A 72089-nucleotide genomic window follows, 5' to 3' on the forward strand; every position below is an offset into this window, starting at 1 on the left:
TTGCGCTCCATGCTCGCTCGGTTAAAATTTACTGTAGCTAGCATAAAGTAAATAAATAATTATTGTACAAATTAAAACGCCCACCGTGTACGAAAAGACAGACTAGCGCGTAAAGTGTGCGCTCGTTAATTTATACAAGTGATCGGTGTGGCAATGATGAGTCAGCCTGGGAATATCGATCGCGTGGGCGCAGGATGCATTGCGCAGAGCTGCGCCCGAGTCTAACGCCGGGGCATACTAGGCCCTGGGCTATGGTCGCGGTTTTACGAGATTTGTCTATACCTATCCATTGTCTAACGCTTGGGCGGAGTCAACCAGCCAACGATGGAGGTAAAAGAACTAAGAATAAAGGCTGACTCACGCTAGAACGGCCCGGGTCCGTGCCGAGGCAACCGACTCTTCATTTTCTTTGACGTGACCGGTGATCACGTGATGCTTTCTTTAGAAAACGAAATGTTGGATGCTGCGGGCCGGACCCGGACCGTTCTAACGTGAGTCATCCTTAAAGAGACGAAGAGGTATCATGAGCATGAGTTACCGAGAAATCATTATACATATAGGTGATATGCGAATGACAACTGCTGCGGCATTGACACGGGCGCTATTAGTGTCAATTTCCTTGATGAAATAAATAAGTGACAATTGAACGTTCTAATCACGGCAGTAATGCGACTACGAACGTCACACATTTTTTCAAGAAAATAGATAAGTAGTGTCCCTGCATCAAGGCCGCAGCAGCAATGTCGCAATAGTAATGCAGGCGCAGTTGTCTTCCGAGTGTCCCTTTAATTCAGTAATTGTATATAGCGTTAGTAACGGCCATAATGAACAAAATATTATATGATTTAATAAAAATATAACTTCGAATGTTATTTTTCTTCTACTAAAACGTGACTAAAACTTACATCTCGTTTACATACGTATGTGTATGTGGTGACCTATACAGGGTGCTTCCTGTAAATTAAACTCAAACTGACCAACATTTGTCCAGCAACTTTTGAAAATAACTCATGTTTTGATTTTTATTACACTTTAAAGTTTATTCTAAGACGCAATGAATTGCAAATTTTGTTATGTTTAAAGCGTGACAAGCAACGTCAAACACTGATGTCAGCGTACATTGAAGGCAATATTTATTTTGTATGAAAACGAGGAAGTCTAAAGGATTCATAATTTTTAAAAGTTGCTGAACAAATGTTGGTCAGTTTGAGGAGTACAGCCTTTAGTTTAATTTATTGCTCCTGTTACAGGAAGCCCCCTGTATATCATAAATACGCGACGTAGAATTATATAGTTACTTACTATGTAAAATACCGAGCTCTTTTAGGCAATATTGTAGTTGTGGCAAGGATTATTTTGAAATGAATAATTTTTAACCTACTTATTTAGCGTTGTTAATTATTTTTACACAAGTGGGTGGCTATACCTTTTTACGTTTTCCTTTGCTGTAAGTAACTGTAACTCCTTTGATTTAGTAGTAGTAGTAGTAAAACACTTTATTGTACAAAAATCAGAACAAAACAGGAAAAATAACATTCGTCATTAGTACAAAGGCGAACTTATCCCTTTAAGGGATCTCTTCCAGTTAACCTTTAATTTAATTGATACCCCTCCAGTTGTGTCCTTATCTTTACTCGTGTGCAAATAAATAATTGACTACAAAATGCAGTTAAATGTTAGCTTCAAGATTGTGTGGTGATTGATCCGTCACATTCAATTTAACACAATATAATGCCACTGTCTTGAATATTTATGTAAATTGTGCAGCAAAGTTGAGAACCACCTAGTTTTGACTAATTTAGGGCCTGTATGGCTACCATCAGTTTGGCACTGACATAAACGCCGTCGAGAACGTAATTTACTTTCTAAACATCTCACTCGTACTCGCATATTAGTGCAAACGAGATGTATAGAAAGTAAATCTAATACCTTTAAACGAGCAATTCTTGTTTATTTATTTATTTATATATATATATATATATATTTAAACGATTTATTTATTTGTTTATTTTTTAGGGGATCTCGGAATCGGCTCTAATGATTTCGATGAAATTTGGTCTTGGGTCTTATCTCTGGGAAAACGCGCATTTTCGAGTTTTTATATGTTTTCCGAGCGAAGCTCGGTCACCCAGATATTTACATTCTCAATAGCGTAAATGTCAGTTTTGACACTGTCAGCGACTCATGGTACGGGCTCTGGTATGTTGGTGTTTGGAAGTATCGAAAGCAATAAGTTTTGTATCTGATGAGAAAGTATATGTTCATCAACATCATATTTGTGTGTTATATATGTATGTAAGTATGTAAGTGTTATATATGTTAGTATGTAGTATGTATGTATTTGTATGTTATATGTGTAGTTTCGTTTCTTCATTTTCTATGATAGGTGAGCGGAGATCACATGATGCTTTCTATAGAGCTTGCCTCGGCCCGGGCCCGGACCGTTCTAGCGTAAGTAACCTTTAGGTGTGCGTTGCAGTCTTGATCTCGTATTGCCCGTTGGTGGTCTTTAAATAAATAAAGTCGTTCATTACATACGCTGGTACTTTCAAACGAAGTTACAGTTAAATCCATAAGGTAACAAACTAGTATAAGTTTACAAATAAAGATCCCAAACTCTCGTTCAGTAATTTTCTAATCTTGCCACATCAAAGTCGTCTATATATGCTTATCTCCCTATAGTACACTAAATTGGGTCCTGAGTCATAGTGCGGCGTCGCCATGTTTTTCCTTAATTATTAGGCAGTTGCAGAAATTAATGTTCCTTGGATTTATCTACACGTTGGCGGACGCTAAAGATCGGGCTTCCTACCGTGGATAGCTGTCTCTGTTATGAAATATCGTAAAAGTGTTGTGGCTTCTTTACACTTAAGTCCTTTTGCACAGGGACATGTACGTAAACGAACATGAAAAGTCGTATTTGAATAGACTGTTGAAGGCTTCTGGCGCTGTTTTTCAGTAAAGTTTCGAGGGACATTCAAGTTTTTACGTGCGTAGTTTTATCGTTCAAGTTTTGGTCTCGTTAAAATGGAACTTGTTATGTGATAGTTGAAGTCTGAAGACCTAATTGTAATTTTTTGTAATGATAACTTAGCCTACAACGTGAGTCAAAATTGGGACAACAATACCATAACAAATTATTAAATTAGAATCGACTCCTAGATCTACTCGTAAGTCCTGTCAAAATGAAACAGCTGATTAAAAGGATTCAGTTTATGATCGAAAATTTGATTTTGCTCCTATTTTGGAATGAGTGAAAGGTACGCTAAAGAAACGTAGTTTATCCCTTGCTCTGTTGTTGCATGAAATAAGTATAACAAATGTACATCGTACATCCAACTCAGCTCTAATCTGTCTGTTACACTAAGTATTGACTACACTAATAATTGAGCTTCGACTTTACATTAGAGCAGTCATTTGTAAACCGATACGCTGCCGTATTCGAAGTTCAAGATATTCACAAGAGACGACACGTACTAGATCCATTCTAGATACTTTATAGTTTAGATTTCAACTAGGTCTCTTTTGCAGCGCTATTCGGGCAACCAATGTCACTTTTACGATAGATCGTGTTAGATATCTATTAGATGTGAATTCGATCTCTAAGTAATATCTTGTGGAAATCGTTCAAGAGTATCTCCAGAATCGCGGAAATGTCAAATTTGACAGGTTAGATCTTAAACATATCGTTATCGTATCTTGGCGATGTCTAAAAGATATCTAATAGATGTCTATTACAAAATCCGAATCGGGCCCACGCTGTACGATCGAAGTAGTGTGTATTTCTGATTTGCTGATTGGTTGTTCACGTAGACGGGAAATGGAATGTTGTGTTAAATTAAAAAATCTTTCTGTCAAATCAGTAAGTAGCAGCGGATATTTAACTCCTAAATGTAAGATCCAATCATGTTGTAAAAAGCTAACTGTTGTAGGTGAAGTGACTAACATAGTAACAACTTCCCTTTAAGACTGTCTGATAAACAATTAAATTTTTTATTTGTTTACAGCACGTGGGTGGTGATATAACAATTTATTTTCTTGGTAACCTGCGGCTGCAAAGTTATTTTTTATTGTATGGATATAAGATTATCGCTCTACGCTACATTGCCCCAATCTATATTTTTCACAGAAGTTACCAAAGGAATTAATTTCTTTCATTTATAAATTGTAAACTCTACTGCTAAAAAATGTAGGCATTTACTTCAAAATAACTGAAACTGGATATAAAAAAACCGGCCAAGTGCGAGTCGGACTCGCGCACGGAGGGTTTCGCACCATCAACAAAAAATAGAGCAAAACAAGCAAAAAAACGGTCACCCATCCAAGTACTGACCCCGCCCGACGTTGCTTAACTTCGGTCAAAAATCACGTTTGTTGTATGGGAGCCCCACTTGAATCTTTATTTTATTCGGTTTTCAGTATTTGTTGTTATAGCGGCAACAGAAATACATCATCTGTGAAAATTTCAACTGTCTAGCTATCACGGTTCGTGAGATACAGCCTAGTGACAGATGGACGGACGGACGGACGGACAGCGGAGTCTTAGTAATAGGGTCCCGTTTTTACCCTTTGGGTACTACGGAACCCTAAAAAGCAATCTCAAAACGTATCGACAACATCATATGTATCTATAGACATTGTTGACAATGTTAAAGCATATTTCAGTGTTCCACACGTGTGCCCAAAACGCCCTTGAACGGAGTCTTAGGTAAGCAAGTAAGTGTTGATTTATTTTCAGACGAGGGGAAAGGGTGTCCATGGCAATTAAACATATAATTTATGACCAAACATCGGCTGAAATAACTCTGGAGATGTATTTTTTCTGCGGGTGTAATATTCTAAGTTGTCCTGCTTGTTTTAGTTATAAGAACGTAGTAAATGCCATTAGGCATTAAGTCTGCCATTTGTACAATTTTATATCTGAAAAGTAAATTACATACATCAAATCTTAACATTGCTCTACTTACTGGGCTCAACGAACTTATAATAACTTTAAAACTCTGAGTACAACTCGAAAATGACCCCACGGGAATTGTACCGTGCCATATGGCTCATACCGTGACACCTAACTGAGTGAGGACCATTTAGCGCAACCTCTCATTTTGTGTTCTCTTCGTTAGTTTTTTAGGTTATGTTATTGTGCTAATAAATGCTTTCTTCTTCTTATTTTTCTTCTTCTACCGCAAGCGACTCAACTTCACTGCGTATGTTGACAACGTCAAATATGTACTCGCTACTTTTTTGAATAACGAGAAATTGTGTATTAGGTAATATTCAATGCTGCAGGCGGGGTATATTTATGAAGAAGAAATAGCTTTCAGTGATATGTTATTTCGAAGATAAAAATGTACCGAGAGCTTCGCCTATACAAAGTTGAAACAACAAATCGTAACGCACAGCATGTCGACACATTGAAAATGTCGCGCGAACAAAAAACTCAGTGAATGCGTCTTCGAATCCGATACTCTCGTGGCTATAGCGTTACAAGTCTCAAATTAAGCAATCCGCGTATCCTGTCACACACATGTCACGGGAGGAAGATAAAAAATATGAAACGTGCAATTATGCAACTACCGGTTGATGGAAAAAGTAATGTCGCTTTGTTGTAAGCATTATGAAAAAATAATTACATATATAGGCACATATTTATATTTTACTGTGTTAAGTATGGCTTTCGGTTGAATTGAAACCATGACTAACATGATAACATAACAACATGATAAAAAAATAATTGACTTAATAACCGTGTAACTTTCGAGCCACCTCAAAAAATATTAACCACTTTTTAGATACAATTTATCGTGACTTAAATAAGTAAAGTCTTTTAGGTACCCGCAGAAAATAAATACGTTCATAATAGATATAAATAAAAACCTCATATCCGCTTAAGCTACAACACCTGCCGATTCACATACCTACATATTTATGTAAATATACCTACGGACAGTAAAAAACAGTTATTGATGAAAAAAGCTTTAGGTATCGTTATTTAGATTTAACGGTTTAATTTAAATTGAATGAAAAACAAATCAAAAGATTAAAACAGTTGAAATAGAGAGAATGAATCAAAACGCAATAACATTTTAGCGTCAAAACAAAACCTTTCTACTCTTTACACTTAGATCCGAACCTCTATACTAAGGTTCATTTCTAAGCGAAACGCGACATAGTTTTCCACGCGCCCCCTATCGGCGAGTAGCGGCACCGGACACACATGCGTGCTACACATCACCATCCCTTTCACCACCCCCTCGCAACCCTACTCCCGACCGAGATAGACATACATCGGTCATTATGTCCCACGCTTTTCACTTCGGAAAACGGACCAGCCTATTTGTCTCTATCTTTTCCTAATGTATGTGAAGATTAGAGAGGAATGGGGATATTTTCAAGGCTGCATCACAAACTGGACATTGGATGACCACGGGTTTTCAGCCTATCATAGCGTGTTTGGTCAAGCGACGGTGAAATTCAAAGGATTCGTATAAAATATGTATACGTTCGTATCCAAACAATGTAGCTAAAAAGGTATTCAAGCATTCATTTGCCTTTTCCTTAATTTAAATAACGTCTTTTCGTATCACAGAAACAGTTGACAAAATTTTCGTCAATCAATCAAAATTGCTAAAACAATTCACGAATTCAAAAATCGAACGAAAAGTTCCCAGAGTTCGTTCAGAAACAATTATGAAAAAGTTCTTTTTCGCCGGCGTTCTCGCGGCAGTTAAGTCGCGACTGACACTCATAAAACTTATTAAAGTCAAGGACCGACCGAGATAAGTTCCTCGTGGCGTCTTAAGTAAAATAACGCCGGGAAAAATGTGCTCTGAAACTTGGCGGAGTGAGAGTGAAAAATGTAGTGGGGCAGCGTAGGTTCGTGCGTGTTTGAGAGGTGCATTATTTAGTACATTTTATCGACAACATTTTTAACCCTTTAACATTTCAGGCTCACTACAACTTTCTACCCTATATTGTTCAGTGAACATTTTTTGTCAATAGTCTAATCGAATTTTTACATGCAATTCATGCGACGTCTACGAACACGTGTTGCTACGAGCGTAGCATTCGTAGCGCTACGGGGAGCGATTTGACTAATAGAATAGCATTATAAAATTTTCGTTTCTATCGAGTTCGTCATGTCTTTAGGTTACCTAAATGGTATAAAACTCTGAAAATTTTTGGACCTTAATTTTTTTGTATTTTAAATATACAATACAGTGGATATTGGAGAAAGGATGAGTCTAATAAATCATTTGTTAACCATCTCATTAACGAACTTTTTAATATCTAAGCGGAGACTGACCGCACTTCATAGGTCCGTTCAATTAAAAATTCCATCTCCTAATCGAGTCATGAAATATGCAAGCAAATATTATCCCTTTTCTTTTGTACGCGTTGCATCTTCGCCCCACCCGCGCACGCACACCAACGCACGGCACTTATGATCGCTGGCCGTCTCTGTCGCGCGCGGGCGTTCGCCGCGCGGGAGGGACGCTCGGTCTCGCTCGTTCAGCCGAGGCGGCTGCGACCGCGAGTAACCCCTGGCTATCCTTACGGACTCGCACGCGCCCTCGTCGGCCGGCCGAGCGAGATGGCGCGAGTCGTGGACATGCGGAGGCCGCGGAGCCCTCGCGCGAAGGGACACAGGACAGACGCTCTCGGACATCGGGCGAGAGCGGGCGGCCGGCCGCGCACCTGCTACACCGCTCCGCACACGCGGTACTCGAGCGCGACGACTATATCGTAAACTGAAAATACAACTCCTGAAAATTATTACGTTTTACTCTCTTATCGTTGATTTTAATCTTCTCAAATAAACAATATTAATCCGTCTAATTTGAACATTTTAGTGAACTTTGCGAAAGACAGTGCAACAAATATTTTCGAACAGAAAAGTGAAGAAGTTTTATCATGATATAAAATCTGAAGTGTGACCAACAGCCACGTTCGCCAAATAACGAAATCGCCACTAGGTGTGGATTGATTAGATTACACTGAGACGCTCATTCAAGTGCTGATAAGAACGTATGACCAAATTTTTGCGAATAAACATCCGAAGGGCCAACCGGTGCACAGCAACATGAAAAGAAAAAAGTAAGCAAATTGATAAGTGCAAAATAATTTGCTAAACATGAAAAAGTTACGAAGATGACTAGAAATTTTACGCAAGTTTTCTGCCGTCGGACTTTCGAGTATCCAGTGACATCTCGACCCCGTTATCAAAAACTTTGTAAAACACCGAACGATAAGCCGTCGGGGCTGTGAATGTGAAGTGAAGAACTGTCGCCAGATACCGAAGATATTTAGATAAAATTCTGGTTGATAAAGAAGTTGTTGCAGATCTAAAAATAGGTGACCAAATCAAGATGAGAATCAAGATGCCAGCTGTACGCATCGCGCAAGGTAAGTCACAAATCATTTCACAAATAGATAGTCAATCAACACTATAATCAATGATATCTATTGATAATTATTTTTTGTTTCTGACCAGAATTTAACGTATAATCACTAAACAAAAATAAAAATGCAAAACCAAATTTAAAAGCATATAAATATTTGCAGTAAGATTCCTATTAAATCTCTAATAAGACAATCGCCGTCAAAGGCACGAAATTTAGCGAAACGCCGCACACAGCCGACACAAACAGTGTACCTCGGAGACTCCATTCAGCGCTACGAGCTACTTAATACCCGGGCCCCGTGTCAATATTGACGCAAGACGATTGTGGTCATCGTTGTCCGAGCTGAAAGGGCTTTCATCAGCGGACTGGCTCGCTATGAGAGATAAGGGTGCGCGGTCAAACATGTGTGGAAAGTTTGCAGGAACTTTTTTGATGGAAATTGTGAGATAGGTATTCAAAGCTTAAAATAAAAACAAAAAACAAAGTAAATTATAAGGGATACATACCCTTTCAAAAATAAAAGGATTAATAAATTTTGCCACGCAAAAACACAAATAACAAATAGAATATTAATTGCTTTATATAACTGTAGAAATAATTTATGAATAATTTGCTTCTATACAAACGCATCGAGACAAAAATATTTCACATTTATTTTAAAAACCTTCGGCCTAGAGCCGAGACATTTTGAAAAAATATAATACCTATTTAATGCACGACACTAAATTGATACATTTAAAATAATAAAATAAAAACAGTGACTAAAAAATATATGTCAAACATCAGGTAGATCAACAAGAGACAACCAATTCTAAAATAGGGAGAAAGCTTATTCAAAAAATGCAATAAACTAAAAAATAATAGTAAAATAACAATCCAGTAACCATTGACCACTACACGGGAAACTGTTTTACTTCGTTAACTTGTATTTAGGTAGCATTGTCGCACGTTCCCACTGGCCAACTGTTGTATATTTTAATTGCACATTGTTGCACTACAGATTTCTCATGCTTTACTTTAGCTTAAATTAAACGGACGATATATCTCGTTCTCTGACGGAGATTGTAACTGTTTGTGTTTTGTTTGTAGTGCAAACCTGTGTTTATGCTACTTTGCCTTATTGTTGGTTTAATGCTTAGTTTATTTGTGACATGAGAAAAGAAAGTGTGTTATTTGTAATCGAATTGATAAAGGCAGCAACATTTTCTTTAAAAAGTAGGCACACAAAAATTTCAAAATTATTTATTTGTGGATGTCCAAAATTTTACTTTTATGGGATTTTAAAGAATTGCCCTAAGCGAATTTTGATCAACTTAAAGTGCGTAGTGATTCATTAATATTTCCATTATTGTCTATCAAATATCCTATTCAGTCAAAGACCATATATATCCATATCAATAACCAAGAATATGATCTCTTCTTTTCGATTCTTTAATTACGAAACTAATTAAGGAAATAATAAATAAAGTACAAAAATAATTTTGCATTACAACCAGTTAATTAATCTAAAAGGTTGACATCATAAAATTTAATATTCCATGATTTCTGCGTGCAATACTCATTGAGAGCGGAGCGGTGTGCACGCGCACGGCATCTCAAAGCTGTTATCGCACACATGGGCAATTAGTCCAAGTTGACCGGAGGCGACGGACCACTCTCATTGGTTGCTGCCACCATGACGTCACCGACATCTGCGGCCGTCGCGCCCGATTGGTCGACACGCGTCATTTCGTCGATGACACGTTTGTTCTTATTTTGAACGTAAGAAGTTCGAGGTACTCAGTTTTTGCCGTTCCCAACAATGGAATCTCGAACCCCATTCTTATACTTCAACCAACCTTTTGTGTGTATATACATAGTTATAGCTCACGAAAACGTTGTAATTGCAGGGTACATTTTTTTTGAATTCAAGGATACATTATCATTAACTCTAATTAGGGATGTTGCACTAAATGACACCGTGTCATGGGGCATTAAAAATTAAAACGATCCAGGGACAGGTTTTATCGTAATCCCAATTACGACTAAGGGTAGACACTGAAACCTTTCGGCTTTTTAAAACCCTCCTCAAAAGTGTGAATTCAGGAATCGTAAAATCACTTTATCAGGTACGAGGCTAGACGGGAGACTACGCGGTAACTTTTCAACAAACTTTTAAAAATCAAAGTTAACTTTTGAACGGCGAGCGCGACCCGGCTAAATAAAATATTAAACGTGGGTACAACCTTTTTGCAACGGGCCTTTGTCGCTAATTGATGTGGTTTTTTGTTTGGATATCTGGCTTTTAATTGGTATCGTTTGTTACATGCTGTGACCGTATTCTCCACATCTGTCTTAAAACAGTTTTTTTTAAGTTACTTATACATATTTTTTTTGTTAGATTATTCCTTCGCTAAACGGAGTCAGAAAGTATGATAAATGGACCAATACTTTGATTGCAAAATTATATATTTTTCTTCATAGAAAAATACCTCTTTAAAACAACTAAATATATTACGGTTGTATTTTGTTCCGATGCTATTGGATCCGGTACAAAACTGAATGAACGCTACATAAAAGAGCCGCACGTCAATTTAAACATTGCTTATATCTTGTCCATTCCCGCTTGGCGATTCAATATGTCTTCATTAAGGATATCGCAGAATCGCATTACAACCGGATTTATCGATCACGATGCCATGTTACTTATAGCTCTATCACTGACCTTACCGTAATTATAGTAATTATGGTAATAATTACACTGAATACTGGAAAAACATTTTTTGTATTAACAATTTTATTGTACATAATTGAAAGTATAGTCTAAAGAAAATCAATAAGCCGAGGTCGATGGAAAATTCTTTGTTTTGTGTCCTGCTAATTAAGACGGATAGTAATAAAAAATATGAACATAATTTATGAAAGTATCTTTTAAAATATTTAATATGTCCAGAAACGTCCTATTTTAAAATACTTACAGCAAATAAACTCTCTAAAAATTCACTGAAACTGATCACTTATTATAAATTGCATGTAGTTATGCAGCTACATACGCAATCGTGGGAAAGAATCAAGAGTCCCATCTCTTACAAATGCAAGTCGAAGAAGAGCACCAATAAATTGAATTCGTCAAGAGAACATATAAATTTAGCAATCGACATCTTTACATTAGAGCGGAACAAGGACAGGAGAAAGGAGACAACCCGGGAACTGGCAGTTGATATTTAAATTATGGGAATCAAGTTAATTTTCGAATTTAGAATAATGATTCAGCGGACGGCGGCCACCCGTTTTGAATTTCGATCGAAGTGGACCGGCTACGTTTTTTTTTAAATGTCCGCAGCGATCGGCATTCTGCATTTGTGATTCTTAAGATAAAGACGTATGGATTTACATATGTTATGTCAATGGAGGTCCTGGCAACATTTAAATTGGATTTATTAGTCCGGTCCTATTAAGCAGTACAAAACGACGTTGGGGGCATTATTAAAAAGATATAGTATTTCAATCGATCGACATTTATATTATTAATCACGGGAAATAAAGGAAATCGGATGACCAAAAAGGTTACGTTGTACATTTGGGATTAACAAACAATTCATTGACAGAGAAAAGGATTACCCCTGTTAACAATACAAATCGTGTTGCAAACAATAAAAACAGTAGCTAAACATCTTTGTGAACGGTTTAGACTTAATCTTGGGATGTAGATGCAACGGATGATAATACACCTTCAGTAACTTATCGCGTACAAGAAATCGGTGCTCATTGTGACCACTTATTTGTTAGCGTTATTCGAAGTATTGATTTTGATCATCAAATTAGAAAGTTTAAACTGATTTGTTTCGATATCTAAATATAAACCTTCCCTGGCTTTATTTAAAACCAGTATGGCGTTATATTTATCGTATATAGCAATCCTTAAATTCTAACAGACTCATTTAACAAATTATCGTAATGCGTTGCTTTAAAAGAGGCCATTGTATTTCATCCCGGGGCAAATCTTTGACCAATGTCCGCCCATTAGGCTCAATTACGGGGCATACGAAAATAAATACTCGGCCAAAATACAATGGGATAAAAAATGTTCATAACAAGAATTAATTTATTGTTAGTCCGCGATCAATAGCCGGGAGTGGGTGGACAGTCTCTCAAGTCCATCTTTGTCAAGCTTTAATACCAATTTGTTATTGTCGGCCTTTCAATGTTAGAGCCGATTTAAAGTTTGGTAGGTGTTATTAGGCTGAGACGTGTCGACAGATTGAAGGTGTTAGCTTTTGGAGCACTGCCTTGCAACACACTTGAAAGGTTGATATATAAAAAGGTCATTCGAAATGATACTAATAGTTGGGCTGTTAGAAAAAAGTCAGTGGACACATTTTAAAACGCATCAAATAGCCAAAGAAAGGATGTAAAGATTTATCAAATTCATAAAGGTTGACAATGGGCCCAAGACCGACTTGGATAGAGGCACCTGAAGCTCCAATATTTTCCCATGGTCAAACTCCTATAAACACCTCGACAAAAAATACACAGTGGTCCTTTGACAAACAATTGGTCAAAAGATTTTTTTTGGGCAAAACAGGCTCACACACCCACATACTGCCCGATAACGTTTCTACAATGCCGAATGGGGTTGGTTTCCGAAGCATAGGCAAAATAACTATTGTGTGTCATTATGCGTTCCTTTCATCAATTTTACTAGAAAAGGGTTTACAAGTGTCACTTTCTACATTTTTTTGCTATTGTGTTTTAATCGACGGCTGCTGTATTGTACGGTTCAGGTTTATTCTGATCGTTGATTGTGATCATTCTGATTCAAATCTGTACTTCATCTATCGATAAAAATATGGATAAACAAATTTAATATTTTGTAGCTTTATCTTTAACTAAGACCTAATAGTTTATTTTTATAGACAGTTTGTAAAATTTCATAAATCTGCGTAACTTGCTTGTCGGTACGTACAAATTTTACTTTGTAATGACGATTTTTTTCCGATTCTACAGTTTTATCCCAGTATTATTCAACGAAATCAGTTTTTTTCTTTATTCTACCTGATCTTTACATAGCCCGTGATCTTCGGATTCCTGACCCTTGTCCAAAGCCTTTTGATACGACGTCGGATCGTGTTCTGTGCCATATTCACCACACATCACGGACGTATTTAATAGAGCGCGCTATTGAATTACATCCATTTTCGATTCGCAAAAGGATGTTTTTTCAGTTTGCGCGCGTAAACAAACGAACGCTTACCATTTTTTGTCTTCTGCTGCATTCCTTAGGAGTTGACTAAGTTTAATACGTAAAAGTTCTTAATACATATTACCAGAGTTTATAAAAATACCATTAAAAAAGCAAATTATCAATAAAATGTGTTAAATTTGAAGTAGGTACCGAAATATATTGATTTAAACTAACAGGATTTTCACTCATACTTTTATAACTACCACAGGACTTAATCGCGTAAGACTTACGTTTATTTATGGCCTGACAAGAAGATGCTGATACAATTCCTCGCCAGTCTGCCTGTGACCACGAACGTAATGTCACGTTCGAAACGTCAGGCCATAAATAAACGTAAGTCTTATGCGATTAAGTCCCGTGTGGTAGTTATAAAAGTATAGGTACCGAAACTTACACCGCCACCAATTAAGTTTAGACAAATATATCAAAATGATAGCACGACAAAGCAATTAAATCCACATCATTCATTCGAATATCGTCGCTAAAACATTAATCGTATTTAGTCAAAGCATAGGGCAAAGTATTATAAATCTAACAACCGCCCACGACACCAGAACAATACCAACACACGAAACAACACAACATAAATCATAAGCGAACATCGACTATCGTCTTTCACTGGGCCCTGTGTTGATGATTTTTAACACCCACTTTATCTTAAACGGAACAATAACTTGTGATAATGTGATAGAATTGAATTAGAAGGCGTGATGAAGGATATATTATCATTGTTCCATAAATCAGATCTTTGGAACCTAAATAATCACAAAAGCAATTGCAAAAATAATTGAACAAACGAGGATAGAAACTAAGCGCTCTTCATCTTAGATTTACTCAACATGTTAAAGTTACCTATATTCCATTTCAGACAGCAAGCAGCAACTGCATGTTCCGTTGAAATTTAATTTGAATTTGAGTTCAAATTGAAGTTTACATCGGAAGCGTCGTCGTACGGTCTTGTCTTTTCTCCTGTCATTTAAAATTGAGCCTTTTACTTAAATTTTTAATGTATCAGTATTAGAGGGAGCAAGTGATATTGCTATCTCATTCTACCGCATGGCTGTGTCCCTTGGAGTGGCCGGCGTTGGCCCATCGTGTAGAGGAGCCATGATATGAACGTACAGGCATAGCCTGCAGTCTAAAATGGAATAACACTACAAATGAAAATTGTTATAATAATGTAGAACAGAAGGTTTACAAGACATACAACTACAAAAACCTACGCGAAAATGTAAATTTGACTGACAAAGTTCAATTCAAACTACACAATACCAGTAATCGCAAACAGTCACTCGGTCCAAATGATATTGAATCCCAATCCTAGGTGTTGCATTACCGACTACACTGTTAGCACGCAAGTCGCAACACTCGCAAGTCGCAACATTGTAGAAGTGGTCGTCCACTTTCCTCTAGTAGTTAAAGAAGGTAGTGGACACCTTATGAAATGAAATGAAATGAAATGAAATGAAATGAAATATTTTTATTTCGAACATGTAGTCCATATATAGGGTTAGGTATTACAATGACTTATATCTATTGTTAGTATTATAATTAAGACAAAACAAACAAAAAAAATAAAACATTTATAGCTTTCGCGGCGGAACAGCAACAGGTGAGTGTAGTAGTGATGGGTAGGACATCAATTTAAAATGAGTTTGTATGAGTACCTCATTTTATAAAATGAGGTGCTACAATGTCTTACTTCAAATGAGGTGAGGTACTAGCATATTTTCAGCGTCGACTATTCCATTAATTCCAACGGCGACAAAAATATTTAATGTATATACATATTTATGTATTCATCACTTCCTTTATAAATAAATAAATAGTAACATTTAATTGGAGTTCAATTCTGGAGGTTAAGAATTGAACTTTTAGGAGAAAGATAATTTTAGAATCAAGTAAAATGAATAGAGGAGTGAAGTAAGACATTTTTGCGGTACGAAGTACTGCGACAAATTGACAAAATGAGTGGTACAAATGAGGTGCCTCACGAGTGAGCGACTCAACACTAGAGTGTAGCTGCACACACCGCTTGACCAGAAGCGAGTCCCAACGCTGCGCCAGCGTATTTAGGATGCTGTTCGTGCTGCTTCGGCTGCGATTGAGGAGTGACGCGCATCGCTTTCTCATTATGGCGAAAAAACAGTATGTACGAGCCTCAGCAAACATTGCTGAGGCGCTACAATACCGCGGCAACCTAAACAGCATCCTAAATGCATCATTGTACTGGACACGCAGAGCGCCGTACGCCCGCTGCGTAAAATTAGCCCACAGACCCGCACGTGGCTTATGCCTTCTTCATAAAAACGTAGGTAGTCCTTATATTCCTCACTGAATATTATCATGACGACCGGTCTGGCCTAGTGGGTAGTGACCCTGCCTGTGAAGCCGCGGTCCTGGGTTCGAATCCCAGTAAGGGCATTTATTTGTGTGATGTGCACAGATATTTGTTCCTGAGTCATGGTTGTTTTATATGTATTTAAGTATTTGTATATTATATATATCGTTGTCTGAGTACCCACAACACAAGCTTTCTTGAGCTTACCGTGGGGCTTAGTCAATTTGTGTAATAATGTCCTATAATATTTATTTATTATAGAAGGAATTTTTACACATTTTGATTTAATTACATTACCTATACACGGTTATGCTCCTTGGTTTGATTTAAGTAGATAACTTCGTTTAAATAATTATTTAATATGAAAGTTTTTTTCTCAATGATTAAAATCCGAAAAAGAAACAAATAAATAATATAATAAAATAATAATATTTTTTTTAGACAAAGTCCATAGTAACATAGCATAGCTATGGATAATTATGTAAAAAACATTATCCATGATGTCAATATCCAAAGAGGAAAATAAGGTCTACGTTTGTATTAAGAAGCGGTCGTCCACTTTCCTCTTAGCATACATGTAGCATAGTTAGAGGGTCAGAGGTGGAGCTCTAACATTATTTGAAGTCATGTGGGTTAAGTAGGAGTCTAGGTAGTGATTTTTTTTGCAATCTCTTTGAGATACTGAAGTATTGAACAGAGAGATAATGCATCGTCGCTTAAGAATATCTAAAGAGTGTAAAGGTGCATTTCTGACTGCACTAGCTGTATGCAAGTCGTAAGATTGTAGTTAGCATGGGCATAGGTTAGTTACAGGGTCACAGTTGCTAGCAAATCTAACTTCAGTGAAGACATCTGTGTTTAAAATCTACAGATTCTTGATGCGCTTTCGATATGCCCTTTGAATGGGTTAATTAGCAATAGCCTACGGTAAAAATCACCCAGAATCTATGCTCCATCACACGCTCACGCCCCAGCGGCATACGGTCGTAACTGCATTTGTATGCTGGGAGCTTTCCCATACCGGGCACTCGTGACCGCTCGCCTTGTTACCGATGACCTGCGCCGAGATTATGCACTTACATCCGTCTGTGCGATGACTGTTTAATTGAGGCCATGTGAGTACGAAACAAAGGTTTCGCGCGTTTATGGCGAGAGGAGATTAACTTTCTTGCTTTATGACCGGTTTAGTAAAAATGGCGTAAAGATATGAAATGTTGTGAAGAGTAGGCATTATTTACTTTGCGATGACATTATCAGTTCTGCTATAAATGAACAAAATAGAGTGTGACGATAAGTGTAATATTATTTAGGATTGCCGTGATGTCTAGAGGTTAGATATAGAAATTTTGGATATACATTTTTTCAAAATTTAATTTATCTTTCTCGTACCTACACCAATATTGTACAATTATACAAAGTGAACTTAATAGCATAACGCATTATTTATCTGACTACCAGTCAATTTAAAGACCATCTTACCAGATTTAAAAATATTTTTGGTGCAGTTCAGAATTACACTCTAGGTATAGGTAGGTATATCTTTTGGCTCAATGTTTATATTTAGTGTTTCTTTTTTACTCTTACAGGTCATTCGGAAGGCATTTATATGTGGATGTGACCGCTCATTGTTTCGGATGACCTGGGATTTTGCACTTACATCTTCGTGCACGGTGTCCGTTTAATTGAGGTCACACTAAAACAAAGCTTACGCGACTTTATGACCCATAACTTTCTTATGGTTTACGAGGGAAAATGTTTATAAACAATAAAAAAATTAAACGTTATTATAACGATTATATTAAAGTGTTTAAATAAAGATTATATTGAAGTACCTAAATGTGTTTAAAAAATACAGGGCTCTACTGCTTAACAAAAAGTCATATTTCCATACCAGTTTGAAAATCACATAAAAAAGCAAAATTTAATTATGCTTTACTCAAAATGCCAATGGTCTATCTCTCCATGGGTTGTTTGTAAAAATATAATTTTATTAGAACTTTATAAACATGAAACATAATAACTCAATCCCTTTCTTTATTGTAACAGGATTTTGAAATCATATTTTTTTCTAAAATAATAGCCATCTTTATTAATATAATCAACAGTGTAGTAATACCAATAAAAAATATACACTTAGTGAAAATTGAGCTGCGGTCACTAGTGTGAGGAGAAAAGCATCGATAATTTCATTTATCGACATATGAGCTCTCTGTCTGTCATTAAATTTTGCCCCCAATATTCCTATGTGTGGCCATACATCTCTTTAACTTACGAATACGAAAGTAGTTACTGAAGATTAGCACGCAGGCGTGTCATTCCTATCTCTCGGGCTAGTTCGACATTTGAATGGACCAGTATACGAGTGCTCTCTAATTACGCATGTCTATCATGGTTCTCAAGACCAAGTTACAGTGGTGAACGCGATAGCTCGGTTCTATGCTCTCGCGCAACTAAATCGGCGCGGGCGGCGATAAATTTGAAGCGATGCGCGATCGCCTGATAACCGCCGACTGAGCCGCCATTGTTTGTTGGGAACGGATTGAAACTTTTGAATTAAATGGAAGCATTTTTAAATGCGCTATCCATTGGGGTCATTGTTATTACCGGGGTGTTAGATGATGCAGCTTTCTTTAAAAAAAATACAACAAAAATCATATTTTTTATATGAATTTGTACTTACATATATTTCAATTAAAAAGTACATAGGGGTAATTCGCCAGTAACTGGCTACCTATTAGTAGCTGGCGATCCTAAACTAAAAATGATTCTATTCACCTATAAACAGAATTCAAATTTAGTATAAGCAGCCTTCAATAACTAGCACCTTAAACTAAACTAAATTCTGTTTATAGGTGAATAGAATCATTTTTAGTTTAGGGTGGCCATAGCAGGTGGCCAGTTACTGGCGAATTACCCTATATGGTAGAAATTTTAATTAAGTACATACCTACATTATTTTATTAATTACACTACAATACAAAAATATATATATTTATTTTATTAAAATAAATATTAAAAAAAAAATTAAATAAATCAAACAGCTAAATTATGAAGTTAATTACACTACATAATTATAGTTCTACGGTAAAAGATGTTTTTTCCAAGAAGAAAATCAAAGTGAACCTTTTTCGTGCATTGAAATGTTATAGGTAAGTACCTATATTAACACCATTTTTAGCTCAAATCAGATAAGCTGTACTTACATTGCCTTCTCCATCTATTCCTAACTCCGTGATGCGAATTGCAAGGCATTAAGCGACTTAATTCACGCCACGGTAATTGGTTTCATCAACGTACCTCGCCCATTCCGACCAGCGTAACCTGACCCTTCCCTAACCGTCAATATTAGTACCGACAGCGCTTAGTTTCATATCGATACATTTAGGGGCCTCCTTATGCTGGGCGTGAAAGATTAATCGAGATGTAGGAAATGATCGATGAGAACGATGCGACCTCAGGTTTTTATGGGTGTATAGAAAATCTGCGAACACGGAAGGCTTTTTTGAAAAAGTTTGTATGGATAGGGAATATAATTTTCTTATACTATCATTACTTTATAAAATACTAGCCCCGCCCCGGCTTTGCACGGGTTAACAACAGAGATGTGAAAAATACTTTATAAAAAGTATTTAAATACAAAATACAAATACTTCCTTGATATACTATTTCAAATGCAAAATACAAAATAGTTTTTGAATTTGTATTTAAAATATAAAATACAAAATAGGTATTTTCAAAATACTTTTTAAAAATACAAATACTTTGCGATAGAAGGTACTCTGAATAGTGAATACCTAGTCTGAATTAAAAAGTATTACTCAGAATATCCGAATTGAAAAGACTCTCTTCATTCTTTGAAAACAGTGTGTTAATCAGTCGTCTATCTAAAGTGAAAATTTCTAGTTGTTTGCTCATATTAACCGGAAGGATGGATGGATGATGGTTTATAACGGACAATTTTTAAAAGCATTAATTTAGATTTGTAATGTTTTACAGCTAGTATAATGCCTCTCGTTAGTGTGATGAAAACGTCTCGTTTGTGCAGAAAAGTTTCATCAGGGCAGAAAAGTTTGTTCTCCTCTCGTACCTTGAAACCCTCGCAACACTCAAGATTCCACTTTTTTAACCACTCGGTACGCTTGTGGTCATGTGCGACGTTACTAAACAGATTCAACAGTATGAGAGAGTTGCCAGGATTGTAACATCAGAAGAGATTGTAACTCCTACCTACATTACCTACTATAAAGTATTTTGTATTTTGAAAATAGAAAATAGGTCCCAAAAACTATTTCAAATAAAATACAAAATAGTTTTCTTCAAAAGGTATTTAAATACAAAATACAAAATAGGTATTTTGCATTTAGTATTTGCATTTTAAATACAAGTATTTCAAATAAGTCACATCTCTGGTTAACAAATTATACATAAACCTTCCTTTTGAATCACTCTATCTACTCCAAAAAACCGTATCAAAATCCGTTGCGTAGTTTTAAAGATCTAAGTATACATAGGGACAGACAGCGGAAAGCGACTTTGTTTTATATGTAGTGACTCACGGCGGGATAAAATAACTAACTGTAATTTAGGTGTCTATTATTTAAGAATAATACTATTTTAATAAAGTACCTACCTACTCTAGAATCAATTATGCTTTATGGAACCGTTACCGACTGTTTACAGTGTATAATTATAAAACTAATGTAAGGTAACTAATGAAAACTTAAATTCTTAGTATTTGCAAAGCACTTCTATTGGTCTAATAAGACATGTCAAAAAAAATGCAGATGTAAAATAACACCGCAATGTCAGCAAACGTCCCACGCTGTCTTGCGAAGATACCGCAACCCTTTTAGAATCCTACACAATACCAACAAAAGATTACTTGACCAGAATCAGAGCATTTGGGAAAGTTTTTTTTGCAAACATGATAAATTGATTCCATGGTCCTTCCGCTTATAAATGCGTGAGATGGGAAACCATTAATTAGAACGACTCTGTTGCTGATGAAGCTAATTAAATTAATTTGGTTATTTATTATTCACTTTTTATCTTTTTAATCTTAAGTTAGGTTATTTATAACATGGATATAAAAGTAAAATATAAAAACACTTACAAAACAATAAAAAATACATATAAACACATTATAAAAAACCTAACCTAGGGTGCCGCCAGCAGCGGGGCAAGGCCCAAGCTGCCGGTGGTCAGGGCCGCAGAGAGAGGAACCGGCGCGGCGGACTATCCGCGCCGTGTCCAAGATCACCGCCTTCTGCATCTGGCCCTTGATCCAACCACCTAGCGAGAGTCTTTCAAGATGTTGGTCGAGACTCTTCGCTATTAGACCGTTCACTGAAACGACTATCGGGACAATTTATTATTATCGTTATTTGACTTCATAAATTATTAAAAAAAATTGCGAGCGTAAATCAAATTTACATTTAGAGTTATGGCACGGTATTATCATAAACACCAATAATTTAAATACCTATATTAATCCGTCTCAATCTCAATATTAAAGAGTGTCATTAATGATATTGTGGAACCACAATCAAGTAAAGTACAAAATATGCACTACTTTTTTGAAATTAACTTTCGAAAAACGCATTATTTACAAAAACCACAACATTTCATTTAGAGTTCTATAACAATGCCACAGAATACAAAATGGCAATAGATTCTTTTGGATCTTGGTTCTTTTAGCTTTGCAATTGGTTTCACACAAGAGAAACCGCGACTGGATCGACTCCCGCGCATCACGCGTCGCATTGTCCGGCGTAATTGCCGGGTCGGAAGCCACCTGTTCCGTTTTCACACGGTGCAGGTAGCCCAATCTGACCGGCGGAATAGCGGGACGGGTGGCAAAAACTTTGTCCTACCCTCAAGTCTGTCAACATTTTTTGTAGAACAGGATAGGATAGTCAAATTTCTTGGTCGTTTCTGGTCCTACCCATTTCAGCAGTTTTATCCACTATCAAAACTGAACAGTCTTTGTACGCTATATTTTTTTTACAAATTTTTTTACAAGCTACATATTTGTGCTATATTTCATAACTAGCGACCCGCCCCGGCTTCGCACGGGTTAACAAATTATACATAAACCCTCTTCTTGAATCACTCTATCTATTCCAAAAAACCGCATGAAAATCCGTTGCGTTGTTTTAAAGATCTAAGCATACATATAGACAGACAGCGGGAACGACTTTGTTTTATACTATGTAGTGATAAATAATTACCCTGTAAATCTGACCTGGCAATTATACCAAAGTCATATACCTATGTATAATAATATGTAGTTGTCACAAAACTGAGAGTTGAATATCAAATGCCTCATATGCGCTGTTATAAAACATTAGATAAAAAAGTTAGATGTAACTTAAACCTAACTAGCCGCGTTTTGAAAAATAAGTTATACAAGTTAAAATGAAAATGCATTCAACATTACGGCCGTACGATTATTTACATTTCGTGGTCAAATGAATAGATTCAAAATGCCCTTTACAAGCTTACGCGTATGCCCAAAAATCACAAGCGTTTTCTCATTTCCTGCTAAATACCACACGCAATTTGTCCCAACCGTCCGTAGGAAAATCAAATTATATTGTTTATCGCATCCCCCATTATTTGCGTCAGTATACCAGATGTACACTGGATGTCAATCTTCCATGTTTGTTTACCTAGAAACAGCAAACAATGTAGGGTCACTCATTTTGCTCGCCAATATGATTGTCGTAATTTCATTACAGAAGAGTTTCATAACTTTTGGAGCCGAGGTCGTAACTTTGTTTCCACTTTTCAAAGAAGTCTTTTGTTCAGTCATAAACAGAAGTGTTTGGCTTTAGATTTGAAAGGTGGATTCGGACTTATTGGCGGCTTAATTGTGTTGTTTCATTTATTATGTTTTTGTTTCATGGTAATAATTGTACGGATTCGTATTAAATAATCGTGGCTAAGTTCTCTATTTGAAGAAATTTTTTTTTGTTTCTGTTACACAAGTTTTATGTCACATCGAAAGGATTTTTTGACAATTTCATCTGACGTTTTTATATTTAATCATAAACCCGAATTTACGAAATTACATCGCATTAAGGATGTCCTGGCTAAGCTATCCGATCACAAAAACCACGTCAAACCAATGATTCATGCTAAATATAACGCGGCACAATTATAAGTCATCCATCCATTCAGATCTGTGCAAAATCATATTCATCCGCTAATGCCATTTCGTAGTGACATGCACTTTTTGCCATTCAAATGGAGGGACAGTTGTGTTTTTCTGTATGGAACTTTCGCGGGTCCCCTATTTCATAGGCACTGGAGACGATTACGCATATTTTTGCTCACACATTATTAGGGGTGCCGTGTGTGAAAAAAATGTACTATTATAAATAAAAGGAGCCTAACAAAGGGATGGGAGTGCGATCGGGGTCACTAGGAAACGGCGGTTTTGATACGGGATTTTTTTACCTGGGACTCTGGGGGTTCTTTTTTCATTGAAATTTCGGGACTCGAAGTTTATCGAGGTAGCCAGTCAGTCTGTGTTCATCTGCGAAGATGATCACATGCTTTATGACTTCAAGGACCAAGTCTACAGTGCCCAGTGGTCTTTCGGACTTGCCAATTCTTGAGTTTAGTTTTAAGTTTACTTTATTAGTTCTCTAGTAGGATAAGGAACTTATATACTAGCTCTCGTTAAGTTATAGTGGTAATATTGTGGATATTTATGAAGAATGGATCTTTCTACGAGGAGTAAGTCAAGATTTTTCGACTCTGGAATCGACTTAAGGCGAAAAGGTAATTTAGTGGGTTTCAAAATCAGTTTTCAACCCATTTTAAATTGTGACTGCTACTTATTTCAGACAGATTTTTGGAGCTCACTTACTTTTAATTTTTAATATTTTCGTGTAATGCTAAAGTATCGAAGTTAATGGATCTGGGGTGGGTCGCAATTAGGGCTTGCAATTCGAATATTCGAATATTCGAATTTGTCGAATATTCGACCTGTTTTGATATTCGAATATTCGGCCGCTCAGGTTTCGAATATTCGAATATTTTTTATTACTATAAAAAAATCTATGTCATCCGCTGTAGTTACAGTTTCTGTGTGTTTTACGGGTATTTACAGTGAATGAGGAACGGTAGGTACCCAAATACGAAGGAAATAATATTTATACTGTATTCCTCTCGATAGACTTCGTGAATACAGTGAAACCTAACTCAATTTAAAAGAAAAATAAATCAAAAAGTATGTTATTTTTACGGTGCGTAAGTCTTAAGTTAAAGGGTCATTCTGTTTATTCAGTACAAGCGTACGTTAAGCGAATTTTTGAAGTCTAAACCTTGTCACTTATCGCAATTCTCAAATTTAATCATACCAAACCTGCCCAACTTGGTAATCCATCCATGCACATTTAGCTGACGAATAATCCACCCAGTACTCAACTAACTTTTTCCCTTAAATATTCCAATATTATATAATTAGCCGACCACTAGGAATAATAACTTGCCAAAACAAATAAAGTCAATAAAGATTCAAAATACAATGAAATTAAAGGCCTTTTTACAGGCCTCTGAGTGATTACAAGTTAATTTAAATCGGAAAATAATTACCTACTAAAAAAAATATCTTACATACCTAGGTGTTTGGATGGTTTAAGTTATATTATTTCACGCAACGACGCATTTATAATAAATTTATCTAGAAATATTAAATACGTCTAATTTTGGCGTTTTACTTGTTTTTATAAATGTGGGCATCTTATAAGTAGTAGGCTGATAAAACCTAGTCAATTAAGTGGATTTCTGCCAAATATCCTTAGTTTTAGCAATATGTGAAAAAATCTTTTGAATAAAACGATAATAAACCGTTTTCTCGTTCCTTTTCTTATTTTTTATAATATTCGAATAATTATTCGAATATTCGAATACGTCGTCAGAAAAAGTCGAATATTCGAATATCTGAAAGTTTCGAATATTTGCAAGCCCTAGTCGCAATAAACGAGGCAATAACCAATGCTGGAGACAAATTGGAAAATAATAAGGCAGTGAAAATGATATCTACCCCCGAAAGATATCTCTACGAATCTAAAGAAATCGGATGCTATTCACATTAACATATAAATAGCAACGTAAGTGGACGTTATATTATATTTATACGTATTCTTATAGAACGGTCCGAACCACAAATTAAGTTCATTTATTTACTTCCTCGAGATTGGATATTTTATGAGTTGTATCGGTTTGCCATAAACGTTATACCTACTCTTTCGGTACCGACAGTCATAAATGGAGCTTTGCTTAAAGCAATGGGCATGCATAGAAAGTCATACGGACCGTATGCCAAGAAACCTCGCCACTATATCAAGGCGTTGTACATTCACAAATACAAATACAACTGCAGATAAAATTGCGTGCAAACTCTGCAGTGACCACAAATTTCTTGCCACGGAGGCTGTTTGTCAAAATAATGACCGCGAACTAATAGGAAAGGCCAGACTAGAAACGCATACTGGATAATAAATTCAAAATACTCTCGAGTCAATATAGCGGTATACGAATTCAAACTGTAAACTCACGAATTAGAGTTGTATTTCCAATGGAATATGGTAGTTAAATATGAGTTTTTGGAAGAAATAGGACATCCTATTTATTTCCGCAGTGCTCCGTTTTCGTTTCGTGAATTATAGCGCTTGTGTTTTTAATATTCGTTCATGATTACTGAACCTTACAATATTCAAGTTCATTTGGTTTTAGTAAACAAACCGTACCATAGTACATAAATCTTATACAGTCTTATAAGACTTCTAAAACATCCGCGATAGTAAAATAACAAATATTGATGTTACTTGAAAAACAACATTTATCTTGTAGGTGACTGATGATAAAAAACGATTACCAAAAAATAAAAACATATTATTAATTTTCGTAATTCGTATTTTGACGTGATAACGTCTTATAAATCGATGAACACCACCGGTAGCATGCATGAAAAAGCGGCCAAGTGCGAGTCGGACTCGCCCATGAAGGGTTCCGTATTTAGGCGATTTATGACGTATAAAAAAAAAAACTACTTACTAGATCTCGTTCAAACCAATTTTCGGTGGAAGTTTACATGGTAATGTACATCATATATTTTTTTTAGTTTTATCATTCTCTTATTTTAGAAGTTACAGGGGGGGGGGGACACATTTTACCACTTTGGAAGTGTCTCTCGCGCAAACTATTCTGTTTAAAAAAAAATGATATTAGAAACCTCAATATCATTTTTGAAGACCTATCCATAGATACCCCACACGTATGGGTTTGATGAAAAAAAAAATTTTGAGTTTCAGTTCGAAGTATGGGGAACCCCAAAAATTTATTGTTTTTTTTCTATTTTTGTGTGAAAATCTTAATGCGGTTCACAGAATACATCTACTTACCAAGTTTCAACAGTATAGTTCTTATAGTTTCGGAGAAAAGTGGCTGTGACATAAGGACGGACAGACAGACGGACAGACAGACAGACATGACGAATCTATAAGGGTTCCGTTTTTTGCCATTTGGCTACGGAACCCTAAAAAGTGTCACGTTGAGGACAGATCTCCGTGGTAACGTTGTGGACAGATCTCCATGGTAACGTTGTGGACAGATCTCCATGGTAACGTATAAAAGTATGCAATTTATCATCAATGTTTTATTATGACGTTATCACGCAAAATTATCGTCCGTAAATCGACTTTACGGACAACCATTTTTTTTATCTGTTCTTTTGATTATAAATAGCTCTATCCTATAAAAGCTAAAATCTAAGACTGCAGTAAAGGGTGGGTGCTGGCAGGCCTCCATGCCGGACGCGGTGCCTCTTTTATTACCCCGGAAAAGTGCCGATATTTCGCGCGAACCGTACCATGTACTGTTACGCGAAAGTTTTTAAAATACTAAAGGAAATTTGTAATATAAATTATATGGCCACAGGAAATAGATATTTTAAAATTTTCGTTTCCTTTAAAAATACGTTTCTACATAGGTACATACGTATGTATAATGTATATAATGTTCTAGACCAAAATTTAATTGAAAATGTATTAGGTAGGTTTTGATTTAGCCTAAACAAAATATCCCCATGCAACAAAAAATGCATGTAACAATGCAGATCTCGCAACGCACATGTTCTACTGAAAAATTTTTCGAGATATGGCCAATGTAAAACCAAGTCATTTAATAATTTGAACCGTCTTGTCTATCGGCCCATAGAACTCAGCTGCCTTAAATTGTACATACAAAATCATTAGGTACATACTTAACAATCATACTACATCAGATTAAAAACTCAACTATGCAGTAGGTATCTATTTTTCTCACAAAACATAAAAATATCAGAGCATACACATAGGTACCGTATACAATACACTCTTAATAGGTGTCTGGCAATAATTACTATCGGGCAGTTAAGGACAGAGGCGGAATTAAGATTTTTGCCGTAAATGCCCGGGATCTGCTGGATTAGGGGTTAAGTGTCCGCTTTAACGGTATTGCGCTAGGGAGGGGAGAAATGAATGTCGACGGATTTTATCACGACCTTAGTGTAATTACGATTTGTATAAAAGTGTCCCAAGTACCTATTCTATTTTGGAATTTGTTTACATGGTAATTAATTAAAAACTAGAAATTATATTTAATAGTAACTGATTGTTTTATGATGAACAGTTAAGTCATCACAATTTAATAATGAGATATAAAGCTCCATCATAGATATCCATATTTTTCTTTATTTCAGATATATTAGTATTATTTAGATGGACATTGAGCCATCGACCTGTTGTTTGACACGTATTAAATAAATAACTGATACCTAGTTACAAAATGATTAACGACTAAGGCTAAATTAAGTTTAGAATATTAGTTCCCTTCATTTGTGTAGGTAGTAGATACAAATATCTTATACTTATAGGAGTACCGACTCACATTTTCTATCGATAATTCGTTAAACTACCCGTTTCCCCTCACTAGGACGCCTCGTAGAGCTCAAGACAGTCCGGTGTGGCGTTTTTATTGACACTTGTACGGTGACAAATATCTCCAGAAAGAATACTCTCGCACAAGGGTTGCTATTTATAAGCACATTTTGTGTCTGCTTGCGTTCGACTTGTAGATTTTACTACCTCTTATTTAGGACTTCATTTGCTGAGGATGATTAAGGCTTTCTTAGCTGGATTTTAGGTTATAAGAATACAATAGATTTAATTTAACGAATTCGAATCCAAACCAGTTATATTTTTAAGCTTAGAATAAATTTAAAAGTAGAAAAATTACTGCTTACTAATTATTGGGTGAGACTTGAACTCACGGCCTCTGGATCGATACTCCAGTGAGCAGAGCGCTGAGCCTGAGGTCAGGTCTCACCCAAGGCAGTAGTTTTTCCAGTTTTAAATTAATTCTAAGCTTAATATAGCATCGTACGCAGACGTTTCTGCTTGTCAAAAATTAACTCAGTTATATTTTTATGAAATGTTTAGTATGGAATGCAACGGCATTGAATTACCACTGTCATATTTTTGAAATCGAAATACGTCTCTCAGTGTGGTTATTTTGCATCAGTGTCAATATGAGCTAATCATCAAGGGAATAGTTTCTCCATAAAACCGGACACCGTCCAAAATTAATAAATTTTCATCAAATTTTCACTTGACGTTTTTCTATTAAGGGGCCACCCCCCGCCGCATCACGTTACACGCTTAAAACGAAAAAAAAAAACCGTGAAAAAAATTGAAATCCCTCTAACGAAGGACAATACACTGGAGGGCCCTGTTTTCCTTCAGTTATCTGGAACATTCGAGCCGATATTAGATATCGGTAACAGGATTACTGACCCGCTCTAATGTAATCAGTGGCCGCTGTTTTTTCGTGTTTCCCTCAGGAGCTTGACAACCTTTGTGGTAGGTATTACGAATTTACGTGTTATGTAATATGTACATATATTGGCTTGGTAGCTTTTACCAAGGCCTCGTAAAATTGATAAAACATTCAAAAGATACCCATGGGTCTACATTTAAAAGATAAATTCTACAAGAAAATAAGAGTGGCTATCAAATATTGGGGTGCTATGTAAATATTGTAAATATAACATTGTATTTATTTTTGCTGTGTTTTAACTTTGGGAAAGGAGTTAATAAAACATTTTTTTTTCTTAAGGTAGATTTATTTAAATGTACGATGAATATTCTGAATAACACTCCGTAATATACTTACCGTACTTTTTTATGTCTGCGTATAACGCCATAAACCCATTAAATAAAAATAAAAAAGGTTGGCGTTTTAACACTCATTAGCTCAAATACTCCTAACGACGAGAAATTACCCTGTCAAAGGGCAAATTTAATAAGTTAAACACCTTGAAACAATTTGGCATCTGGCAGTGATCTCCTTTGCTCTCTGGGGTAAAAAATATGGATATAATCAACCGTTTTTGTCTCTTCGCATTACGTCGAGTAATTTGATTATCCACGGTGGGCGAGAATCGACCCCTTAAGTAATCCCATTTTATTTATAGGTATACTTTATTTAGTGGTATGTTAGATGTGATCTTGGTCTGATGTCAAGAATAATATCGCAGTTTTTTTTTGGTGTTTTACAATAATGCTGTGTATACAAGTGTTTAGTTATAGTCCCGTGATTGTTTAAATAATTAATTAATCTATCTATCTATCTATATATCTATAAATTATTTATAGCTAGTCAACCAAATCTTGTCAGTAAAAAAAGGCGCGAAATTCAAATTTTCTATGGGACGATATCCCGTCTCGCCTACATTTTTCAAATTTGCCACCTTTTTCTACTGTCAAGATCTGGTTGACCAAGTATATTAAGCATGGTACAAAACCTATTTATTCTGACTAACATAACGTAACAGGCAAATTAGGTTTTTTTTTAAATAAAAAGTTTACACACCCAAATAGTTTAACAATGAAAAGTAAAAGTAACGCCTGAGCTTCAGATTTCAGCGAGGCTTTCTTCACTGAAGTGTTTCTTGAAGGCAATGCTGAATAATTAAATAACTTTTGTCTCCATGATACCGTAGAAGGCCATTACGTAAGTTAGAAAAGCTTAGACAATTTTTTAACATAAAAGAAACAATTCTAAAAACAAAAGCCGGACTGCGTAATATAAAATATGGCTGCCCTTAGCCAATCAAAGGTGTACACTTTAGCCTGTACTTAGCCAAATCTTAAAGCGTACCCTTATATACTCGGCACATAACCTATTAGCTAAGTAATTATAAAAAGCAAAGGGTAGAAAGTGGCCATATTGAGTCGTGTGACGTCATTAGTTGGTGTTGACATAGCCCGCCTCCTATGAATGGCCAAGTCGAGGCCTTGATGGGCGTGGTATGCTGGCTATATACGGTTCTAGACTGGAAAAATTACATTTAAAAAAGAAAATTAGCGTCAAAAATGTACTAAAATTTGAGTGCCTACTTTATTAAGACCTCTTATTGAAATGTCAAAGTAGATTTTACGAGTAAATCGCCCGTATACCAGCTATTAAATACGCATATCATCAATTTAAAATGTTTTTAGTACAGTTAGTCTTCAATTCTATTGTTATTTTGCATTGGCTCCGTTACCATTTTATAAGTAGGTAAGTAACCTACAAAAAATTGTAAACAATTACCACTGTGCACACTAGACTTTTTAACGGAAATAAACTTATCAGACAAACTGAAATTTATCAAGACCTTAGGACCAATTCTATTAAAACCCTGCTTATTAAAACACAATACCGACAGTCTTTGTTCTTGTCCATTTCCGACCTCAGGCCAACTCAAGCACTGAATAAAGTCGTCAAAGACGCCGAAACCGCCATTCAAGATCTGATGCACAAAAGACAAAACGTAAACAGAACGAAGGACTTCGGAGTCACATGATGTCTGCAGAGTTTTAATTTAGGATAATATAGTTAGACATAATTAGGTATACATAGTTGTAGTACAAAATAGAAATAAAAACGGAATACATACATATATACAAGTGCGAGTCGGACTAGCGCACGAAGGTTTCCGTACCTACCATTACGCAAAAAACGGCAAAAAAATCGCGTTTGTTGTAGGGGAGTCCCCACTTAAATATTTATTTAATTTTGTCTTTAGTATTTGTTGTTATAGCGGCAACAGAAATACGACATCTGTGAAATTTTTAACTGTCTAGCTATCACGGTTCGTGAGATACAGCCTGGTGACAGGCAGACTGACGGTCGGATAGCGGAGTCTTTTAGTAATAGGATCCCGTTTTTGCCGTTTGGATACGGAACCCTTAAAATCAAGACCATTCGATAAGCCAATTAAAGTAACAAAAAATATTGCTTAATTTCTCTGAATGAAAAAAAAAAACTTTACGAAATACTCATCTAAATAAATATTATAATATATTATAATAAGTAATGTAAACTATCGTTATCGATAAAAAATAATATAAGTATCAAGACTTATTTCAATATCATATTTTCGCAGTCCAAAATCCAATTAGTAATAATGACTATTTTGGGAATGAAACTTTCGCTCCAGTTTCAATTGCTGCTACATATATAATTATTCCAAATTTCACTATTATTACCAAAAATCAACCCACAATCGGAATACAACACAATACACCCCCGCAACATTCGATAGCTATTCTTATTATTTTTATTCGACCTATTGTGGCTCAAGCTTCATGCACAATAGACTATCCCTTGCCAATTAATATTGGACACGGTGGTCACCGAAATGTCAGAGTTGGATGCATTTTTTGTTAGACATATTATGGATAGAACGGCTATCAATCATTTAATATAATAGAAATTATAGATTCCAAAGTTTCATCTATGACGCAAAAGGCAGTCAAAAGATATTCCAAAATAATTGATGAATTTTAGATAAGGTGAGTTCGACTAAGATCGGACACCGGGTAAGATCGTATGATTCAAATTTCTGCCTGTTGCGGGGCTTTTTTTTAATGCTGGCAAGGTGATGCAATGCCCGGGACAAAACAGCGCATTGCATCACCTTGCCAGCATTAAAAAAAAGCCCCGCAACAGGCAGAAAGGGTGTAGCAGGATAAGCCTTCAAAAATTGCCCCCAAAGCTTTGTGTTCAAAACTACTACCAGTTGATGCCCCGTCAAATGAAAATAATCCACACCAATTTTTAACCCTCTACTGCCGCCTGGAACCCCGTGACATTCATTTAACCCTAAAAAGTTTTTATTTTTTTTCTCAAAAAGTATAAAACGGACAATTATGAAATTTTTCATAAATGTTGATGTCATCTATACAAACTATCAAAAAAAAAACTAACTCTCTACTTACTTATTTTCCTAGAAAAAAACCTAAATAAAAAAATAAAACACCCTGTATATCAGTTCAAGCTCGTCGTACTATCACCATTTTTGTACTAATTATTAACCAACTACCTATCTACATAATATATAAGTTTCATGTAAATAACAAAGGTGGAACAGTGTGAAAATATAAGTATTGTTCAGTACGTACCATGTATGTAACACGCTTACCAAACGTTGACGACACTAGTAAAAGATATCGGCCCGCCAACCGGGAAGCCATCCGTAATCATTTTTTTTTTGTTAATTACGAAAAAAATATTTGAAAATCGAACACGGCCAGCATCACGGCCGAGGGCCATTTTTTTTAATTTATTTCGCTTGCAGGACTCAAGAACTTACATAAAATGCTAAGTAACTCAATTACGTAGTACCTTTTTACAAAACAATAAAGTAAAATAAACAGAAACACTTGTTCGAATAAGTATTAATGAGTTTCATTTGTCCTCCATTTCAAATTAACAAAAAAAAAAATGATTACGGATGGCTTCCCGGTTGGCGGGCCGATATCTTTTACTAGTGTCGTCAACGTTTGGTAAGCGTGTTACATACATGGTACGTACTGAACAATACTTATATTTTCACACTGTTCCACCTTTGTTATTTACATGAAACTTATATATTATGTAGATAGGTAGTTGGTTAATAATTAGTACAAAAATGGTGATAGTACGACGAGCTTGAACTGATATACAGGGTGTTTTATTTTTTTATTTAGGTTTTTTTCTAGGAAAATAAGTAAGTAGAGAGTTAGTTTTTTTTTTGATAGTTTGTATAGATGACATCAACATTTATGAAAAATTTCATAATTGTCCGTTTTATACTTTTTGAGAAAAAAAATAAAAACTTTTTAGGGTTAAATGAATGTCACGGGGTTCCAGGCGGCAGTAGAGGGTTAAAAATTGGTGTGGATTATTTTCATTTGACGGGGCATCAACTGGTAGTAGTTTTGAACTCAAAGCTTTGGGGGCAATTTTTGAAGGCTTATCCTGCTACACCCTTTGAATCATACGATCTTACCCGGTGTCCGATCTTAGTCGAACTCACCTTACAGATATTCTCTAAAAGATGCTTACAAAACAAATTGTAACACGTACAATTTCGACAAGCAAATTAACACGGGGGTATGAATCGCAGCACGTCGGGACAAAACTTAATTAATTATTAATGCGACGTCCAAGTCGAAAGTTACTTTTAACACACAAGTTACTCGACTGTGACCTTTTCTGTAGCGAAAAAACAAAACTCAGATAAAACTGGCGTGTTACGCCGTGTGTGGTAACGAGCTAATTTAAACTTTTCGGTCTCCAGCCCTTTTGGAGGGTGGCTCTCCCTACACCGTCACCTGAGGCGTTAGACTATCCTTGCGGCTAGACAGCGCCTTTCAATAAACCAGAGCTACACAATATCCAATACAAACTTACAAGTACCTACATTCAATTACAACTGTAGTCCATTGTTATAAAATACTAACAAACGGTACGCTAACATAAAGCGAAAAGTTTCCACTTAAATGTATTGTCATAAAAGGTTATATAGACTATTTATTAGGTACACAAAGTGGTCGTAAAGTGTAACTACCCGCCCACACAATTAAAGCTTAAAGCATTTAACACCCTCATTTCAATAGTTTCGATAAATCACCGGTCGGAAATGTGGAGTTAGTTCGGGTGTAAAGTTTTGTCCAGGGCGCATGTGTTTGACCACTGTCCAGTCGCGTGCGGTGGGTGTGGCTTGGGTGCCCAGTGGGCATTCGATCACGGATTTACGTGAACGTAAACGGTTTCATAGGTAATCTAATGTCGTAGATATTGGGTTCATATAGAGTTGATACCAAGAGTATATAGGTGTAGGTATTTGTATGTTATGGGACTTCAATAGGGTTATGATTAGAGCAGGTATTAGTGTAGGTATATGTTAATAGTATTTGAGGACTACAAATTAACAAACATAAGATACAGTTTTTATAATTGTTCATATCGGTTTAATTGACATCGTTTTTAGGGTTCCGTAGCCAAATGGCAAAAAACGGAACCCTTATAGATTCGTCATGTCTGTCTGTCTGTCCGTCTGTCCGTCTGTCCGTCTGTCCGTCTGTCCGTCTGTCTGTCCGTCCGTATGTCACAGCCACTTTTCTCCGAAACTATAAGAACTATACTGTTGAAACTTGGTAAGTAGATGTATTCTGTGAACCGCATTAAGATTTTCACACAAAAATAGAAAAAAAACAATAAATTTTTGGGGTTCCCCATACTTCGAACTGAAACTCAAAAATTTTTTTTTCATCAAACCCATACGTGTGGGGTATCTATGGATAGGTCTTCAAAAATGATATTGAGGTTTCTAATATCATTTTTTTCTAAACTGAATAGTTTGCGCGAGAGACACTTCCAAAGTGGTAAAATGTGTGTCCCCCCCCCTGTAACTTCTAAAATAAGAGAATGATAAAACTAAAAAAAATATATGATGTACATTACCATGTAAACTTCCACCGAAAATTGGTTTGAACGAGATCTAGTAAGTAGTTTTTTTTTTATACGTCTTAAATCGCCTAAATACGGAACCCTTCATGGGCGAGTCCGACTCGCACTTGGCCGCTTTTTTTGTCTTGAAATGTAGATTTATTTCCTGTTCTCAATTAAATCTAAAACGAAGCGTGCTTAAATGTAAATAAATCCAAAAGGTGGATTAAAAAACAAAACCCATTTGCCACGAGCCATACCGTTGAGCAAACGTGAAAAAATCCCATTAATAATGACACATTTACATAATAAACCCCCTGTACAAACCCAGGTACAACGGTAAACAAAACAGTCGAATCACGTTTTTTCCCTATATTAATTTAGTACTCAGGTTTCACCCCTGTACATTAAGGAACGGCCTACATTTCTTTTATGGCGAAGGAAATAATAATAAGGGAATGTTATAGACGGTACTTGTATGAAATTAGCCAAAGAGCGCCTTTGATCTGAACAACACGGACCAATCGTGTGTGAAACACCTTTGTAATTGTCAAACTCTTGTGCAATAAAATCAGGGACATATATTATGTATATATATTTTTGCGGTATTGTTTGACTATTTTGTGATTAACGTAAGAATACATTAATTATTTCGTATGTTCAAGCTATTTTGGTTGTCAATACTAACGGTATGAAATGCCCAATGTAAAGTAAACCCTAAATGGCACAACCATTGGCTTTACTTCACAGTTCATTACGCTATAAATGTACGACAAATCTTTTTTTTGCACTTTCCTGGTAATTTATAGCCAAGTTCATATTATTATTACTTCATTTCAAATGCATAATTGACTTTAAGTGTTGCTTTATAACGAAATTAGACAAAGTCAAATTCTGACAGTTTGCTCTTTGTTTGGTTTTTGTGTTTCTTTCGGATTAGTTACCAACGTAACTGTTTTTTTTAAATGTAAATACATCCCCCTAATCAGCTACCTACCTACCCAATTTAATAACATAAAAGACATCAAGTTGACCCCGTTAAGCAACATCTTATTAAAAATTCAAAAGACGTGAAAGCGATTGATACAAAGAGCCAAAAGACCCTTCCATGACCGCAAGCCGCTGTCATTATCCTTCGCTCAGAGATAAGTGGTCAAACCACCTGACACCTTAAAGAAACACCGTGACTTACAACTCATAATTAAATGTAATTTCACACTCAAAGGGATGAAAGTTTCATTGTCCATATGTCGCGGACCACTTTTTTGTGTTCTGACTACATGTTGTTTGGACCGCAATGTGTAAACAATACTGGCAATTATGCAATTGACGCTTTGTGTGGACATATATTCAGGTTATATTTCGACATTATTGACCAAAGAAATTGCATCTTTAAAAATATGACTAAACTGCAGTAATAAGCCTTACCATAAGGGTAACATTTCATTTCTGACCGCAGCTGCACTACTGGTACTGAACGCGTCGGTGCTACTGTCAATTTCCATAATAAAATGAACAGTAGTACAGCTGTCGTTAGAAATGGACTGTCACCTTAACAGGAAGCTATAAGAAGTAAATACTAATCTCAGTAATCTCACAATCCTGTTTAATCTTATTTCTCTTGTCATCAATCTCATCATTAACATTTCAGTAGGTATTTGCTAAATGTCTAAAATCTTTGAATTCTTTGATTGACATTTCGTATTCATTAAATACAAAGATAGTCTTAAGACTGTAATTAGTTGAAATACTAGCAATTTTACAAAGGTAGAGTAGGTGATGTTATAGTGTAAAGCAACTGTTTAAATATTGGACCAGTGAGTAATGATCGGACCATGTATCACACAGTGACATGATGGCATTGGCCAATTCAGAATAATTTAAAATTATTTTACATATCAAACACCGTTTTTATCTTTTTAAAAATGAGTAAGAATCCTATCCATCGCAAGCCAAAATAAATTTATAGAATCTCATGTGCACAAATTACTTAGAATTTGAAATATTGTAGTTATTTATACGTATTGTAAAAAAGTATTCATACATTACATATACATAATGTAAATACTCTTACATTTTCAATCAATAAACTCCTTTTTTGCTGTATTCACATGGTAACGCCTAACTTACATGTTTAAATTACGCCTGTCAGCTTTGTATGCCGGTAGTCGGTTTGTTGGTATACAAGCGACCCGCCCCGGCTTCGCAAGGGTTAACAAACTATACATAAACCTTCCTCTTGAATCACTCTATCTATAAAAAAAAACCGCATCAAAATCCGTTGCGTAGTTATAAAGATCTAAGCATACAGACAGACAGACAGCGGGAAGCGACTTTGTTTTATACTATGTAGTGATACATACTTTAATAACGACTACCCATAATGATTAAAGATATCGTCTATGTTTTTTTTAATTTTCTTTTCCTTTCAGCGGATGCGGACAGCGCGGCCGAAGGCGGCGGCTCGCCGACGCCGGGCATGTCCGACACGCTGACCTGCGGCGCGTGTCGGCGCGCCTTCGCGCTCGCCGACATCGTGCGGTTCATCCAGCACAAGATCTCGTCGTGCGACAAGGATCTCACGTCCTACCACTGTTACAGCGCGGGTAAGTTCACTTTGTCACACTGTAGTTGCAGTGATATTGACGACGTCGCATTTAACCTTTCGTATTTCGTATCTAATCATTTTGAAAGCAGTTTTAATTTACTATCAGCAAGATTAATACCTCTAAGAATTTGATAATAATTATCTGATGATGTTTGAGGTTTATATATTATTTGCAGCCAAACTAATTGGATCTTAATAGTGATCTCTTCAATATCTTTTCAAATATCTGTCTTCATCGTAGGTCCTAATTCTGACCCTGAAGACGGGTCCCGACCCGGCCAGGTGTCAAGTGCGAACGCGAGCGGACGGCGGCCATCGCTGCTAACAGCGAGAAGACCGCCCAGCAGCAGAGTCCATACACCGCCGCTGGCTAGCCCTTCCATCGCCCCTCCTGATCTCATTGAAGACGGAGGTGCTTCTAGCACGCCAAAGCGATTATTAGACGGTAAGTCGTCTCCCATTCTTTGAGGTTGACTGCAGCCTCTTAGTAGGTCTCTCATACATCAATCTCCTTTTTTCCAAATTCTATTGGTATAGCTCAATCACTATTCCATCTTGACTTGTTTTTGACCATGTATCTTCTGTATTGTTTATAATTTTTTTTAAATATCATAAACAATATTATTACCAACAGAAGCTGACGCTGGTGTGTCAACACCAAAGCGGAGGGCATCAACATCGCCAATGCCATCAAGTTCCCCCGATGAAGACATCAAACCCAAGATCAAACAAGAGCACATGGATACTTCAGCCTCTCCAGATGATCAAAAGAAATCTAGAACTGAAGTAGCTGACGCTGAATCTAATACCATGCACAGTGGTAAGTACTAATAATTGTCCTTCAAGTCTTCCAACTATCTAAATATCAAGGATACCAGCCCAACCAAATTACTGTGTCATCTAGGAAATAATAATTTCGGTTTATAATTTTTCTTTCTTTTTTTTTAAAAGGTAAAGGTAGGTATTACGATTTCTTTGTTCCCAATATTTTTTCCGGAATCTTTTACATTAAATAGTACCCTATACGGAGATGACGCATATCTTCTAGCCAAATATATCTCCAAATAGACACGTGCGACTGACAAATTCCCTATTATTTAGAAGCTTCACGTCATCGCCGTTTGGTCATGTTTAGTTTATAAATGATTCTTAGGTAATCGCTTTGTGTCAAAGGATTCGGCCGCTGAAGACAATTTTATCGTGTCTTTTGTCGTCTGCGAGATGTTGCACAATAACAATGTTGGTCCGTGGAATGCTGATGTCATCGTTGGTCCATATATTTCTTTCCGTAGTATACTCGTCACTTTAGCTGCTCATTGATGCAAGGGGTGCTTTCATTTTGACCGAACGTGTACCTGAATTTCTTTTTTCACAGTTACCAATACGGCATGGCAATGAAATAGCAATTGCAAATTTGCGTTTTACGAGTAAATATAATTTTGTCTAATAGTTACATCGAAAGAACACATTCATAACATTAAAACAAAGAGACAACATAATATGTCTAATCATTTTAGCTCTGCCAAACCTTCTTCTAGAATGAATTTGCACTCCACTTTTTAGTCGATGAAACGAAACTGGTTCGAAAGTTTTACTACCTATCTATTATGTTCAAAATATGTCTAAAAAAATCAACGATCCTTTAAGCCATAATAGTTAATAGAAATAAACGTCTAAAATCATGAACATCTGTATAAGCGAGCAATCTTGCGGGGGTGGTTCGGAAAATAATCTAAAAGCCGAGCGTAACCCTTTGTGGGAGCAGATGTGCCGTCATTTGACACTTTTGTATTAAACCGTTGCACAACAAAAGCTTTCTTAAACCCGAATTTGTGCAACGTAAATGTTGTACAACATTCTCTACCCGCATTACCTCGCTTTGTAGATTTAGAAGTTTGACGCTAACTGAAACCAGACAATTCACATTTTGAGACCAGCAAACGTTATGAAAGAGTTATTAAAATTCCGTCATAAAAACTCGGGAAAAGTAGTGCTTCAACGTAATACGATTGCGCTTTCATCGAAATGTCAATTGCAGGTTTGACTCGACACCAGTTGTTTCGGCTTATTGCGTTTATCCTAAACCTTAATATTAACCCCTTCGAGTGAGCTGTCACACCAGCCGTGCTCAATAAAGCATGAGGGCTCCGTAATAATAAAATATCGCATTAAATTGATAACCAGAAACAAAAGACTTGAATCCATAAATCTACAGAACATTAAAACCGCATTCAAATGGAATCGTATTGTCAAAACAAGGACATAATTCTAATGGTGACAGTAAGTCGTGACCTCGCGCCAACTTAAAAAAGTGAATATAAATTTAATAGTATTATATTGTACATATTAATTAACCCCATCGCTGTATGAACAGATAAGGGGAAGGTTTCGGAAGAAAAAAATATTTGCATGAGCACACGATTGACGTGCGTTCATTGTTATCTTGTGCCTTTTGTGATGACCCTTATGTTAACCATGACGATGAGCTGAATACTCAAAACCAGTTCTGGCATTTTAAACTCCTGTTGTCATTTGTTTAGAGTTTAATATCGATTGACAACAAGACGGTCTTAATGACATTTTATAAATGGTCGACTGATATTATAATTGTCAAAGATGCTACTGAGGTCTATTGTTGGGCGGCCTTTTATAATTTTTTCAAAGATAAAAAATGTTTGGCGTGTTCCTGACACGCGGTAAGTACATGCTCATGCGCTGCCGTGACCTATGGAACTTCTTTGAGCGTGACACAATGGTCGGGGATATTTTTAGTTTTTGTACAGACGGGAAGGTGGCTAAGTGGCGGGTTTAAAATAAGTGGGTTTTAATTTTAGAAGTGACGTCGCCATTTAAAGGTGAGGGGAAGATTGTCTCGTGCCTATCGCGTGTCCTTTGAATAAGCTCCTAGTTAAATTTAGAACAAACCGATATTCGATTTCGTGTCAATGACTATTTCTTTAAGAATTTAATGTATAAAGATTTCCATATTTATATATCATTTGAATTTTTAACAATGAATACGACATATGGATACTGTGTCCACAAGGTCTGCCACAGTCATTACCATCACAAAACCGAGAACCGATGGCCGTCACTTATTTGTATCAAAACAAATATTGGCTCAAGTGTACGGCGGGTCCAGTATTTGGTATCCTTTGTTTGGCTTACAAATTAATGAAGGATTGTCGAGCTATAGGTGTTTCGTATTCAAATTACTTGTTTCGTCGTTTCAATTTGATCAAGGGTTTAAATTGTTAGTTCGAACGTCATGTTTTTACGCGTTTTTTTTTCCAACTGGTTGCATGTCGAGTCCATCGCCTGCGGGGTCATTCTTATTGCAGTGCAATGACAATTATGCGGTCTGGACAGTTGTAGCCGCATCGGTTCCGCGGCGCCCCTGCCACAGATGAAATTATCCTTTTAAACGTGAGCGTGCACGCTCTACCGCATCGCAATGCTCGGTCCGATATGACTTAACAATGATACGCTTTTTACTTCTCCACTCATGCAAAATAAACGTCGTCCCAAACCAGGGGGTTAAAAGTTTGACCAATTATCTACGCATTCATAGACTCTGATAATTTCTTCCGACAAGCGATCGCCCCCGTAAATGATTCCTCGATTACGTCCCGTTCAAGATATTTCCATATCAAGACATGTTTTCTTAAGGGTCGGCCACAAAAGGGCCATCTTTGCGCCCAATCTTTAATCCTATCTTGGGACTCGGGACCTTTGCGGGTGAATTTAAATTTCTTTAGAAATATCGTCCTTATTATGTACGTGCGGGCTCCATTCCTCGTGCGGCGTTCGTGGGCGAGATAACGTAAGTTAAGTCCGAGAGGAGATTGTTGTGAAAAAACTACCGCTAACTTTGGCGAGATCCGATCTACGGACCAGAGTACATTGAAATTTGATCTTTAAGATCTGCTTCTCTAAACGTAATTTGGCTTGAGATGGTTCGGATTAGTATTACCTTATTTTGTATATGAGGTGATAAGTCTTTATGAGGGGTCAACCTTTTCTACAGTGGAGCTCACCCTTTTAGTGAAAAGAGTCCGTTGATAGCTGATTTAGGAATGGTGATAATGCATTCAGTGTGTGTAAATATATCATAGATTTTCTGTGATAGATTGCCCCGGGTACGCAACGGGTAGAGATGGGCTATCTATATTTTCTGACAAGCTTTTTATAGAATAGTATGGCTTAATTTATCTGCGGTCCCCTAGGTCAGGAATCTAAAGGATTGTTGTGTCGGTTGCATTGGACGGGTCGCGGCGAATAGCTCCCATGGTTGCTTTGTGTACTGCAGAGTGACCGGTGGGGAATTTGTTAATTAAAAGCGAATTTGATTGGCAAAGTGATTGATGTTTTTTTAAACTTATAGGTATAATCTGTTGTAAATTTATACAATCATATTGTTGTATAATATCACGTTTAATAGTGCGTTTTTACCGTAGTAACATGTTGGTACGTAGCTGTTACATCACCAAATCGTAAATTTTGTACATGGCCCTTCAACTGCAAATTGAATATGTATTAATATTTCTTACTAAAGTGTCATTCAATAGAACTTGCTAACAATGTAAACAAAAGTTACTAGTAAATTGACATTTAGTGTCAATTTTAGTATGGCGGTTTGTTTACATAGTTAGCAAGTTCTATTGAATGACATTTTACGTATGTACGTGCTGATTTCAAAAATTCTCCACGTCCTCTTCTCTTATCAAAATCAATTTTACAACGTCCACTTTATCCCCCGATTTTATTGTTTCCCCCGCATTTTTTGTAATATGTGGTAATGGGTGTGTCACACGTGTGGCGTTATTACGAGTTTAAAATAGCCGCCACATGTGTTAAGTTAGGGCCAATTTTGGGCGATAACGTTTTGTACTGTGATGTCTACAGGATCAATGTTTTGTAAGTTTAGAGTTAAGTTAGTTCACATATTTGGACAAAAAACAGACGATTTAGCCCATAAACCATGATATTTCTTTTGTTGTTATAATTATTTTGTTTGAGATAGCCTTAAGAGTTTTACCAACCAGTTCAAATGTAGGTACTACTTACAGTATACGTTTTTACGTTTATCTAACATACCTACAACAGAACATAAAAGGTGACACATCTAAACATAATACATATATTATACACCACCAATGTCTTTTTTAGGGTTCCGTAGCCAAATGGCAACAAACGGAACCCTTATAGATTCGTCATGTCTGTCTGTCTGTCCGTCTGTCTGTCCGTCTGTCTGTCCGTCTGTCTGTCCGTCCGTATGTCACAGCCACTTTTCTCCGAAACCATAAGAACTATACTGTTGAAACTTGGTAAGTAGATGTATTCTGTGAACCGCATTAAGATTTTCACACAAAAATAGAAAAAAAAACAATAAATTTTTGGGGTTCCCCATACTTCGAACTGAAACTCAAAATTTTTTTTTTCATCAAACCCATACGTGTGGGGTATCTATGGATAGGTCTTCAAAAATTATATTGAGGTTTCTAATATCATTTTTTTCTAAACTGAATAGTTTGCGCGAGAGACACTTCCAAAGTGGTAAAATGTGTGTCCCCCCCCCCCTAACTTCTAAAATAAGAGAATGATAAAACTAAAAAAAATATATGATGTACATTACCATGTAAACTTCCATCGAAAATTGGTTTGAACGAGATCTAGCAAGTAGTTTTTTTTTAATACGTCATAAATCGCCTAAATACGGAACCCTTCATGGGCGAGTCGCACTTGTTGAGAGTCCGACTCGCACTTGGCCGCTTTTTTTTATTTGCCGTCTAAAGGTCAGTTTGACAACTGACACCTGACATATTGTTTTCAAATCTTACGTTTTCTAATGATCAAAGCTGCATATTAGCTGTTATTGTCTATATAGCCAGATACTTGATTGTCTTAAATACGGGAAAATAAGTTATTAAAAAAAAGATGGCGCCGCCCGCTTCGCCCATTTTGCCTTGATTTCTGTAAACTATCGAATTTCACAAATTGTACGCACCCTCCACGATTGGTTACGCCTGTGTGCCGAGTCGTGATATTGGTGTCAGTTTTAATAATTTTCCCCAACATTTTGTCTTGGTTTAAATTATGTATAATGGTTGTAAAGGAAGATTACAGGGCTACTCGTGGATATAAATACATTATATGGGTTTTTGTTTACGGTAGAGGACAATTTTGCAATTTCCTAAATGAATCCTAAGAACGATTTCTCAGATTTCGAATTTTTTAAACAGTATATTTGTGCGTCTTCATTTTAGAAGTGCCACGAGTTTATCTCATTGTGTTCTATCTATTCGAATAATAGAATTATATGTATGAATTTTAGGTAGGTATTGAAACAAACATGTAAATAAGTAAATCAATTCGTATCTTATTTCTTCACTGACACTTTTTGTACACTCTGAAAACAACTGAACCGTGTTTTCAAAGTCTAGGGGTCACTTTTTGTATCCACATCACAAAACACTTGTATTCATATACCTACTGGCGACGGTCAAATCGGTCATTCCTCGTAAATTCAATTACAGTTGCGTACTTACGACCCAGACGATTGTTAAATATTGGCGAGTTTTATTTTCATTTTATGAGTCAGAAAATATAATATGTTAGGTATCTTATTAATTTTACGAAATACGTTTTTGGGCAATATTGATGTGAAGGCATTTATATTTATTTTTGTTAAAACCATAAACATAATTAATAAAAAACTTACAATAAAAAGTAACCTAAAATTAAAACTACCTACAAAACTAAAACTAATACCTAAAAAATAAATAAAAATAAATGTGGGTGACCTAGCCTAATATGTAATATATGTATGTATTTATTGAAAATTTGGCGGAAAATTTGGCGAATAAATCTATTAATCTAGCTTACTTATATTTTGAATAACATAAAGCTATCCTAATTCCGGTAATCATCAAATTGAAAATGAGTTAAACATTATTACATACTTGAATACCTACCTACTAACAAGAAGAGTATCACACAGTTACAGGCGTATCGTACTGATGTGCCAACAGACATTTTTCAAACTTACAAAATGTCCCATATAACATTTTATAGAATTCTTGCTTGTATAATATTTAAAATTGAAAAAAAAAAAAAACTTATTTTCAAAATCATTGGTTAGTCTCCAATATTTTGTAAAATTCTCACACGGACGATGTCACGTGAGGAGTGTAGTATACAAATTAAGTATTTAAAATTTCTGGCAAATTGTCCTCTAAAATTAGATATCAGATCACTAACTAAACAAAGAATCGCTCAAAGACTGTCACTGTTATTTGATTAGTCTTTATAAAGACTGAGTGACAATAGTTTAACCTTTACATTGAATCACGTGGCATACAAGTACATCATACAAACAGGTTTTTATTGGCTATTCAATATTAGGTAGGTACTTATGTAATTTTATGTATTGTATTTAGAATAGAATAGAATAGAAATCATTTATTCAGACAACACATCAATACAAACAACACATATTGCAAATACAAGGCAGAGATAAACAAAGCAGTGGAAATAGAGATGTGAAGCCGAAATGGTCTCCACTCTGCAATGCAGCTGGCACGACTAGCGTGGCCAGCGGCGCTGGTTTTCTGTGGAGCCAGCGGAGTGTGCGGGACAGCATGCAGTGCAGGACACGTTGTGGATGACGGGAAAAAATAATATTGAATACTATTAGTCAATGAGGGCATTTCCGTCATACTTTTTCATAAGTTAACTTTGCCTGGTCATAACTACGATGATATTTATTTTTTAATAAACCTGATGACTGTAATAGATTAAGCATTTATTTAGCTATATACTTAAAGGTCGTATTAAATTGCTAGTACTGCTGGTTATTCAAATATGATTTTTTTAAGACATGTCAGTTGACGGATTTTCCCTAGGATTTGGGGCATTTCCGTCAACCAACGATTTTTCTTGGATCGTGACGTATTACAAACTTATACGTCAAGTGAACAAATACCACTATACTCTTAATCGAAACTAAACCTGAGCGAACTCAATTTAAAGTTCATTTTAGATTTTATTGCCAAATATATTTTTTGGGGCAATTCCGTTCTATTTTTAAATTTAGGGGTAATGAACATTTTTAAAAACTTTAAAAATAATATCTACTTTTTAATTTTAAATAATACAGCAAAGATATAGGTTGATCTACGGAAGCTACGACGAATTTATATGATAAATTTTACAATTCAGTAAGAATATCGCATCACCTCTCATGAATATGTTGTTGAATATGTATACAAATGTTGTTGGACGGATTTGTCCCACTGACGGATTTGGCCACCCTGACCTTATATAAATATACAAATGTATATGAATATCAAAATTATATTATATATAAATATACATAACCTTGAACAAATAATATTGAATACTATTATAAATAAATATATATTTCATAATTATATTATATATAAATATGTATATTTATTTAATGTATTTCTACGCTGTGTTTTATAAATACTCATATACCTCGTATTAGATTTTTTTTTCAGAAATGTAGATAATAGAGCTAGCAAGAGCTATTTGCAACCATTTTTCATAAATGAACAAGTTTTTTTTTACGAAACTACCGTAAATAACTACGCCCTATTGGATACATATAAAACTAAAACAAAAATTAAGCACAAGCTTCGATTTCAAATGGCAATCGCTGATTACAGCATTGTAAGGCTGAAGGCAGTGGGGGTGAAATTTTTAAACACCACCCGTCTGGACCCCCTGCCCCCTAAGGGGAGGGGGGGGGTCCACCGTATCCTCTATTTGCTTCGTGGACAGTAGGTTTTATAGACGTGGTCTAGGTAGAGTACCTACCTATAGATTCGGGTGTAGGCAGGCGTGTCTCACTCCGCGATTTCGTCGCTTTGCTACAGGTAGCTAAAAGTACATCCGTTCGGCCCCAATTTTGGGGAAAGACATAAGCCGCGCGTGGCGCTGTCGCCACCTAGCGGCCATATCTGTGCTGATCGTAACAGACGCGTTTTGTTAGAGAGTGAGTCTTCTGTACTTAGTACTATTATTTATTCTGTGGTGTAGGTATAATAACTTGAGAGACGCTGATTTGCGAAGTACGCTTGCGAGTGATAATCACAGCACTATGTGCAGTGTAGTTAAGATAAGTTACGTCAGTACATGTTCTTAGTGATTTTTTTTATAAAATGAACTATTTTCGGTCTCAAAATACACTTAAATCGATTTTAGTGCAAATAAATGGTATAAGTAACTTACTTAATTTAAAGTGTTCTAGTTCGATTTAAATTTTGTTCGTACACTATTGATTGTGAAAATTTTCTATCAGTACTTATAGTTGATTGATATTTTGATATCGTAGCGCTGTTCCGTTAAAGTTTTGTAAATTTTAACTAGTTTAAAATACGTGGCGGACTTAAATCCTTAACGCATTCGCACCCAGCATTTATGGTATTGAAAATAAATTCATAGAATCCTTACAAATATGACTCGTATTTACCGCTGAATGAGTAAATATACATTTAAAACTAAAGTTAACAAAAATCAAAAAGTCTCAGTCTCTTTTTAGCCCAATGGTTGACCGGTAGAGAATGCCTCGAGGCGTTAAGTCCGCCATTTGTACTCTTTTTGTGTAAATTTGTGCAATAAAGTTTAAATAAATAAATAAATAATAAAGTCACGTCTTCAACAGTTTCAGTTAGGAATGTGTAAAATTTGAAAAGTCGAGCCTAAAACGCTGTACCGGAGAACTACCCTCGGCCGGAAGCCGGCGCGCAGCATCCGGCGCCGCCGACAGTTGTTCGCACCCTACTCCTTCCATTCCGACAACAAGGAGACGCGAGCTGTCTAGTCAACTACTATAACGTGAACTCTGTACCCGTAACAACCGTGTAACGTCAGAGATTGCACTTATAATGGATCGTCTAAACGATGAGCTCAGCTAGCGATTGTAATAACACCCCGGCGCCTTGCGCGGACACCGCGAGGAACTACAAACTACTAAACTCTTGAAATAGTGATGTGGAAGCTAATGTGTCACTTTGTATTGAGTTTTGCTCGGAAAATCTCAGTTATTTGGGCTAATCAACTTTTTCTTGTCACACGTTGCTATGGTTACGGTCTCCTGAGTCACTCTTAAAATTCTAGGTTTTTCGTATTTAATTGAACCAAACTTGCATTTTATGGTAGTTATAACCTTTCCATAATGGGACATCTAATGAGCATGTTAGTAGAACATAGTACAGCAGTTCTTCTAACAATCTATGCTACTATTATCTCCTCGCTAATGGGACAGAATAACAACAAGAAATAGTTGATTGACCCATTTACGGATACAAAACGATAGGAAAAAGACGTAAGAAAAACTATTTTATTACAATACCTAGTCATTAAAATGAATTCAAAATGAAAATGTACCTGCTTAAAAGCAGACGAATTATTATAATACATAATACTATTATCCTATTCAATCGTTATACGGCTCAGTCAAAACCGCGGAAAAAACTTATGTGTAGCATTAAACCATTTTCATTTGAATACCTATAGGTAACTTTAGGTAATAAAATGAATTAATTGTTACAACTCCCGTAGTCATAACAATTTAATACAGGAACAACCACGCAGCATTAAAAACCGCAAATTCACATTTCGTATCTTTCGAAATAAGAACGCGACCATCGACTTGTTATGCGGCGGATGTCCGTCGCGCCGCTGCGCTGAATGACCGTCCCCCCTCCACCCACCCGCTTATAACCCGAATGGTGCAAATTGTGACCCATAACAGTTGCTGGCTGGTTGGGAAAATTTGAATTTCGAATTTCGAATGTCGCACGTCGCACTTTGTTTGACTTCGATTTAGATTTTTAATGTGATATTTTTAGAGTTGTTAATTTTGTATCTAGGTTTGGGTTCATTTTTATCACTTTAAAATTACGTGGATCTTGATAGATATCAGAGATATTGTCGTTACGAATTGTATAAGTAAATAAAAGAAGTAGTTCTCACAGAAATGCATAAAGAGCAGAGAATTTTAATTCGTAACTTTCGAGGTGATGGCCTAAATAAATAAAAAAACAACGGGTTGCACTCCGGGAGTGCCGACAGAAGTGAAAACTCAATGACTAGTCCAAAATGTCTACAGCACTATGTATAATTGACCCATCCTACTTTCTATTGAAAAACTTTAGTTCCGAAATTGCTGGTCAGTGAGCTTGTTTAAAATTCGAAATTAAAAATTTGTAGCGTTAATTGTTTAAAATTCGAATAGAAATTGTAAAGTTACCTTGCAGACCTCGCATCTAAATATATTTGGTCATGATATTTCGAGTTTTATTCACCATCACCAGTACTAGCTTTCACTTTTATTAGCAATTTCATCAAGATGTAGCTTTATTGAATTATGTCATTGAGTTTTTCTTTATTGATTTAAATGCCATCTAAATGAGTGGCCATCTAAACCTTACGGTCACGTGATCGCCTTACGCTGTTTCGAGTTTATCATTTTTTCCCCACCTCAAAAAGTGCCCAGCGCCGCTAAACAAGTTTTCACTTCAAAAATGTGTGGTAGAGACGGACAAAGCTAACTCTGCATGGCATTGGCAATGTTAAAAGTGGCAATGTCATCATTCATCTCATTTTTTGATAATATAAGGTTTATAATGACACTCTCTTACTTTGTGTCAAAGTGAGGTAGTGTGATGACACTACCACTACCACAGTGGATGCACTGTCCACAGCCAAGTCACTGTCAAGTCGATGCACAGTTAACTTAGACGGACTCTAAATCTTCACTTACTGTTGGAGCAATTAGCCTAAATATTTATACTACATAGCTTTAGATATAGATACACACGTAAAGTAGCCAATCTAATTCTTTATCAGTCCATGACATGCGAATATCTATGATAAATTAATAATATTGATAGGTACATACTCTACCAGAACGCTTTAAGCCGTAATCAGTAGAATCTATTCACATTCAATCTAAATTAAATAATATGACAGCTAATGCCCGTGATTGACCACCCACACTAGTCCATAATATTATCAAGAATCAATCGTATCAATTATCTATACCTATCACTGTTAAAGCGTTTTATACAGGCCGTGCTCAAATTTTATTTTAATATTGTGATATATTTTCAGCATCTGTTTATTTTTGTCCGTACGTAACTAATAATCATAACAATATTTCTAGAACATTATTCTGCATGGCAATTGCAATGACAAAGTGTGGCGATGTCATTACTATTGTCAAATTTGTATGAAAATATGACGTTTATAATGACACGCACTCACTTTGTTCTATTCAAATCGGCGCAAAATTAGCTTAAATCTATTCTCTAATTTATTCAAACTGAATTATGAATGTTAAGTTGCTAAAATATACAATAATATGCAATAATAATAATAATAATAATAATAATATATTCTTTATTGTGCACCACATGATGAAAAAGAATACAGAGAAAGAACAGACATTACATTAGGTAACAACAGGCGGTCTTATCGCTCAAAAGCGATCTCTTCCAGACAACCTTTGGGTAGCAGGAAACCAATAACTTACAACAATGAACGGGTAGTGCTGATACGAGATTACGTAGAGTACTAATAGAATAGCCTCACATATCAAGAATAAATATAAAAAGATATATTGAAGAATTATTTTAAGTAAATACAATAAATATATAAAATACATATATATATATATATATACACATACATAAATAAATAAAAGCAAATTAAGGCAGTGACAGGTAATGGGATTTTAAAAGATTTTTAAATATGGAAAGGGATTTGGCGCATCTTATATCCGACGGCAAAGCATTCCACAATCGAACAGCCCGAAAAGTGAAGGAGGTATTATAAAATTTAGAAGAAGAAGAAGGAGGAGCAAGGAGATGCTTCTCCGCACACCGCGCAGAAGAGAGATATTTAAAACGTTCTTTAAGGTAAGGGGGGGTAGTGGGGTTGAAGAGAATGTTATAAAGAAGGGTGAGAATGTGAGAGTTGCGACGCAGACGAATTGGCAACCACCTGAGCTTGGTTCGAAATTCCGAGACGTGGTCAAATTTGCGCAGGCCATATATGAATCTAATACAAGCATTTTGTAATCGTTCTAGTTTGTTTAGCTGGTCCTCCGTAATATCCAGGTAACAAATATCGGCGTAATCTAGTATGGGAAGAAGAAGAGATTGTGCAAGCGCAATTTTGGTGGCAAGCGGCAAAAAGTTACGAACTCTACGAAGTGACCCCAAGGAAGCAAACAATTTCCTACTGGTCTCACTGATCTGTGGTATCCACGAAAGTGTACGATCTATTAGAATACCGAGATTCTTTACTTGACTCGAATAAGGAACCTGGACGCCATCAAACACTATGGCTGGTAAGCTGTGCAAGTCAATCCGAGAGGTGAGTTGAGGACTACCTAAAATTATGGCCTGCGTTTTAACCGGATTCACTTTCAGTCCATAGCGTTTACTCCAACTGGAGATGGATTCCAAGTCCCGGTTCGTGGAGCTAATAGTTTGAGAGAGATCACTAATTGCACACTGCGAGTAAATTTGGAGGTCGTCGGCATAGAGGTGGTATGAAGAGGAAATATCACTAGTAATTTTATTAATAAATATTGAAAATAGGAGAGGAGACAACACGCCGCCTTGCGGTACACCGGCCAACGTGCTGCACCACGAAGAACAAGAGGAATCTACTTTCACGCGTTGCCGACGGCCTTCAAGATAGCTATGAAACCAATCAATGACTGAAGGAGAAATGTTAAGAGAACGCATTACGCCAAGTAAAACATCAAAATCAACTGTGTTAAATGCATTGCTGAAATCTAACAGCGATAGTACAGTGAGTCTACGGTTGTCCATTCCGGCCCGAATATCATCAGTAATCTTGACAAGGGCTGTGACTGTACTGTGACCGGAACGAAAACCAGACTGGTAAGGATTCATGAGCTCATACCTGTTTAAGAAGGACGTAAGCTGCTGATGTACCAGCCGCTCAAGAACCTTAGAGAGAAAAGGAAGAATAGATATGGGTCTATAGTCTGAGAAAGAAGATGGATTGGACTTTTTGGGAAGGGGGATGATATCAGCATCTTTCCAAGCAGAAGGAAAAATGCCAGAGGAAATAGAGCTATTAAGGATATGAGTAATGATAGGGACCAATAAATCAAGAAGAGGAAGAATCATTTTCCGGCTAATACTATCAACTCCTACGGCATTGGACGAAATGGCTAATACGTTTTTCTTAACATCTCCCTCAGTCAATTGAGTAAGTGCAAAAGGAGGATAGTCAGGAGCAGAGAAACTTGAAAGATGGTCGAGAGTTTTAGTTTTAACTGGCCCGGAGAAGGTAGCAGAAGTTGAGAAGTGTTGGTTAAGCTGAAGTAAGTCTAGATGTTTGCTAACGGAAGTTTGAGAAGACTTCCCAACTCCTACTGACCTTAGGAACTTCCAGACTTTAGCTGGCTCCCCATTCTCTACTGCACTGTGAAAGTGACGCCTTTGGGCATCACGACGCACACGACAATAATCCTATTCAAAACAAATCAGAAGCAAATTACTAGCCAACTTTAAAAAACTAAACCGCCCTCTAAAAGTACGGTCAGGCGAAAAGATCTTATCGAACAATCGATTTAAATTACGGCTCGAGCTGTAATCGGTGTAATCCGGCATCGATCGCTGTAAGCCGGGGCCGCTACTAAGTTCGTTGTTGACCGGACTTACGACACACGTCTAAAGTGACAAGTACTGGTAGAAGACACACTGCCGTATTTGAACTTCAAGATATTCACAAGAGACGACACGTACTAGATCCATTCTAGATACGTTATAGTTTAGATTTCAACTAGTTCTCTTTTGCAGCGCAATTTGGGCAACCAATGTCACTTTTACGATAGATCGTGTTAGATATATATTAGATATGAATTAGATCTCTAAGTAATATCTTGTGGAAATCGTTCAAGAGTATCTCCAGAATCGCGGAAATGTCAAATTTTACAGGTTAGATCTTAAACATATCGTTATCGTATCTTGGCGATGTCTAACAGATATCTATTACAAAATCCGAATCGGGCCCACACATTGACGTTTAATAATGAAAATCTGTAACTGTATTATGCCTACTTATTTTTACTAGCTTGTCTATAACATTAAGTGTATAAATAAATACATATAATATTCTTATACATATAAATTAAAATTAATCTTCCATAAAAACCTTTATTGCTAACGTGCAATATTGTCAGCATAGTTAAAAACTTCATCATCTTTTACACGAAGTATAAATAATGGAATAAAACAATGTAAAGCCTGAACAGTAATATATGATCATTGTGAAAAGTGCGCTGTTATTCTCATGTATAGGGTGACAGATCAGTATAGTATGAAAAAACTAGTTTCAGGAAAATTCCGCAACATGGCACGTGATTATATATTCCTGAGGCTTTAAAGTGTTCTAAAACAAAATAAACTGAGGTACCTATGCTAACGCTGTGGGTAGAAGTAAGAAAATTGATTTATACATTATTCAAAAGAAAAATGCAATCGAATTGACGGGAAATGGAAAGTCACGGAAATGAGAATTTATTCTACTTTTTCTGCCGTCGCTACCTTGATGACCAGACACAATGTACAATGCTATTAAAGGTCATAATATTTATGAGTTGGATTTCTATGAACGGTAAAATTTTAATAAATAAATACCTAGAATTTTCTACGTGAATTTTCAGCTCTCGGAATATGCTACATACTTCATTGTTATAAATAATTAATAAAACTGAATCAATAAAATAGGTAATGTATCACTACATAGTATAAAAAAGTCGCTTCCCGTGGTCTGTCCCTATATGTATGCTTATATCTTTAAAAGTACACAACGGATTTAGATGCGGTTTCTTTTAATAGATACAGTGATTCAAGAGGAAGGTTTATGTATAATTTGTTAACCCGTGCGAAGGCGGGGAGGGTCGCTAGTGTGGTGATAATACATACAGGTACTACTGATACCTACCGATATTCACTTTTTTCATGCAGATTGATAAATAAACACCGATTATTTCACATAAATAAACATAATAATATTGGGCATTAAGGCTGCCTTAAGGTGACAGTCCATTTCCAACCGCAGCTGCACTACTGTTCATTTTTCTATGGAAATTGACAGTAACAGCGACGCGTTCAGTACCAGTAGTGCAGCTGCGGTCAGAAATGGAATGTTACCCTTAAGAACAATATTTTTTCTCCAGTGCTCTAAATCGAAACAAATAAGTAGAGTTATCAAATTGATAGGTACATAAAATGTACCTATTTACCAAAAATACATTCGGAGCATTAACTCAATGGTACAAGAAAATCTGGCCGGCAACAATTTGACCGTTACAATTCAATAAGCATCTTAACAGCCCGATGTTATCGCCGCGCCCACTAGTGCTGTTATCAATGGGAACTGGCACATCGATACAAAATTACGTTTATAAGGTATCACGTATTAGTCATTTTAGCGCATTTGATAAAGATTAAAGATAAAACTGTTAAGATGACAACGGTTTTACTCGCTTAGATTTTTAGTCGCTATTGGCGACATTGTCGGGCCCCTCGGGGGTCCTTCCTCAGGCTCGCGGCGGCTACCCTTCGTGCACGAACTATATACTAAAACTACTACTACTAAAAATCTAACTAAAAACTACTAAAAACGAAAACTGCACTGGCGACTAAAAATCTAAGTAAGTGAAACCGTTGTCGCCTAAACAATTTAAAATAAGTACATATGTCTCACGAAAGTTTTCTTTAGATTAAAGATTGTATTAATATAATTATTCTGCAAAGGAACAATAATTTGACTTTGTAGTTTAGTTCAACTTGGGGTCGGGGTGCATTTACTAATCCATATTAGCGAAAACAAAAAAAAACAGGTAACAACAACAGCTTAAAATGCGTATTAAAATACCTACGACTCATTATCCTTTTTCGGTTAGGTACTTACTACTCACATTCGTCCTAACTGTAGGTATCTAGATGGGTCATACACATTTTATTGTATGTCAACTCGTTTGCGTCTTTCCTGTAGACATCGCAAAGTTATGACAATCTAAAGTTAATTTTACACTTAACATTTACATGTGTGATTATATATTTTCAGTACTTGAGACTCAAATAAGAAAACCCCGATATATGTTTCCGGGTCGTTAGCTTTTATATTGTCCACAGAAGAGTGAAAGAGTGTTTTTTTTTTCTCTTACATACTTATTTAAAAGAAGCCTTTAACATTGAGACGTGTCGGCTCCGTTGGGCCTCTATATTATAGAATTTCAATAAGTGTTACTAAACTACTAGAAATCAAAAAAACTGTACACGAATTTCGCCGTTTTAGTCAGGGGTTCCGCCAATATTGATTGAAAAACCCCAATATCCGTTACTGCATAACCCCTATCTTGAAATAGTTGCGCCCTCTTGTCACGAGTCTACGATTTTTTTCTAAAATGTGTTAGACTCGGATTTCTTTTAAAAAAAAAACAAGCAACAACGCTTGCACTCCGGGAGTGCCGATAGAAGTGAAAACTCACTTCACTATGTTACCGACGCCCGGTAACACGATACATACGTTTAGCGGAGGTATTCTATTTATTTAATATAATATTATTACTATTCTCAAATAAGATCACACTTTTTCATTGACATGTTTATTTACATACTGCCATGACAACGTCAAATTATTTGAACATAGGTAAAGAGTCTTGAAAAGGAGTCCGCAACATAAATGTCAAATAACATTGAGTTTTTCTTTATTGATTTAAATGCCATCTAAATTATGAGTGGCCATCTAAACCTTACGCCCCTTACGGTCACGTGATCGCCTTACGCTGTCTCGAGTTTATCATTTTTTTCCCACCTCAAAAACTGCCCAGCGCCGCTAAAGAACTTTTCACTTCAAAAAAATTCCTATAAAAATAGATAACATTTCGTCCCATCACTAGTTGAGAACGTTATTGTCTCCACAATAAAATGTGGCCCGCGCTCACAATGAGCAATCAAATTACTGTCAAAACTCCGCCTGGCACCGCCGGTGCTTGACCAAGCGTCCACTGCGTAACTTCTGAGCTTGAACATTATGTTCGTTTTTTAGCATTAGAAATAAGGTAAACAATCTTGATATGTCTTTTAATATAAAAACACATTTTAAAAATAACTTACGGCAAATATGTAACAATTATGAATCTAATACGATCATTTATATTCTTCTGCTTTCATAAGTAATAGTTACTGATTTTTAAAAAGCGTTTTTCAATTAAAAGATATGTCAAGATCGCTTACCTTCCTTCAAGTTCTTTCTAATGCTAAAAAAACGAACTAAGGAAACAATACATTATTTTTGTTATTGTTTTGACTACTCGGTACTAGCCGAATGAAATTAATCAATTATATTATATGTTTAACCCGTAACTATATTAATCATTAAATTATATTAAATGTCTCGTAGTCTTACTTGTTCCGTATCAAAAGTATTTTGTTGTCTGTAGGTGTACCTTTTGTTTTAATCAGAATCTATGTACCTATCAGTTACAATACAACTGATGATTTGACTACTTATATTTCTCTCGTACTTACCTAAATAAAATAAAAGTAGTTAGTTTTATCTTAAACTTATCACGGGTCATCCAAACTGCATAATATGTTACAATCTGGTGACACATATGAAATATGAAAATTAAACACTCACGCGTTTTATTTTTCCCATCCGGGATAATGTTACATAGATTTCAATATCAACACTGGGCCGGTACGTGATCCCGGCCCCGTATATTTCATAAGATTTTAGAGGTGCATGAATCTTGCGGGACACGGAGCAGCGATCATTCACGGCCGCCGACGTACCCGGCCCTCGGACCTTCTCATTAGCATGCGCGCCACGCACACTCCCTAGGCCCAACACTACGATATGTGAGAGCTATTACTAGACACTTTACCCGTGTTAATATTGCTGTAAATCTTCTATTGGAAACCTTTTCCCTAAGAGATTAGTTTTCATATTTTTAAAGTTTGTTTTCTTTGCCCACAGAGCCGAGCAACTACGTGTGCTCCACTTGCAAGGCGCGCGTGCATTCGGCGTGGAGGCTGCTGCAGCACGTGCAGCATGTCCATGGAGTCAAGATATACGTGGATAATGCTCCACAGCAGCAGCTCAATAAGCAGAACCATTCCTCGTCGAGCACGTCTTCTTCGAGCTCAGGGTGCTCGTCAACTGGCGCGCCGCTCCCGCCACCGTCACTTCGCCATCACCCGTTACTACCTCCTCCGGATATGCATTCGCCTTTCGGAGTCGGTGGTCTCTTAAGAATGCCACTCCCAGGAAGCTTACCACCGCTGGCTCATCCTTCAGTTCCTCCGGCGCCACTTTTCGCGCGACCAAACCATCACGACCATAGGTTTAGGATGGAGCAACTTGTATCAGAGCAATTTCGCCACCATGGGATCAATTTGGCTGCGGCCGCGGCAGCAGTAGCGGCCAACTCCCTCCCACCTCACCAACCGTTCCCATCACCGGCAGACCGGCCACCCGTCATACCGACGTCGGTCTCCTCTCGGGACAGAGTACCTCCAGTATCACAACCACTATCACTTGAACCCCAGCTGGATTTTTACTCGCAGCGCTTGCGGCAACTGGCCGGTACGACCAGTCCAGGGGCGGCCACAGGCAATTCGAGCTCTCCTAGCCCCAGGAAGCATTCGCCGCCGTTCGCTTCCCCGTCGCCCTCCCGAGTCGGTCAGACTCCACCGGTGGGCGCCGGACCCGGGACGGTGGACGCGCCCCGCGACGCTTCGAGGCCCCATAGCTCGACGTCGCCGGAGCGCCGCGCGGAGCCGCCGATCGCGGACGCGCCTCCAGATCGCCCGTCTTCGACTCCGTCTGCAAAACGCAATAATGACGAGGCTGTACATTCCTGTGAGTTCTGCGGAAAGAAGTTCCGCTTCGAGAATAATTTAATGGTGCATCGCCGCACACATACCGGCGAAAAACCGTACAAATGTAGTGAATGCGACGAAGCGTTCGAGAAAGTTTCCAAATTAAAAAGGCACATGAAAGTGCATAGAGGTACTGATGCCAATACGGAAGATGGAGAATCTGGCGGTGACACCGGTGAGGATGACTCAGATGAAGATCTCGAAGACGAGGAGTTAGATGGTGAGGATGAAGAAGATAATGAGGATGGCGAAGACGTTGAGGAAGCTGAGGACTTAACTGTATCAAATAGCAGTGCTCCTTCCGCACCACCCCGAAAACAATCTCTTCCTCTTCCCGCTCATCCCCCTTCCGCTTCCGTTGTTGGTGAACTAATGGATAAATTCGGTTTATCAAACATTGCTCAATACAGCGAAGCTTTCAAACAGGCATTACAGGAATCGGGAAACTCGCTTAAATGGCAACTGGCAAAGGACCGTGACAATAACAATGGTCCTTCCAGCGATAAGCCAAACGGCATGCCCCCCACTGCTGCATTACGGCTAAAGGAAGAATTCGCAAAGATGCCGCCGCAACCACACCCTTTGTTTAATCCTTTTGAAAATCCGTTTGAAGCTTCCAAGCGGATGAAGTTAGATATGGACCGAGGTGAGGGTTGGTGGCTGCCAACGTTACACGCGCAACGACCACCAGAAAATATTTTCGATGGCCTCAAAAACACCAGCAACGGTCTCTTACAAAACCCTCTCTTGAAGTCGAAAGAAGGACGACGAAATGACACTTGCGAATACTGCGGGAAGGTATTTAAGAACTGCTCAAATCTGACAGTCCACAGGCGATCTCATACTGGTGAAAAACCCTATAAGTGTGAATTATGTTCGTATGCGTGCGCTCAGAGCTCCAAGTTGACCAGGCACATGAAGACGCACGGTCGTTTGGGAAAGGACGTGTATCGCTGCCGGTTTTGTGAGATGCCCTTCTCAGTACCGTCAACACTCGAGAAGCACATGCGTAAGTGCGTCGTGAATCAGAGTAACGGTGCAGCGTTAGCTTTGTCCGACGACTCGAACGCGTGTCGAGAAGAGGCCTCGTGACTCTACCCGTGGGGCGGTCTCCGCCTACCGCCGCCTGCGCCGCCCAGCCAGATATTTTAGGCCTAAAATCGTTGCGTTTCTCATCGCTTGAATCACACTAACGTTCTAGTCTTAAGAATTGAATTGGTTGGCGAATGATTGCAATATTAGCCCGAGAGCTTCCGCACCGAAGGGCATTAACTTTATTTATATCTTAAGTGACATATCGTATAGGCCTGAGCTGAACCAGTGTTGAGCAGTTCCCGTTGCATTGTTAATGTTAGTTTGCGAATTATGTTTTTATTTTGAGGCTGTACTGTTCATTTTCAATGATCTTTAAATGTTACATTCGATTGATCTTTGTTTGACATGTTTTAATTTATAGAAAATGTGGAAACCAATGCCAAAGTTAAGCTATGTTGATTTAATGTATGGTTTAGTTGTAAGCTGTATAGTGTCAATTATGAATAGATTTTTCCAGTATTTTCTTAGGATCTTCATAGTTCGGTAGCATGTACGTGTTTGGGAGTAAGTTGTTTGGTATTTTTCGGGTTTACTGTACAATAATAAGCAAATGTTTCCTATCTTAGTTAAGACCTTGTAAATAGTAGCTATAAGTATGATATGTAAATCGAGTACCTATTGATGTTCATATTTATAGAAGACAAGATGTTTCGGAAATTATAGAAAATAAATAAACGAAATTTGGAAAATACGGTGAGTTTCCTGTAATCGATATTTTAAGTATTGTAGAAAGCAAAATTGGAATCGATTTTAAGTGTACGTGTTATAGTAATTGCGTAAATCTAAATTTAATTAGTGTTTAAATTAATCAAAATGAATCTATGGGAGAAGCATTAGACCTTAGTTTCGTGTTCGAGTCGAGCCGACGAGAGCTAGTTTCTTTGTTAAGACTGACAAAATAATTCCAGTTTTGTTTTTAAAGACGTTTCGTGATTTATGGAACCTTTCACTCGTACCTAAATTAGTCCAAGTGTGAAATCTTTCAGTATACGTACTTAATGTAAATTATGATAGAATTTATATTAGATAAATATGTAAGGAAATTATAGCAGGGTTTTGTCTCCAGTCGTAATGTCTATGGTATTCAAATTGCTTAAGGCCTCTTCAGTCTACTTGGTTGATGTTTATGATCTTATTTGTTAAGATTTGAATCAAACCTTGTCTGGACAGGTCTTAGGCATGTAATTATTTTCTGTTTCCCCATACATTCAGTCAAATTGTCATTTCTGTCACTTAGGTACACTGTTAGAATCTGTTTGCATTTCCTTTTAGTCTTCATAAAAAATATTTTTAAAAGTCAGTCAATAAACCTTTTCTGTAGCGAATTCAATAATGTTTTCTAATAAAGCTTTATTTACTGACTGTATCACATAGGTATATGGAGCTTGTATTATTTCGTTTTTTGAAACCGGCAATTTTTCAAACCTCAAATTAACAACACACATCAAGCTCATACGATAAAATCCTGAAAAATTTACGGTTTTAAAATACAATACAAAATCGATTGCATGGATTTTATGAAAACACCACTGTATTGAATTTCCTTGATATGAATGACATACGGAGACAAAATAGTAAAACAAAAAACACTAAGACAAATTTTATTGTGTAACGACGTGAAATATGAACTGTTTTTATTATATTTCATTTTTATTATTTTTATTTCAATAAATATCCACGATTTGTTAATCAACTTCTCTGTTTTCTTTCAGACCCCTTAATTTTAACTATAGGTACCAATCACAATGAGCCTCATTCGATCTAAAAACCGAGATCTATCCAACCCAGATCCAACCACGCTTTGTATCGTTTCATTCAAATATGAGTAAGTACTTAGGCAAGATCTCTCAAATGTGACTTTCTACTATCTCGGTTTCTTACGGTGTCAAAGTGATTTTTATTTCATCGGGTTTGAATCCTGGTAAGGGCATTTATTGTACATATTAATCACGAATGTTCGTGAGTTATGTATCTAACTAAGTATGTCACCTAGAACCAGGGATCGGAACCGGCTTTTTGCAAAAACTTCGAAATAACCATATATTTCGAATTATTTTATACTCCAAATGTAGGACTCAGTTGTGTTTTTAGGCAACGACTTCGTATTATTAGATTGCCCAATTAGAAATGAAATAATTAACAAGGAACGAAAAAATACCGGGTTCGTTCCCGTACAAAAAATACCGGTATCTGATCCCTGCCTATTAGAACCCATTTGGTTTGCTAACTTTGGGACTATTACGGCCGATCTCCCCTTGTAAGATTACAATATTATTTTATACAATACGAGCAAAGACCAGAAAGTTGAATTTTCCAGACAAAGTAAAAATAATTATAATATATGATCCTGTTCCTTTAAATATCCTAAAACAGTTGTAGAATAAACATATTGTGAACAGATTTTCCCTTCGAATAAAAAACGGACCCTGGAACTAACAAAAGTGTAGGTGGGGCCATTTTATATAGTTTTACACTGCGCTTTTTAATAGGGAATCTTAATGTTAATTATACTCAGAATCCCGAGCTCTTTCGATCCAAATTGGAGCAAAAAAGTGTACCAACATATCCATACATTTTTCTATCTTCCCATTCCGTTAACGTCATACAAAGTCTAGATGAAAAATGGTAACAGAATTAAATAATAATTAAGGGACACTTTTTTTCCAACTAGGATCGAAAGAGCACGTAAGAAATATCATAAAAAAGTCCAAATTAAAAAAAAGCTTAATATACAACTTGAAATAAAAAACCCGTAGCCGAGCAATCTCAGCCGCAAGGCGTGCGGTACGATTTTGAAGCATAGATTATCAACAGAAGGCGACTATTTTTTACAAACTTTTATTTAGGTCAAAATTGCTGACAGTACTATGATAGGGTCAAAATTTGCAATATATTTCAATTATTCCTGGCCGTCTATCGGACTAAGGTATACTCAGAAAAGACCGGTGATGATGCAGTAGGTATTATGATGACATCGAGCTGATTCTGATGATGGATACCGAAGGTACAGCGGGGGAAGGGGCAGGTATAAAACAACAACAACGCAACGTCGTTTTGTGTTTTCTTTTATATTATGTATTGTTTGTGCTTACGAATAAATTATATTCTATTCTATTCTATTAAGGGCCGATACAGTCTGACTGCAACCGGGTGACTGCAAATTGTATGGAAACTGCACGCCAACTGCAACGTCAGCGTGCAGGTCTTACAAGTTCTAAGAGGAAAGTGAAAGAAGTCACGTGACCAAATCTCCAAACAAACGTAGTCCTTATTACCCTCTAGCATTAAAGAAAATATTTTACGCAATTTGTATATACCAGATGTGCCTTTTAGTTTGATTTTTATTTTCGATTTTTTTTTAAATTTGTACGAAATTAGTTCCGGCTCCTAATAATAATAAAAAAAGAAACAAAGGGGCTTATCTACGGTTAAAACACAAATAAAAAAAAACCATTTATTTCGTTAAATAGTACAACATAACACTCTCATGGTTAGGACTTCCTAGTAAGTATGTATAATAGGTGTGCCTGGCCTGAGGAACATTCTTTCAGGAGCTTGTTCTTTCAATAAAACTATATTTTTTTGGAAAATTTATTTAGGTTATGTTGAATAATACTCGTACGTGTTTATTAGCCAAAATTCTATGAAGTGGAACTTGAGTAACACAATAACTTAAATAATAGGTAGATAGGTACATACCTACACAAATATAGGTACATTGAATTTTTTTTACTTTAGTCGATTGAAAAGATTATTTTACTGTAAAACTATCAAAAAACACGAATAGCCTCATTCAGCAATTTGAAAAGTCTAAGACAAGACATTCAACGGAGCTTGAAACTTGGGGTTACTTGCGCCATCTACCGTCGAGTAGCGGAAACTAGCGGAGGGTTGAAACTTGTTGGAAAAGTTTTAGCGCGTGGTCCAAAGTAAAACGCGACTTGCCAGATAATAATTATAATAATTTATTCATTCATTTGGTATAAGTATACATAGTTTGCGTTTTTAATTTATTCAATAAACTTTTCTCTTTACATCAATTGTATGTATCTCTGTTGCGCCCTGCCAAGAATGCCGTTTGGCATTAAGTCTGTTATTTGCTCATTGTTACAATAGTAATGTAGTATACATAAATAAATAAATATAATATATAGAACACCTATTAGGAAAGGTTAAAGAGTTTTAATTCATAATAATTTATTAACATATCGTTATATTTCTATATTTTCATTTAAAATGCAGTTTTATTTATTATGTAGGTATGTGAGATATTTACATTCATAATGTAATTGTATTAATTTAAAAATTTAAAGTTACATTATCTAGGTAATTATTACTTGTGTTTTTTATTTCCTTTTTCTTTGTTCAGTTAAATAACAATGAAAGCTTTACCTACCCTTTTGTTTCAAATTATTTCAATGGAATTCATAATAAAACAAGGATCAAAGTTTTAGGAAATGTTCCTAGGTCGATAGTTTTAGTGGTAGATATTTTCTCAAACTTCTTCTAATTTGTTTTAATAGAATTAAATCTTATAAGATTTCAAGGTTCAAACTTTAAAGCACATCGATTGGTGACCAATTAGTACAATCAGATTCCTGTAGATGGCAGAATTAATACATTGTCTATTGCATACTAGATGTCGCTAGTATGGAAGTTGAAGTTGTCTTAGAAGAACAAGATTGCAATAAAACAGCAATAAGTATATTTTAAGGAATTTGGTAAAAATAATAGATAAAATAAATAATTGATATAGCTGGTCAACCAGATTTTGACAGTAGAAAAAGGCGGCAAATTTGAAAAATGTAGGCGCGAAAGGATATCGTCCCATAGAAAATTTGAATTTCGTGCCTTTTTTTACTGACAAGATTTGGTTGACCAGCTATATTCTTTATGATAATAATGATCTGCACTATTGCCAACAAAACCAAAAGGATGGGTATTAATATGATCTTAGCAAGTGTTTGTGTAGGTACGTATTCTTAATACCTATTATGTTAAAGAAATGTATTATAACACCCCTGGAGTTGCAGGTGTTCATAGGCTACGATGACCGCTTACGATGAGATGGGCTATATGCTTGATATAGTATGTTCTATAATATTTAATATTGCAGGCATTTTAGGTCAAACAGAAGTTCTTGTATCTCTATTTATTTTTAATGCAAATTTTATTCAAAACTAGAACTAGTTTTATTCCCTTCCTCAATCCCCGTAGACTGTGATGTTAAGTACTTCATAAGTTCATAGTGCTCCACAATTCCCCATCCATTTCAGACTCATCAGTATAAGAGTGATATACAATCAATACAATCATCCATAATTATAAGAGACTTGCTTCTGCCCGCGACTTCGTCTGCTAGATGATGATGATTGATAAAAACTATCCTATGTCCTTCCCCGGGCCTCAAATTATCTCCATACCAAAGTCCAACTAAATCGGTTCAGCGGTTTAAGAGGTAACATACAAAGCAGACCGTATTAGAGTGTGGGTTTCGAGTTCGAGGTCTTATTTAAACTGGTTTGTTTCGAATGCTATAGTTCGTTTTTTTTAGCATAAGTAATAAGGTAAACAATCTTGATGTGTCTTTTAATTGAAAAACACATTAAACACTTTACACAAGTAAGTTACGGCAAATATGTAACAATTATGAATCTAATACGATCATTTATATTCTCCTGCTTTCATAAGTAATAGTTACTGATTTTTAAAAAGCGTTTTTCAATTAAAAGACATGTCAAGATCGCTTACCTTCTTTCAAGTTCATTCTAATGCTAAAAAAAAACGAACTATAGGTAAGCATGAGAAATATCAACCCTGACCACCGACGGGCTTTTTCTACGTTCATAATGGCGTATCAGTCCTGTTTTGTTAGTGAATTTAACTACTTTTTTGTTACAAAGCGGCACTGAGCAACTCAGTAAGCATGCCTTTTGGTTTTATTATCGCGGTGCATTGCAGTTTGAATAACTTGAAGTAACTCTGGAACAGTCTAGTAGTCGACACGAAGTATTTCTATGAACAATTAGGGTACATTCGGGTAATTCTTAGTACTTAAAAATGTCGTCTAATTTCGAAAAACACCTATAATTCCATCATATTAGAGTTCATATTTATATTACCCGATTCCGACGTCTTTACTTAGATGTCTCTACATCGGAGTGGTTCACACACATTTTATTGTATGCTTAACTCGTTCGTGTCTTTCCTATAAACATCGCAAAAAGCTATTTTTTACGCTGCACCCGGGGCGGGATACCTAATTTTTTTCGGTACTTTAGACTCAAATAAGGAAAACTTCATATAGGTACTTAAGTAGGTATATACCCGAAGTACTTACCCGAATCGTTAACTTTTATTGTATTGTCCACAGAAGTGACCTTTTTCTGTAAAGAAGTAATTGACTGTCATAAATCGTAATTTACATACTTGTTTTAACTTACCTTTTATTTTTTTACCGCTCAGTGATCTTTAAATTACAACGTATAGAAATTAAAACCTAAAATTTTTAGTAGGTAGGTAAGTATGTGCTACTTGAGTGTGTGAGGAACGAGCTAATACGACAGATAATAATGTATTTCCTAACATCAAAGTAAACATAATCTCATTATAAACACCACGCCGCCCTTTAATTCCTCATACGGCAAAAATCCAACAAGAATATTAACCCCTCAAAAGCCCGAGGGAAATTCCAGTTGGACATAAACACCCTATCGTCCGATAAGACCCGATAACCCATGTGCGGGTGACCAATGGGCATTGGGCATTGGACAGTAAGAGCCACGCCCCGCTGGACAACGGGCAGTGGGGGCCATTTGGGGTTGAATTAGTTTTTAATATTTGAAGTGTATTAGTGAAAGCGCTATTGATTTTTGTGTTTAGTTCGGAAAGTTTTAATCGATAGGTAAGGGTTAGGTAAGTGCATCAATAGGTGTTTAATAAAACACTATTAAATGTGTGTTTTAATAATTTATTACATTTTTAGATTGTTACCAAATAGAAATACATAGTAGATAATGAAAAAAAAAAATTAAAAAAGTACTATATTATTTAAAAGGTACCCTTTTTCGCGTTATATATATATGAGACGTATATAGATTTTAGGAAAGAGTTGTTCATAGGTAATAATTATAGGTAACTAAGTATTACAATATCGTCGAGTGACAATACGTTTGTGCCATACGCCACTTACATTGGTTTACAAGAGAGCGAAAGGAAGCTATAATTTTTTTTTTACGAATAGTTTTACATTTAAGAAATATTGAACTTATTTATCATTTAGGCACATATGTGTACTATTTATAGTACCATACAAATATTGTGAATATAGTGGTAATAACGAAATAAAAGGATTTTTATTATTTCCATATCCGTTTTTGATCAGTAAATGTTAATCGTACAATGTATGATATGACACACTTTTGTGGTAATTTTCTGTTAACATAGTGTATTATCCTATAGTAAAATATGGATATGGCACAAACGTATTCTCAGCCGGCGATATGTATTATGTAACTATAAAATTCTCTTGATCAAATTCGCGATATTAAAATAATATCTTGCTGGAAACATTTATTGAACAATATATCTACAGATTCCTACCCGAAACTTTGTTAACAAGCTTTAAAAACGTTGCAAAATTATTATTATTATTTTATGGTAAAATCTATTGCATCGATGCATTATAATAAATTTTGACCATCTGCTATTTTAACAATGCAGCTTTTGCGAATGGTTTTTGCAACATTACAAGGGTTGTTACAAAAAAACCTGTTTTATATTTGCATTCATAACTTTCACATGGGCACCGGTTTTCAAATAAATCCAAGTAGACTATTCAAAAATTATATATTGGTTTATTACGTACCTACTGACTCTCATTTTTCACCAACTGAACAAACATTGTCTGTAGGTGTGCAAAACTAAACGGTTATATATGAATGCTTATTATTAAATTAAAGTGCATACTCCAAAAATACTATAAGCATAGTTATTAAGTTTTGCCGTAATCATTTAAGTACATAAATACGATAGGTATACCTAAATAAGGAAATAAGACAATTTACATTGAGCATAATATTTTTTTCCAATACTTATCAGTTTAATCATAATAATCATAATCATAATAAATTGGTATCAAACTGTACACGAGCACGTACCTACTAAATAAATATGATCTTAAAATAAATTATTAGACCTACTTTAGGTAGGTGCTTACCTAGGTACTGTTATGGTAACTTCTTAATAAAATTATTCCTCAAACGACGGTCAGTATACTCAGTATCAAATACAAAAAATAAAACTAATATACTCGTAAGCATTAATTTTGAGAATAATAAAATTATGTATTTGTCTAACAAATCAGTAACCCGTACAAAATGCTCAACATTTAAGTATGACACATAATTCCAAACAAATAACTTATCGACACATCAACACTAACCATAAAAATAACACGAGACACATGTTTCACAAATACAGTATTATTATGAGAAAATAGCGTTTTAGGGCACGCGTTTACAGAAAACGGGAATGGGTCGCTGGGGTCAGCAGGGGCGCAGGGAAAGGGTTGAGCCCCAACTGGCCATGTGGCAGCGCGTGGGTTGAGCGGGTACCTATCTACTTTGGTAGATACTTTTATTTAATAATTATGCTTTTTTGTAAAATCGTATAGGCATTTGTGAGAGTGTTGTATAACGATGCGGTGTTCTTCTTGCCTTATATTACTTTATACATTTTTGTACCTGAATTTTTTATATTTTTTTAAGAGATAGGTGACAGTTTACAAATGGTTGTTGAATAAGTACTTAAGCTTTTAAAGATACAAATTATGTTACTATAAACTTTAGATAACGATTAAAAAAGACGGTTTTTAATTCGTAGCCACTGGTTAGAGCGAAGAAGCAACAATGGCAAGCGCTTATTTTGTCTTTTTACATTCGTTGAGTTACAGACCATTCTAGCCTGAAAGAAATATCACTATTGTGAATATTTATTGCATTTTCTTACTTTGTAAGTACTAGGGTCAGACAGTATTTGAGCTTAGTTTGAGCGTTAGTTCAGACATTCGCTCCACGCCGCAGTAATTGCCGGTGCAAATGAGACGCGTCACGCAGCCACCGCGCCTGGACCGCCGCACCTTACACTGAAAAGCGTCGTTTACGTTACAAAACGAGGCCAAACTGTAAACTGTTGGCCTATCTGTCAGCTACGATCGCATATATTATATCGCATCCCGCTGAAAAAAATGCTGTTAAAATAATAACCTCTTTGTGAATTTGACAATTTACGTCCAAGGCGGACGGATAAACTAAAGGGAAGTGTCCATGTGTCGGCGACCTGACTTGATCGATGTTTTTCTAGCTTAAGACATCTAATATAAAATGTGATTTTTACACTTAGAAACGAGACGAGTTGTAAGCTTTAGCATAGATCATCGTAAACAGTAAAAAATATATAATTATGAAACCATTCTAGACAAACTATAAAGTCAAACAACCGTCTTCCATAAATATAATTTTTTGCTATTGAGTTTGTATTGAGTTCAGTATTAGGTACCTAAACCAGCTCCATCTTAATGATAATGAGTAGATATCCCTACCACGTCAACTGTGCGCCGCACTTTACAACAAAATGTCTCCCTTTCACCTTCTGCTTTCGCTTGGGTAATCTTATTTCCGCGCTATTCAAAGGATCATCATCTCATTAGCCATAGAGCTAAGGTCCAAACTCCTGAGGCAGATTTGGGGGACTTAAAATGTATTACCTTTTATTGTGATCCTCAACACGGATTAAGAGAGAGCGTGGTTTTGAATTTTGATTCGGATTGTAGCACTCATCTTGACCAGTTGAGAATGAGCTCTCACGTCTTATTGGTCACCTTGTTTCTAAATGCTTGTCAAAGTTTCGGCGGGAATAGAGAGATCAAATTACGCAGGTTATTCTGTAACTATGCGCACCTATTTTGCCTATTGCTTTGATTACATTCTACAGAATGGTTTTTAATGAAGATTTTGAATGTTTGAGGCGTGGTTAAGAACACTTTGGAACCTTTGTGGCGAATCTCTTGAATAACATTGAGTCCAGTTTTGTGAAGCAATTTAGTAATATAAGAACTGTAGGTACCGTAAAACGGGGTGAGTAGGCTTCGCGGGGAGAGGTGGGTTATGAATGGGGAGAGAAGGTTTGAGAGGGGGGTGAGAAGGGATTTTAAGGCTACTGCTACAAAAATAATGTATTCCAATTTAAAATGGAGCTATAGTAATACGCATAATAAAAAAAAAACGATCCAACAATCTTCCAAAATCACCTTTGTATGAAAACCCCTCTCACCCCAAATACGAGGCACTACGGGGTGAGGTGGGTTTTCCTCTTTATCGTCAAAGTTATGAAATGGAACTACCCAAAATAAAATAAAAAGTAAAACATAAACGTCCGGACTCCGGAACACTTATTATATACACCATTCAGTTTTCATATGTAAAAATAAAATGTTATCGAGGTTTGAATTTCAGTTTTGACCCTACTCACCCCATTTTAGCGTATTAAATGTCACAATGTTTAGGTTTTTTTTGTTTTTTAATAAGCACGTACACTACAAGCTACTAAAAGTGTCGTTACTGATAAGAACTGAATTAGAGATGCAAAAATACGCAGGTGTCTGTAATTTCCTTACACCTTCCACTTTTTTTCTGTTACTAGACTAATCTAGAATACCTAATCAATACCTAAGTATGACGCTGACTTTAATACTATACTACTAATCTGTACGTCGGAATCAAAAAGCATATTATGTAGTAAACAACATCGGTGACGCACAAAAAAATCTGAATTAAAATGAATTCTTACTTTCCGTCAACATGCAGTTAATCTTAACTTTCTAAACCGCTACCTACCTCGGTCCTACACATTAGTATTTCATCCACCCATACAAAGGTAGACACCCCCGGGGTAAATAACAAAGAAATATATAGCACAAAAGGTTCCGGGAGGGAATGTGGACAATTTTACACGAGTATTTAGAACCCCACTGTCCAACGGTCTCGGAAAATGGCTGAGTTAGAGCTGCCCTCATTTTATCGATGGACTTCCTTTGTATTTTTTTATTTAAACTTGCATATATTTTGTAACTGTTCAAATTCAGTTACAATTTTAAATAGTTTTTTTTAACATAAAACTTATTTTATAAACGACGACACAGAAACATGACTATTAAACATCCCATTTAACATAAAACTTATTTTATAAACGATGACACAGAAACAAGTCTATAAAAATCCCACTGACCGGCAGCTCAGCGACAGTTTGGTTTGACTGATCTGAATTTTACTTTATTTTACATTTGACTTTGTTTTTATTTTAATACTTACCTGTATTTATCTGGATTTTCCATCATGCGTGATACTTACTTGCGACATAGAGAAAAAAATACATAGAGTTCTCACTCCATACATCAGTTTTAGTACCAAAAAGACTATTAGCATCTAGCATCGAGTAGCAGTACTGATAGTTCCGCTACTCGATGCTAGATGTAGACACTGAAATTAATAGTCTAACTTATGTATGGAGTGAGCAGTCTATGTATTTTTTTCTCTATGCTTGCGATTACTACTTCATACTTTTAAATAATATTTACTTAAGTCAAAGAAAACTTTCAAATATATTTTGTGGATGTTTCCGTGTCAATAAACAAATACCCTAATACTATCTCACGGTCACGGAAAATTGTCGACATAGTGCAACCTGCCTGCCATATCGATGTAGAAATTGGTTTCTTAATAGAGTACCTTAAACAACTTTCTTGAGTTACCTATACAATCTTTATCATTTGCTAAGCAAAATTATTTAAGAGCCAGTAAGCTACCCTCACCCGAATATTGAATAGCGAATAAGTTTTATCGACACCACAACTATCGATAAACTTCCAACTCGAGACACCATCATCAACACCGCATTCGGAAAATCTACACTTAACCGAAGAGCCAGCCCACCCATTTATCCTTACACTCGTCCTGGGGGGAGGGGGGCTGACTAATTCGGGGGGGGGGGGGCAAAGGGCAACGCAAGCTAAGCGATGTAGCTCTTATTGCCCCTTTGTGAGATTTTTGTACGATTTACACATTTGTTTTGAACTTTGATTAAGGAAGTGTTATAATTAAAAAAAGAGTTTGTTTTCGTAGTAATAGGTATATATCATAATAAGGTATCGTAACAAATCTTTTTACCTACCTACTTTGCTATTGCTAAAATAATTATAACGATAGATAAGTGCATAAATAAATACACAAATAATCACTTTATATAAAATAAAATAAATCAAACCTGGGTAAGGCTAGATAATAATAGAAAACACAATTTCCAACAGAAAAACTGACTTCAAAATAATAAAGACTAGTTTTTTTTTACAAATGGCCACGGACATTCAAGATTATAATTTTCTGCAGGCTACCAATTTTCACAACGTTAGTGACCTAATACCTTCCTTATAAATATGTATAATCATTTAAGTAGACGAACCAAAGTTAACCCAACACCCTCTGTTTTTAACCGCCAAAGGTCCACGGCTCTCTCAAAGTAAGGTTCGAAATAAATTACAATCAGCCTTCATACATACCCCCCTCCCCCCAGTAGGAGGGGGTTCCGGGCCATCAGTTTGGCCACGGCAATTCAGATGATGAATTAATCCACCAAATGTGACGGTATCACTTAGCCCTAATGTACGGGTATAATGTTACCCGAAAATTTCGCCCAACCGGCCCTTTAAAATCCCGGTTTAATGTTGTCTTTTGTTTTCTTTATGTGGCACGTTGTGCATTGTTTTGGTTTAGTTTGAGCCGGATTTTTCGGGGCAATTAAGATACTTGGGGTATCTACCGACCAATGTACAACAATACCTTGCAAATAATTTCTAAAATACATACATAATTTCAAATTGAATTTAGATGAAAAGTCTGTTTCTAGGTATAATATAAAAAAAATTAAAATGTATTATTTTATAGGTACAGTATACAAATCCAAGATTTACGTTAATAAAAACATTTTTTAACTTTCCTTGATTCACTTATGGACAAATACATACCTATAAAAATTCACACAAAATAACAGAAAATAATATTTTATTCGTTTTTGAAATTCTGATACAGTAATAGGTAACTAGGTTTAACCAAATGATGCGTGCTAATAACATTAACTTTAAGTAACTTATACAGATAACATGTCTAATTATGCTCAAATTATATGTTTCCCTAACAAACAGCAAAAATCGCTAAAACAGAGCATCTCAATCGCGGCACAGTAACAGTGAAGTGTTCAGAATAAAGGTGTTGTTTTAATTACATTATCAGCGCGGCACACGCGTGGGGGTGGACCCTACTCACGGCCTGAAAGACATTCAAATAATAGTCTTTGGAGAAAAGTGGGATGTGAGGGCGGTAGCGATAGGAACTGGTATTTTGGGAAGTTGTTAGTTGGGTAAGTAAATTTAAAAGTTTCATCATTTTAGACAAGTAATTAACAAAATATAAAACTATATTTGCGTAGTTAAAATTACTGTTTAATTATTAACAAAACAACAAATTTGCAACTAAAATGATCAATAACTTTTACTACGCTGTGCCGTTCGTAGCGTGCCGTGGTTCGTAGC

At 36.2% G+C, this 72089-nt stretch overlaps 1 protein-coding gene across 1 annotated transcript; it reads left to right on the top strand.

Moving 5' to 3' along the window:
* The first annotated feature begins 7233 nt into the window (after nucleotides 1–7233).
* On the top strand, nucleotides 7234–59652 carry LOC134653406 (B-cell lymphoma/leukemia 11A). Its single transcript, XM_063508756.1, has 5 exons — nucleotides 7234–8403; nucleotides 37210–37383; nucleotides 37627–37830; nucleotides 38020–38205; nucleotides 56448–59652. The coding sequence occupies exons 1-5, from the start codon at nucleotides 8367–8369 to the stop codon at nucleotides 58442–58444; spliced, it is 2598 nt and encodes an 865-aa protein (XP_063364826.1). The 5' UTR covers nucleotides 7234–8366; the 3' UTR covers nucleotides 58445–59652.
* Nucleotides 59653–72089: the final 12437 nt, after the last annotated feature.

The sequence above is a fragment of the Cydia amplana genome, chromosome 13 (assembly GCF_948474715.1).
Source record: "Cydia amplana chromosome 13, ilCydAmpl1.1, whole genome shotgun sequence".
Classification (NCBI taxonomy): domain Eukaryota; kingdom Metazoa; phylum Arthropoda; class Insecta; order Lepidoptera; family Tortricidae; genus Cydia; species Cydia amplana.

What these genes read in the sequence shown, in the direction of transcription:
- LOC134653406 (XM_063508756.1), top strand. Translation starts at nt 8,367, where the DNA reads ATGAGAATCAAGATGCCAGCTGTACGCATCGCGCAAG. An exon ending in CTACCACTGTTACAGCGCGG is followed by an intron (nt 37,384 to 37,626) that starts GTAAGTTCACTT and finishes TCTTCATCGTAG; the next exon opens with GTCCTAATTCTGACCCTGAA. An exon ending in GCCAAAGCGATTATTAGACG is followed by an intron (nt 37,831 to 38,019) that starts GTAAGTCGTCTC and finishes TATTACCAACAG; the next exon opens with AAGCTGACGCTGGTGTGTCA.